The 72,089-nt window shown below is 35.6% G+C and overlaps 1 protein-coding gene and 1 long non-coding RNA gene across 2 annotated transcripts; one reads left to right on the top strand and one right to left on the bottom strand.

Moving 5' to 3' along the window:
* Positions 1–35,753: 35,753 nt before the first annotated feature.
* On the top strand, positions 35,754–36,836 carry LOC117322189. The gene is made up of 2 exons (XR_004531486.1): positions 35,754–35,917; positions 36,391–36,836. It is a non-coding gene; the product is annotated as an uncharacterized LOC117322189 (long non-coding RNA).
* A 14,783-nt stretch (positions 36,837–51,619) lies between these two features.
* LOC117322188 lies at positions 51,620–56,315 on the bottom strand. The gene is made up of 2 exons (XM_033876959.1): positions 55,436–56,315; positions 51,620–54,689 (listed from the first exon to the last, which is right to left on the bottom strand). Exon 2 carries the CDS (start codon positions 54,676–54,678, stop codon positions 53,479–53,481), a length of 1,200 nt encoding a protein of 399 aa, XP_033732850.1. The 5' UTR covers positions 54,679–54,689; positions 55,436–56,315; the 3' UTR covers positions 51,620–53,478.
* Positions 56,316–72,089: the final 15,774 nt, after the last annotated feature.

Genomic DNA, 72,089 nt, shown 5'->3' with positions numbered 1-72,089 from the left:
AATAAAAAAACCCCAAAATGATCAGCATTTATTTCACATCTTGAATGAATTGCATTTTAAACTTGTGTTACTAGAAGTATTATAACCGAAATCAATACTGGTACATGTGTATGTAATAAGCCTGTCATGCCCCCATAATAAAGGCTATATGATGTAAGTCATTATAAACGGCCGGTTATTCAAATGTCATACATGTTACAACGACCCGTTAAAATAAAAAAAATATGAATAAAATATTTTAATATAAATGTTATATACGACCTGTTATAATAGAAAATAGGTAAGATGATACACGCTGTATTTGGCCCGTTATAATAGAAAATTAGTAAGATGTTACATGTTGTGTATGGCTCGTTATGAGAGAAAATTAGTGAGATGCTACATGTTATATATGGCACCGTTTAAAAAGAAAGTTATATGTCCCTGGTTTCGGCTTTGGGCTTCAGGTGTGTTTTCGAGAAAAATCACAATTACTCGGAAATGGGTCGGCCGATTTTGATGCGGTTTTCTGCATTCTTGTTTATTAATCAATACCAATAACATATTAAAATGTAATTTTTCATTCAGGGTACACTTTAACATATTGAAATGAAAATTATTCGTTCAAAATGCATCCCACAGTATTACTGTATTAACCCAAGTATTCATAAAATGAGAGGTCTAATATCTATATGTCATACATGCAATTACTGAGGGTTTATGTCCCTGTTGTAAACCTATATTATATTACTTAGCAGGAGCTTGATTATCAAAAGGGGAACGATTAAGGAATGAGCATGAAAGGACAATGATAAGATGAAGGAGCGTGCAAACGTAGTTAGTTTGTTCTAGGCAGATATTATGTTATTGTGTGTAAATCAAAAATTTTTTTAGACATAAATTCATTTTTGTATAATTATCTGTATTCCTTTCACTTTCTCTCTTTAGTCTTCCTTTCTAATTTGTCAATCGTAAAATTAATGTAAATGTCCATTGTTTGTGTCACATTGTTGTAAAAATGTTTGGAGGAGGGGGCTTTAATAAGTTGTATAACTTCTGCCCAATCCTCATGCCTACATTTGAAGCAATAAAAATATGTTTTTAAAAAAAAAACACCTATATTTGCTTGTATATTTAGGTAAATTACATTTTTACTTTATACATGATTCCAACAAGGAATATGTAAGAAAACATATTTAAATATCTTGCATTTCTATAGCAAGTTTGCCTAAATTGTCTTATTATTTAGAAACAGAACTAATGGAATCCCTATGATGTCGCACACATCGCTCGGCGACTCTCATCAGGCAGAACGTTTATCATTTGTTGACCATTCAGTGTACAGTGGACCCGCGATAATCCGGACGCCGATAGTCCGGAAAACTCGCAGTCCGGACGGAAATGCACGGGAACGGATTTCCGTAACGTTATTTGTACTCACCAGTCAGGAAATTCGGATTCCTATTCTGGAAGCCCATTTTGGGAACGGAACGTACTTTTCATTAGTAAATTTCCCGCAATAATCCGGACGATTTTTTCACCACGAGGAGAAAAAATGTCGGAGCAAGTCACACGTGTCGACAGCTGTACACAGACTATTGCTTGACACTGTGCGTAGTCATAGTGACCGCTGCCAGGTCATAGCCCCGGGTGTTTACCTGTGTTACAAAGTGTAACTTTTGTTTTTATAACGGTACATTACTTTTTCTCTACGACCTTTTTAAACTTTACAGTATTAAAGGATTTTATAGTATAGCCTGGTCTTGCTTTTATGAACTTGACGTACAATATCTATTATAGTTATTTTACAGACGGCAACTTTTATAGGAACACATATTGCTATTTCGTAATTAGCAAGAATTTACGCACAAACATACAGTACGTGATACCATAATTAATCAATCTCAAATACATGTAATAAATTTATGATCGGTAATTAACATCATGAACACTTGTATTGGGTAAACACGGATATCGGCTTTGTAACACCGTTACGTGAAACGACGACTCATTGAAAGATGCACGTTATTAATTACATACACATTTACGTATTAAGCAGTGATCACAAGAACTGGGTTGATTACACACAAATTAGTCAATAGTCGTATGATACTTAATTAAGCGTCACATTGTTAAGTTAATACGGGTTCAATAATTATCGGACTTCTTCGGTAGTTCTCGCTGGTGTAGCGTACTTTTAGATACATAGCTTGGGGTTTCTGGTACGTAAAAATCATAAAAAAACATGGACTGATGGTAAGTTGTAAAATCCGGGTCTTTTATTTAAGGTATTTAACGTTTGTAATTTCTACTTGTTTGTGAACCTCCGGGACGTGACACATGTGTGGTGTTTGTAGGACACATATGCCCGCTATAAATAAAACAACTTTCACTTTACATGTTCTTTTAAAAACAAAGTTTATTTTTTACTTTCTACAAAAGAAATCAAAAATCATATCAGAAACATAAGTATATTTATTGTTAAAAAGTCTGACAATTAGACGTGTTTATGAAACGTCCCGGATTGTATGTAATCAAGGGAGATAACTCTTACACGACAATTTTTTTGACCTGGTAGACGAAATTCGGCAGTCCGGAAAACTCGTAATCCGGACGGTTTGGACTGGGAACGAAGGTGTTCGGATTATCGAGGGTCCACTGTACATCACAAGTTTGAATACAAACGTTTGATTCACGGTATCGGAGACATATGACATATCTGACGGTATTATAAAGATGAACGTGTTTTTGATAATATCAATATAATTGTGCATGTACATTTTTGTATGTGTATATGTATTTAGTGAAAATATTCTATTGTTCTGTGTAGGGGGGGGGGGGGGGGGGATCATATGTATAAATATGTGTAGGTTATTTTCGAATCCCATGAGATCCAAATTGTACATAATATGTATATATCTAACCCGTACTCCACTTTGTGTTTGTATTTCTGTTATATATACCAATACAGCTGACCCGCTAAATCTGGACGCCGATAGTCCGTAAAACTCACAATCCCGACGGAAATGTCGGGGAACGAATTTCCGTAACGTTATATTTGTACTCACAAGTCCGGAAGTTCTGATTCCGAATCCGGAGCTCCATATCGGAAACGAAATGTTAGTTAAGTAAAATTCCAGCAGTAATCCGGACGTTTTTCTCATCACATAGATAAAAAGTCTGAGTTGGTCACCCGTGTCGACGGGTGAACAGGTAGTAGATCGCGGTCGCTTGACACACAGAGTAGTCATAGCAACCGCTGCGAGATCTTAGCCCCCGGCATTAACCCGTACAATTTAGTTTTTGTAACGGTACCTTGGTTTTCTATACAGCGATCGAATCAATTAAAGGATTATAGACCGGTCTTTTTTTGTTTAAAATGTTTATTCAATTCAATCCTTACGACTTATAAGCATGCTGAAAATGACAGAATACAATTCTTTATCTTCACTATTTTTAAAATGCAATTTAACGAAAGATAGACAGCATCAATATACAATGTAATGACGATACAGATGTTATGACATTTCTGAGCGGTAATATCGAATGAATGAGTGGTGTGTGGAGTATACAATAGTGTAGTCATATTGCAAACATAGAAACTGATAAGAGTGAAAACAAAAACAGCTAATTCAGGCGATATCTAGAACGTGCTGTAAAACACAATTTCAAATTCTCTGATATCAATATATGTTATTCCGAAGTTAGCACGTACGAATCCATAAAGCTATATAGGATTATCACTGATCATATATAAGGAAAGAATATCTTTAATAACACGAAACGTTTTATCAAATTTCAAATTCTTTATTGACTTTAGGCCATACGGCCCATAAGTACATATTATAAACATATTATTATTATCAGGTGTTTCACAAATTGAATTAAAAACATCGGCTTGGAACGACGACGCTTTGCTGATAATACTACTGATAAACCGTAAGGTTTAAAGTAATAAATGAATTGAATTGAATTGAAAGATTTTATTATATAACACAGTTGTTTTCTTTATGTCAAACGTAAGACATGATAGTTCAACACATCTTTTTTTTTTTTTTTTACAAATCTTCTATTTCATGTTTGATTCATAATGACTATACTGGTCACACTATACACAACAAAATATGCACAGAGAAGTCGGTTTCAACATGTTACATGAAATGCATACAAATTATACCCTCGGCGTCATTATAAATGTATGGATAATAAAAAACAGTTCAATATTCAGTAAGAAACATCTATAGAATATCGGAGACACTATATAGGATTTATAGTTTAGTTGTTTTTCTATATCTCATCAGAGACTTGTATATCACAAGTCTCTAATCTCATCGATGTGATACATACAGTTTCAAATTTTCTTATTAGTAAGCTTGTATATATTAGAGCTCGGATAGTGTAACCCATTGCTAATTACAATATTCCTCTATATTTAACCAGGGACGTATATAGTGGATATATAGGTCTCTGATGCAGGCATCTGTTCCAAAGAAGATGTACTTAGAGGTTCGGCAAATAACAAAAATGTTGATACCCGACAATAAACGTAAAAGATAACGTTTGTACCTTCGAAGTCTTATATTGTAGGACTAATATACTTGTCTTGTTAAATACAGAACCAGCTTATAGTTCATCCCAAAAAGGGGGCGGGGATTTACCTGTGCTCTCGCCTAAGGTAGGAAGCCAACCAGCAGGTTCAATTTAGAAATGCCCCAGGCCTTGTAATCAACAACTGTCCAGGTGTCCTTGTGAAGTGGATGACAAGAGGTTTTCGATACAATATTCTTTCTTTTATTAATACAATACAATACAAAATATTTTATTAACGTGTCACGTGTCAATATTACAGATATATAAAATACAGTAGAAGTCATAAAAACTTTACAAGTTGCATTAAAATTATATTCACATCCAGACTTATGAGACACAATATAGTAAAAAGTTCTGTTAAATATAGGTAAAACAGGATCTTCTGCGATACATCAGATAGAGTGAAGAAGCTAAAATAGGCTGAAGATCATCACTTGTCATAAGATAATGAAATTGTTCATATGGGTTTAATTCTAAAAAGTTTGGACAATAATTGCTTGCTTCACTAAATAAAATTCGCCTAATATCTGAATAAAACTCACAGTCAATTAAAAAATGGCGCTCGTCTTCTACTTATCCTGACTGACATAAAATACATTTCCTCTCATGTAATGCTAAGGGAGGACGAGAATACCGGCCTGTCTCTATTTTCAATTTCAAATTACCACAACGGAACTTGGCTAACGTTTGCCTATGCTTAAAATTTACAACAGTATATATATATGATTCTGGGGTAAAAACAGATTTAAACGTACGGTAAGTACGCAACTTAATCGTTTATTGATACAAAATTTGCCTCAATTGAATGACAATAAATATGTAATAGTCGTATTGTGAATGTAATACTTTTATTTTTTCAGGTGTCTTATGATATTGATGTACATGCAGCACATTTAATGAAAATTTAACTGGAACAATCTGCAAAAAAAGTGAATGTATCGTATGTGATATCAGAAATATAGATATACATCATGTGATATACATAATGTATGTATCTTATCGTGTATGTATCGCATATTTATAGCTTGAACACTTAATTCGAGTTGGTACCGACACCGTATAGGTGATTATGGTAGGACCGCTTCACGGCTGAGCGCTCCCAAGTCGAGGCTAGCCGCGGGACTCGATGGTCACGGATGGCTGCTGTCCAGGTAAAGTAGTCTACGGCTGGCAGTGCTGGTATTGCCGCGTGACAGAACCGCCCGAGGCGAATCTCGCAATATTCGTCATGACGTTTAATATTAGGCGATTTTCACGAAAACTGGATTGCTCCGTCAATACTAGATTCGAGGAGCAGAATTAGCGTCAGTGGAGAAAAAAATAGATCCTGTCGGACATTTCTAGACTGTCGGGGAAACTTTTAGATAGTCATGAAATAAATAGTGTAAAGTTCATGATTTCTAGATAGCTCGATAGAATTAGACGGTGGTCATGTTAAATTGGATATGATTCACAGAACTAGCTTTGACCGTCGAAAATTAGCCATGAAAATTCATAATTAGATACGATGCTGAAAAAATGGACTGGGTTGGGTTAAATTAGATCTTTTTTGGTAAAATTGGTGAAAATTTCAGAATTAGTAGAAAATATGAAAAAACTAGTACATTCGTGTCTCCCAGTGTAAACTTCTGGTATAATTACAGTATTGTAAACAATGTGATAAAGAATAACAACCAGATAAAGACTATCTTCATCAAATAATTCAGCAAACAGGAAAAGAAAACTTCAAGATTCATTTTCAACTTCAAACCTGATCACAAAGATTACAGTCTATTCGATGGGACGACACATTCCCTATTTATTGTCCTTTTCCAATGTTGATCATCCAATCATACTGAACTACACTATTCAGCAATGTAATTGCACAAATCACACCTTTTTGTGGTGAGAACATTTTTGGAGGTGTTATAAGATTCCATACCTGTATGCAAATTGTGAAGCATTCCATATCTATAACTATATACATATATACACAGTACGTGTATATATTTACACATATCAAAATTGGAATGACACAGGAGATTTGCAAGTTTAAGTTCACCATCAGTCATGGGAGGTTTATGTAAAATGTTATATTTACCGGGGTAATTAGTAATTTTGAGAATATATTTATGAAGCTCTATTCTGTACATTCTACCAGTGCTTAGAGAATGGACACAATTTTATGTTCTCCAATGTCAAAATTAATCATATGTAAAATATTAGGGGTTTATTCACAATTTTAGGCCTGATTGCCGTCATAGTAAAATTAACAAAATGGACTTGAAATCAATATTTTTAAGAGAATGATCTATGACTTGAATATTTCATAAAAATAATGTAATACATCGTTTATTCACTTCATTCAGATCTTCAGACACCACATAATTTGTGAAGTCATATATAGAAATATATGAACCATTTTGTTCTTGATTTATAGTTCAAACAAGTAAGCACTAGATGTAAGCAGTAAGTATATGTACCGCTTTCTACTGGCATGACTTTGAGTACAGTAAACTACACTCGCTTTGTGGATATTGACAGGATAACATATATTTACATACTAATTCAATTTTAGAATTGTAACTGAAATCTTGTAACAGCATGGCACAAATAGTCATCTGAACATATGTTGTATATTGAAAAATCATTTAAGGTAAATTTTCAGTTTATCAATTCATTGATTACTCCGTGTTTGAAGTGTGGTGTAGTGAGAATTTCAAGTCTTGATCATGACTTGATGACAATTTTAAATCAACAAATTATTAAAATGAATTTGTTTGAAAAATAACACAAGTTCCACAGCAATATAATCAATCACAATATATCAAAAGTTATAAAACTACAAATAACAATTAACGGCTGAATATCAAATTAAGTGAATATCACAAGTCTTTTTGCATTTGTTTTAGATAATCCAGATTTCCGTATTCCGGCTTTAAACAAAAAACGAGAAGTATTTTAATTGCTGTTATAGTTGAATTACCAAAATGGACCTGAAATCAGTATTTTTAAAAAAGAATGATCTATGACTTGAATATTTCATTAAAATAATTTAATACATCGTTTATTCACTTCATTCAGATCTTCAGACACTGTAACAGCATGGCACAAATAGTCATCTGAACATGTGTTGTATATTGAAAAATTATTTAGGTAAATATTAACTCATTTGCTTGACTTTTAGAATTGTAACTGAAATCTTGTAACAGCATGGCACAAATAGTCATCTGAACATGTGTTGTATATAGAAAAATGATTTAGGTAAATATTAACTCATTTGCTTGACTTCAATTTTCAATTTATCAATTCATTGATTACTGTGTTTGAAGTATGGTGTAGCGAGAATTTCAAGTCTTGATCATGACTTGATGAACGTTCTAAATTAACAAATTATCAAAATGAATTTGTTTGAAAAATAACACAAGTTCCACAGCAATATTATATAGAGAATCGATCACACTATTTCAGAAGTTATAAAACTACAAATAACAATTAATGACTGAATGTCAAATTAAGTGAATATCACAAGTCTTTTTGCATTTGTTTTTAGATAATCCGGATTTCCGTTTCCGTCTTTGAAAAAAAATTACGTAGGCGTATTGCATAGTAAACGTAGCCATGTAAATACGTTCCAAGTATCGCCTACAACAACCAATCCCGTGCACATGGCAACAAGATATTATCATTTGCATTTGATTTATTGGTCGTTTTCGTCAAAGGAAAATGGAATATGGAAATCGATGACAATGTTAACGCTATGACCAGTCACCCTGACCACAAATGCCACCTAGTATCTACCTTTCTCGCAAACATGTACAGTAACCTATAGTATGATACAATATATCGTCTCGTATGCCGTTATTGATATATTTCTTTCTCTAAATTATAGAAATACTCATCTAGTTGATAATGTTGTAACATTCTAGAATACATATATTACACATTTAAGTAAATCGCGGACATATTTGCAGACCTATGCTATATAATGTCAGCCGTTTTGGAATGAACACGGAAGAGCAAAACTTTCTAAACATCCGGAGACGAATGCGCCTGCGCAATATTTGTTTACATAAATATATTGACCTGGAGTTATTCGCAAAGTTCAGGTTCATTTAGTCTTCACATTTCGCTAGCGTTATGCATTTCTCAAATCGTATGCATCTTGAAAACATCTACTGAATACATTTCAACATTTTCGGTAAAACTACTACATAAAACGAATATGTTTTTGCAAGTAAATTATTTGAAGCGTAAGGCAATGGGCGCAGCCATATTTCATTGAAACAGACAGTAGATGGCGTATTGGTGAATGTGGTTACCAAATATGGTCATATTTCTCAGTCCAGTTCTTGATGGCAATAACCTGTAGTGTTTGTCCGGGGAATTAACTCAATATTATCTTTTAAAAATAAAAAAAACACTCGTAACACGTGTTTCGTTTTCTCTCGACAATCGCCTTCTCTCTATTTATTTTCCTCTAAACACAAAAGAGTTCAACAAACCTCCAAACTGCAAGTTGGGAGTTATCGCCCTTACCACAGTTCCCAGACCAGTAATTACCATTATACATAACATCCCCGCCACTACAAAACTTGCACAGGGTGCAAACTGGTCTGGTAACTATGGAAGACGATAGCTTTACAAAACATTAGAAATGAATATACATACACTTAAATCACATCCCTTTTCCAAATCGTAATAACCACTTATATGCAACGAACAAGAAACCAAATATCATTACAATCAACTACATGTATCATATGGTATGACACAGTGAATATATCAGCTGGTGACGTCATAAAAAGAGAAACATGCGGTAATGACTAAACACTGTAATATATAATGCTTCTAGTCAGAGGCTAAACGTGATCACAATGTCAATGTATCCGTATATAATCGGAGTACATTGTTCACATAAGCGTATATGCCATATCTAACGACTATAAAGCAAACCGAAATTTGAGCTCACAGCTATACATCATGTTAATTATGAAGGCACCGTAATTAACCCATCAAGCAATAAACCGGATGAAATGCTATCTGCATTATTTCAAAACATCCAAATAAGTATTCTAAAATGTAAAAGTCATCAATATTGAATTACTTCAGTGATACAAAATAATGTATATTGACTGCATGAAAAACACGTTTGAAATGATACAAAATCATTACATGCATTATATTGTTCAGCATTAACTGAGAACCGATGAAAACATAGAAAGTGTAGACTATATTAAATGTCATTCCTTTCATCATATGGATATGCTCTATGCAATGAATGATAAGCGCAATGATCAGCTGAAGATTGCAGACAACCATATAACTAGTCACAACTAAGACAATATGCACTACTACTACACACAGGAAATTCCGAACAAGGTAAGTATATATAGGAAATCATCATGATCATACATCATGTAATGTTACAACACTAAAGGTGGCGGATTAGCAATGAGCTTCCTTTTGGTTTTTGCATCCAAGTTTCGTAGAGGCATCCACCTGGCATTCTGGGCTGGTTCACCTTTAAAATGAAGCAAGCACTTGTCACCTGTACTAGTATGTTTCCTGGCAAGAACACGACGAACAAGACACGAATTAGATTCACTTGATGTAACGTCAGCTGGATCAACATGATCATTATCGCGATAACGCAAAGGTTTTTGTCGTGTACGACGCGGACGTGTCTCTTGTACTGTTGTCTTCATATGGGAGCTTGTTGGGTTGTCCGAACTTGAAGAGTTCTTTGAACTTTGGTCCGTAGGTATTATTGGTAACAGGCGTTTCCTACCTTTGGATGATTTCTGACGGGGAGGAGACGTTGGCGTAGGCGGAAGAATTCTGCGTTGTCCATGGGATACCGGAGAAAAAGACGCCTTTAGTATAGCGGTGCTATTACTCTGTTCCGATGACACATTTTCTGAGGGCACGTCAAACGATACTTCAGCTGGAGTATCTATGTCTGTTGACACCATGTAGTAATGGTCCTTTGATGTAACCACTGTTGGTACAAGATACCCTGACGGATCAGGAACACGCACATACGCTATCTTAAGTCTGTCGATATGAACAGGACGCATCGACTTTCCTGATGAAATATCCTGTAAGCGAACAAGATGAGGAGAACATAGCTCCTGTATTGCATATGGGCCTATATAACGAGGTTGGAACTTCTGTCCTTGACCAGTTGGATCTTTCAGCAGATAGACGTAGTCTCCAACATCGACCTTCAGTGGGTTGGTCTTCGAATTTGCTTTCCGAAGAAATGCTTCTTGTTTCGCGATTGCATGTTTCTTAACATCTTCCCGAATGGCAGTGAGACGTTCCGTGAGCCTCTTTATATACGAGTGACAGTCTTTGGGAATAGAGGTTAAATCAGTCGGAAGAATGTGATCCGAAAGAGGAAATCTGGGTCGACAACCGACAACAATTTCGAATGGACTATAACCAAGAGTCGAATTTACAGTGTTGTTCATCGAGAAAACAACTGACGGAAGAATTTCGTCCCATTGCTTTCCTTCTTGTATGAATGGAGTTAACCGTTCTGCTAGAGTGCCATGACTGCGCTCAACTGCTCCAAGACAGTGATGGCAAAAACTGGGTGTAAACTCTTGCTTTATGTCCAGCAGGCGATGGATTTCTTTTGTACATCTGGAAATGAATTCCGTTCCCTGATCTGATACAATAGTTTTGCACACTCCAAAAGTGGTAAACATTGAGTACATAGCGTCTGACACTGTAATGGCATCTTTTGATGGAATTGGTATTGCATACACGTATTTGCTGAATAAGTCAATTGCAGTAAACACATAGGCATTTCCTTTCCTGGAAACTGGAACTGGTCCATACAAATAGACTTCCCACACATCAAATGGTTTGGCTGGAGTAGGGAAAGCTACAATACCACTCTTTGTATGTGTCTTAGTAGTTTTGCGAGCTTGGCATTGCGGGCACGATCTAACATAATCTGCGACTAAGGTTGCTAGTCGTGGAAAGAAATACGATGTTTTGAGTGAATCAATCGTATGCTGTATTCCTCCATGTCCACCCATGCTACTATCATGGTATTGAGCAATAACTGTTTTGACCATTGTATTTGGGACGACCAACTGATAGTTTTCCAGAGCTTTCGTTCTAGATGACTTGGCTACTCTTGTATGTAAAAGTAAACCGTCGACAAGCAAGTAGTCAGAGCATTCGAGCAAAATCCTCCTCGACTCTTTCTGAGATTCGGGCAATCGATTTTCCGAAAGGTAGTCAATGATTTTCCTTAAATCAATGTCCTGCATCTGCATAGTTCTTACAGTGTTTACATCAAATGCACCATTGGAAAACAAATCAAAAGTGTTGGTAACAAAGGAATCACCAGTGTCTGCAGGAATATCTACTGAGGATATTTGACTGTGGTCGTTGACACTAGAATGAGACACTGATTGGTCTGTCAGTACCTTAGAGTTCAACTCCTCAGCAGAAGTGGGAATTTGTATAGCGTCACTGGCTATTTGCTTATTATCGATATCGTAAGAGGTGGGTATTTGAGGAACATCGATACCACTAGAGGTGGGGCCGGTGGGCACGCCAACCTTTGTACGTTTAATCGAGCTACATTGTCCCCCCAGTAACTGGTTGTCGTATCCTAAACTTGGGAGAACCATGTCCTTTTGGTTTGTGGCTGACATCCGTAGAGCAGGACATGTTTTTCGCTTCAGTTTCTTTCGCAAACACGATAACTCTGCCTTATCATCAGTGTCCGCATCATAGGCAGATTCTTGATTACCGGTAACTGTCTTTAAAGGTAATTTGAAAGGCAGAGGTACATCAGGAATAAACAAATCAACGTTGTTCACTTCATTATGCGAGTCTGAGTCACGCGCAAGTAGACCTCTTAGGAAATGGTCTTCGGGAACCACAATGTCGGCTTTTGCTTCAGGTACATATGGAAAATACGGATCGTCTTCTGAAGGACTGTGGAAATTTTCCACCTGTTGGGCATCCCTAGAAAGTGCATCGGCTACCTGCATCTGTGTTGCAGGCTTGTAGCGAATTTCTACATCAAACTGCTGTAGGATAGCTATCCAGCGTTCGTAGATCGCTCCTTTCATCTGCTTCTGAAATAGAGGTCGAAGGGCTTGGTGGTCACATTCCACAAAGAACTTCCGTCCTCTCAGATATGCAGCACAATCAAGAACAGCAGTAACCATTCCAAGAAGCTCAAGTTTGGTTGGACCATATGATCTTTGGTAGCGGTTCAGCGATTTTGATCCAAACCTGACAACATGGATATCACCTGTGGTAGAGTCAGAAGTAGATTGATATAACATATAACCTATTCCTTTTGAGCATGTATCTACACTAATATGGAAGGTTTTGTCAAAATTTGGAAATGCTAAAACTTCTGAATGTTCCAAGAGAGATTTTAGACGGTCTAAAGCATCTTGACATTCCTTTGTCCAATGAAATCGAATACCTTTCCGTGTAAGATTGATCAAAGGCTGTGCCTCAGCACTGTAATTGGGAATAAACTTTCGAAACCAGTTGAAAAGGCCGAGGATCCTTCGAAGAGATTTAACATCGGTTGGAGGACTGATTTTCTGCACAGCATCTATGCGATCAGGTGGAGGGGAAATTCCTTTGCTGGATATTTTGTGTCCTAAGAAAATGCATGAGTCTTGGGCAAAAAAACACTTTTTGGGTCCCAGTTTTAGTCCAGCAGACTCAAGTCTACAGAAAACCTCCTCTAAATCTATTAAATGATGTGAAAAAGTTGATGATCTGATGAGGATGTCATCAAGATAACACAGACAAGACTTAAATGTCAACCCTCTAAGTACTTTGTCCATTAAAAGCTGGAATGTGCTAGAGGCGGAGCTTAATCCCATTGGTAACCTTTGGAACTGAAAGGTGCCATAACATGTATTAAATGCGGTCAGTCTTGCACTATTCGAATCAATAGGCATCTGAAAAAATCCAGACGATTGATCAATTGATGTGAAATATTGAGGTGTGTTGTTGGAGAAAGATTCAGTTAATTCTTGAAGGTTAGGTATTTCATACTGAAAAGTTCGGGTCTGTGAGTTAAGGTATCTGAAGTCGACACAAAATCTAAACTGGGATAGACTGGAGTCTTTAGTAATTGGTTGAGATGGCTTGGTGTCCCTTCCTCGCTTAGAAACAAGGACCACTGGGCTAGTGATGATTATTTCATCCGACTCGCTTATTGGGGCAATGATACCTTGGCGTAAAAGTTCATCCAGTTGATGCCGTAGTACTTCCTTTTTGTCTGGAGGAAGTCTATAGGGTCTCTGGTGTTTTGGTTTGGCATCTGGTTTTAAAAGTATCTTGTGGGTAACAACATCAGTATAGCCTAAGTCAAGTGAGTCTGGAGTCACAAACAATCCTTTATGCTTCAGCAAGAGTTCTTTTAGGCTATTCTGTTCTGATGGTGGCATGTGCTCAGGAATATTGAAATTGGCAAGATAGGCGTCCAATTCGCTGTTATTTCGAGTATCTCGTTCAACATTCTGAACAAAACAGTCAGATACATCGGTGCTTTCAAAATCTGCCGACGCGTAAGAAAAATGAGCGATAGTCTTACCTTCTAGAATTGTAATTGGACTTGTACCAGCGTTAAGGATTTTAATTGGCACTGAATGTTCATGAGAAACTGTCACTAAAGTTTTTGATATCAAAAGATGTTTGTGAACACTATATGAACTACTAGAGCAAACACCTTGTGAACCATATAATACATGGTTAGGAACAAATCCCCAGATAACCATTTCAGAATTTGCTTGTATGGTTGTACGGCGTGGACATTTTACACAGTTTTGGCCGAATGAATAAGTATTTTGTTTGAAATCTAAAATAACACCCTTGTCATGTAGAAAACTAGTCCCTAGAATCATTGGATGGGATGTGTGTGGCAGTATATGTACTGGTATGCTATGAACATTGCCTTGGATACGCATATTAACCATTGCTGTTCCTACAAGAGATATTGTTTGGTTGTTAGCAAGAATTATTTGATCACTTTGTGAATGTTCAAAACCAAACTTCCAGGTCGTAGGAATGCGCGAAAACAAATCATTGCTAACAATGTTGATCTTACTACCAGTATCCAACAGGGCTGCTATCTTGATAGAGTTAATGTCAACTGGAAGAAACAAAAACTGAGGTTTTGAGGTATTAAGTGTTGGGTGTACCGATTCCTCCAATCTTGACCCCATATCTGTATCGATTAATGCCGAGACCCTGAGGAGTTGTACACATAGTCTGCATTGGAAAGCTGGGTGGCCATACTGGGAACAGAGTTGGCATTGAATACCAATAGCAGACTCACCAACACCAGTCCAATTACACTGACGACTCATATGTCCCATACCATGACACGAGAAACATTCTATCTGTTGAGTGTCGCGACTCTGACCTTGACCTTGTCTGTATCCTTGGGTATAACCTTGACCTTGTCTTTGACCTTGGGTATAACTTTGACCTTGTGTATATGCTTGACCTTGAGTATGACCTTGTCCATAGGTATAACCTTGACCCTGGGTATAATCTTGACCTTGGACATGACCCTGACTATGACAGAACGGTCTGTACTGTGGTTGCTGGTGGGAAGAGCCATGGCCGTGCACTGTTGTCAATGTGGCAACCATCTCTGTCAAGGACTTCACTTGAGTCTTAAGGTCCGCAAGTTCAGAAGAATTTGTTTTGTTCTGTGATACTGCACAAATAGTGTTGTCCAAGCGAATACCACAACTCTCTGCCATTTTTGCTTTTGAGAGTGCCTGGTCAAGGGTGGTAGGAGAACCTGCACCAACGTACAATGCCAAATCTTTTGGTAGACCTGTAATAAATTTTGCCATTAACTCATGTTCAGGTTTTTTCATTAATTGGCCCTCTTCCACTACCAAGCAATAGAAATCTTCGATTGGCTGACCAGGAAGCAAGTGGAGAGACTGGAAGTTAGCAGTTTCTGTGAGCATCTGGGGACTGTGCCAGTCCAAGGCTAGAAACCGTCCATGAAAAGCACTAATTACAGTGTCCCAGCTCTCTTTTGTAGAAAAAGGTAGATTATTGAACCATGTCAAAGCTGGTCCCTGCAGGTGGAGATGGAATGCAGCGATTTTTCTAGCATCAGAGTCAATAACATTTATTAATGTGGCATAGGAACTAAATTCATTCAAAAATTTATCTGCATTCTCATGAGGATATCCTGTAAATTTTGTGCAAGTAATTGCTTTAGCCATAATGTTGAAATTTAGTTCATCTGCTGTCTCATATGTATCTAAATTAGGAAATGTAACTTCTAATAAGTTGTCAGTAATGTTCAGTTTATCATCAGTAATACTTGTAATGGAACATGAAGAACTATCATTTTCAAATTTGAATGAGTCCTCAAAAAGTTGATTTGTTTTAAAAAAATTGTCATCAAGAATGTCCGAATCACTATCATATTCATTTTCCACATTGTAAATTAATGGAGGTGTAAGGCTATTCATGACATGTGACCAGTTATTTTACAAATTTCACCTCTGTTTTTCATCCTTGGAAGAATAGTTCACAGATGTTGGCCGGTAGGCTTTCAAGATTTAAAATAGTGAACACATTTATATAAAAAAAAAATTGAAAGTTTTCACTCTGCAGGTTAATTTCGAGACAATAAATGCAATTAATAATATGCAGCCAATGAAACACACACATGTATGTCGGCCGGTGGGCTTTCAACAAAACATGTGACTTTTATAATATTTGTCATACAATTATATACACACACAAACTGTAGGCCTATACTATACAAATTCATATATATCACAATTTTGTGTCGGCCGGTGGGCTTTCAACAACAAAACCATGTGACTAAGGTCAGTAAATATGCAAATGAAAAGACAAGTAGAGTTTGTACGTTGATATAGTCGGCCGGTGGGCTTTCGACTCAAAATCAGCAGTTTTTATTGGACAAGTTCATGATATACAAACAAAACTTTGCGCTGCCACACAGAAAGTAAACTTTGTCGTGGATGTAGGCCATCATGCAATTTAAAGTATGAAAACCTAGATATGCGGCCACGTGATATATGGATCCGAAGGTCAGTGTGAAGGCCTAAATGTACTCCAGTGTGTGCGGTATTGAAATTTGATATGAAGTCATTCAGCCCCATTAAAAAGTCCTCAAAGTGTTGCTGATATCTTGGACATACTTCAGCAAGAGTCAAGCGTGATTTAGAGGGATATTTGGCAACTGTACGTCTGATATCTTTTGGTGGAACGGTGCCGAAAAGTATTAAAGCCGATGGAATTTTATTTCGAACGTGTTGTTCGATGTTCAAAATTGTAGAAACAAGACTTTCATATAGATTAGTTTTACATTGGTCAATATAGTTAGCTATATCATCAGGGATGTCATTGATACCAACACAAAATATATAGAGCTTATAATTGGTGTGGTCGAAGTTCCTAAGTAAACCTATGTGGTCTCGAAGTGTTGACCCCCTTGATACTCGCAATGTTAACTCGTCCAAATGAGCACCAGCAAATCGGGAATCGCTAAATAAAACACACTTACTCATAACAATCCGTCACATATCGCGCTAAAACTCATAAAAACCTTCTTTTCAATTCGAATTCTCCACCATGTAGTGTTTGTCCGGGGAATTAACTCAATATTATCTTTTAAAAATTAAAAAAACACTCGTAACACGTGTTTCGTTTTCTCTCGACAATCGCCTTCTCTCTATTTCTTTTCCTCTAAACACAAAAGAGTTCAACAAACCTCCAAACTGCAAGTTGGGAGTTATCGCCCTTACCACAGTTCCCAGACCAGTAATTACCATTATATATAACAAACCGAACATTAATGTTCGTTTAAAAATATAATGGCAATTACTGAGGTGTGAAAAAATACTGTAGAGGATAGAACATAGTGTGGGCCTTCAGACATACAGCTAGAATTATTATAAAGTTGGTCAGATCCTCAAGGACAAGGAGAGGATTGAACACAGACCCGGGGAGTCACTATCTCCTATCAACTTATGCCGAAGCATGACCTATGAAACCATGATGAGCATTAAACTTTTTCACATATTTTTTTCCCCAGTGCAGTAAACTGGATTTTTCTGAAATAGCAAGGAAAACAGATTCTACCAATTGACCCTATTTCCTTATTACCTACATGTATGGGAGACAAATTGGATACATTGGTTAATCCCCTTGAACTTTTTGACACAACTTTCTTTTCATTACTTCTACATCTCATCCCACCCCCTTCTATGGCATTCTTTTCTGTTTCTATAGATATCACTTCTAAACAATGCTCATGTATATAATTGAGATTTAATTAGCAGTAGGTCAATTTGACATACCCAAAATAGTAAATTTTGTAGTTAATCACCAATGGATATTCATTGAAATGATGAAAATGTGTGAGAGTTAAAATGTTTATACGATGTATTTCCATTGTTATAAACATGAAGAAAAAATAAATTAAAAAAAAATCACTTCTATGTAAACTTTCAGGTCAAAAGCCTTTCTGCGAAATTTAATTTTACTATTCTATAATTTCTTTGTATTTCAACCTTTTTAAAAAAATTATTTGTCGACTTAATTCATTTAAGGAATTTATTGATATCGAATTGCAATATTTTATTGATATTGAAGTTAATAAAGTATAAAAAAAAACCTGATGCTAAATAGAACGACCCTGTATGTTTCAATAAATTAAAATCAGCACATTATTAAATTACCTGTGGCTACGTCATCAAATATAAACTTACAAAAATCTGCAGTAAATGCAAATCCCGTCAGAATCTCTAAACATAGTGATTATATTTCCATTAGTCCTAAATCATTTTTTTTTTTTTTTTATGAATTCAGTGGATTTTATTGAATTTTGAAAAATATGATATGTATGTGCATGTGAATGAGTATGGAGATGAGATTGGTGTTTGTGTGTATATATGTATGTTTGTATGTATTAAAATAGGTGGATTCTTTTTTTTTTTTTTCTTTTTCATCTCTCTCTCTGTTTAGTTTTTTTTCATCGTCTCTTTTATTTACTATTACATGTATATCTATTATTCATTTTTTTTTATTTATGTATTTTTTTATTTTATTATTTACCCTTTCTCTTATCTGTTATACTTTCTCTTCAATAAATTATCTTCTCTATTGTAAAGCAAAACTTTCCTCTCAATTATGATCTTTCTTTTCCTCCATTAATTGATAATAAGTATTCCATTTTACTATAGCGTTACATAATTAGAAATAAAACTATAGTATACCACTAAAATTATTTATATTTATGATTTAACGGAAGTACGGAAAGGACCTGTATAGGCTTAGCCTGTTGTCCATTCCATTTTATATCTAAAATCTATCTCTATTATGAAATCAATTAAAATGCTCGACTGAATAAAATATTTGGAAATCAAATGTACATGTAATTTGTCAGATATCTAGTCTAATTCCGTCCTCAGTCTAGTTTATAATTTAGTCTAGGCTAATACTTAACCGATCGCAATGTACAGATGGACTTTAGTAATAGCTTGCAAAACAGTTCTGATGCGCTAGGCCTAAAAGATAATTTTGGTTTGCTCGCATAGAAACTAAACATTGGTAAATCACGGGCACATGGCATACTTAGATGAGGTTAGTTTTAGCGCGTATTTAGACTAATAGAATTGTAAAAATGAAAGTACCTTCGAATCAAAACAATGAAAAAGTACCCTTGGCGTACCTGTCAGCTGGTATCCATGTCGTATGACCACGATTTTTAACCAACATTTTAAATTATGAATGCTTCGATGCCCCAAAATACCGTGAGGCCTAATAAGCGGTCGTCAGCATCTTAGTGACAGGTGGCGCCCCCGAATCAGTATAAAATAACGATGATGTAATGTGGGGCCACAATGGGGGGAAATCTGCAAAAAGTGTTTAGATAAATTGTCGTATTCAAATAGCCGTTAGATTTTACGTTTAAGTCAAATAAAAAGAAAAAATAGGTACGGTGGCGTGTCTAGCTAATCATTGATATTTTCGTAAATATTTTTCAACGAAGAAAGAAGCACAAGAATATGTATCTATTACTAATTTCTTATGTATTTTATTGTTGTAATTTGACGGCTTACAATTAGTTAATATGAAAAAATATATAAAGTTCTGTAATAAACAAATTTAAAATAAATTTCAGAGAAGACGTTTACCTTACATGTGATATCTTTCTTTTCTTATTTTGATTTAAACGATTTAAACCTAATTTATTGTCAAAACGTATGTTTTTTGCAACTTATCAGTCTCTCTCTCTCTCTCTCTCTCTCTCTCTCTCTCTCTCTCTCTCTCTCTCTCTCTCTCTCTCTCTCTCTCATTCATTCTTATGGCTATTTAAATACTGTATTACCTTGGTGAATGGGTCCATCTAGATCAAGAATCTTCATACTGTAACTGGTCTGTGATGGTGGTGTTGATGGCTCGAGAACCGGAACGGGCGGCACATAGTAGTAATCGTCGGAAGGCATATTACACAGCGCGTCATATATGGAGAAACTCATTTTGACAAATATCTATTAAGCATCCAGAAATGAAATCTTTAAAAGATGCTGAAACAGTCGACCACGCCCACGAACAAAAAACATTTGTTGAATCATAACCACGTGATATTTAGATACAAAACGATTGGCTCTTTTAATTTTGTATAGACACACGTGTATCAAGTAGTATGGCTTCATGCACCGATCGCTTACCTGTCAGTATACCAAACAGCTAATTAACATGCTTCCTACCTTTGGAAGTTGGCTTGTATATCTAAACAGTAGGCCACATCTGAAGAACGCGACTACCTGTAACATTCTTAAAGGCGAACTCGATATCAAAGAACATTACCTGTCAAGTTAAAGCCAAGTTACCTGACGAGTGTGGTGAAGATAACAATCTAATATACATGTAGTTACTGCTCTGTTCTGCTTATGAGGATAATTACGTAATATTGTGAAAGTGATACTTATTCACATTTTTTTTTTTTAAACTTGGCAATTCAAAATCTGTGAAAAATAATTTTGAACAAGAAGGCTTATAAATGTAACGAGCTACTGTTCGAAGATCTTTACCAGTTTGTTATTAATATATTCATTCATTAAAATTGTTTAATACCTTGATAAAATATAGTTAAAGAAGCATGAACTGTGCATACTTCATATCTCTAACTCGGAAAAGGAAAACGCATTTCAAGCTAAAAACAATCTCAATGAAATATGAACAATATAGAACTGTACAGAGCAACACCTTATTTGGTGCAATTTAATGAATTTTAAATGAATCATAAAACAATATATATATAATCTACCATTGTCATTAAAGTGCTTCCGTGATTGGATTTTAAAATAATTATCATTTGTCAATATAGCGTGCGATATTTGAATAAAAGTGGCTTTTAGAAGGTCATTTCCATTTTTTTTTAAAGCATGTTTAAATGTAAAGGAATCCCTCTCAAACAAGCCACCTTATATGAGGATCTAGGACACGTGTCAGTAATCAATTACTGTATGGTTTCCGTTTATAATCATCTTCTTTTCATTATAGACCAACAGGCCGTTTACGGCTCTTGGGAAGCTCCTTGCAGACAGCAGTGACCCTCGTGTACAGCCAGTCCACGATGACACATCCGTGTCTCAACTGACTCTGATGGCGATATACTTGAAAGTACGATTCTTTGTTTAATGTAAATAACTTAAAATAAATAATGATTGTTGTAAACACTGAAGTGTTGCCTACAATTTTGCTAAATAAGGACAAATTCTACATTTTCAGAGGTGGAATGAAGATATCTAATTATGACAATAAACGAATATCAAGTTAAACGTTAAGCTATAGCGGATGCAGGGTTGGGGTCCACCCAACCACCCCTTTTTCGGACGAAGACACTAAAATAACGTCCATGCCAACCCCAACCCCACCCCAATCGAAAATCTTTTCCCTGAAAGAAAGATTGCAAAATTTGCTATAATCATTTCATTTCCCCAAATTTTGGCCCCAAGACCCCTCGCTAAAAAAAATCGGCTCTCGCCCACGGCGCTCGCACTAAATTTCTGGAACCCACGCCCCTTTGAAATTTCTAGATCCGCGCCTGTTAATAATTCAGTTAGGTAATGGAACTAAATCTGATTCTTATTTATAATAGCATCGGAACAAGTACGGATGTAGTGCCGAGGACATGGACGAACTGATCGCACTCCACAGAAGCACGGCTTGCCCCGGAAGCAAGATTCCAGCCAATATCGCCGAAATGTATGGAGGGTTAAAAGGGACATAATTATATGTTTAACTTTTCTTGTTTGTTTAACCATTTAACTTATTGTTTTGATTATTGTTACTTTATCTTTTATTTTTTCATTTCTTTATTTTTACATCGTGATAAGTGTTGATATTAAATTTCTTTTATTCAGCGGTAGATAGTTTGTTTTTCTTTGTTTTATATTCCTATTGCTGCAGACTGATGCTATAAACTAAGTAAAATAGTGTTTAACAATTTTAGATATTAGTCGGCTATTTCTATTTTGTGACCAAAAACTTCGATTTAATATGTCATTTTTTCAGTTTCTGCTTGATTATGGTTTTCAAATTTAGTGGTTTAAGATCGCATTTTCTTCTTTTCCTATTTGGTTATCTAAGTATATTTTGTTTCACAACAACAATGTAAGTGTTTCAGAATTATGTCCCAAAAAAACCTTGATGCATTTTTCCCAACTATTCTAACACCAGGGGGCAGTAAAATCTAAACATAAATATATAATCACGGGGCGCTCCCCAACAACCACCGACTGGTAACTTCATATTATGATTTTATCAAAACTGTTAAATCCTAAGCATTGTGCTTATTAGATATGTAATTATTAGTAATGAGACACCGTTTGTGTACCCATAAAATGTTTCTTTTTGACGATTTTTCCGTGTCGTTTTACGACATCGCTCAACTTTTGTGACGGAAGTGGGTCAATCTAGACCAACGTTCATCTTTTCGATAACAAATCTAATCTCTTACGGAGTCGTAGGTTTCCAGTAGGTTTCCTAGGTCTAGTGTAAATGTTATGTGTTCATTCACGTTTTAGAGACAGGCGACGTTTAAATATGTAATATTTTTAAAATGTCTTTATTGTTTGTTTGTTTAATGAAATTACTGTGTCGTTAGTTTATGCTTTGATGTCTTGATCAGCTGATATTTGTTTATGTTGTGGAGCAACGACATTTCGAGAGTCATATCTCGTACACATTAGCTAAGTACGATGACACGAACTTTCAAGGAACTACGTATACTGTACATGTACTTCAGTACACACTAGCAATATATTAAATAATTCTTTTTCAGTAATAGAAGTTTTTTTCTCAAATTCTTAATGAAATATAGATATGTTCTAATGCTTTAAATTTTGACAGTGTCAAATTATATCATCTGTTGCATTGATTAATAAATGAAATAAGTTTTCAAATATATTTAAACCCTTCACTTTTATGCACCAAAGAAAGCAATATGCAAGAAAGCTGTTCTGACAAATTTTAAGCTAAAATATTGTCAATTATTATGTTGCATTAGGAAAAATTCTGTTGCTTTGGGTGTATAGAAAGATGTCATGCATTTTTTTTTTTATCTTTTAAAATTAAATCAATTTCAATTTATTACAAAAAATTATCAGATAGAAAATTATTTGACAAAATCAAAGAGTTACCAGGTTTTAGCTATCACAATTTTACAAAATAGGTTACTTTGAAATTTCATGAATTAGTAAATTTTCAAATTTCTATAAGTTGCTTTATTATCAATTCCATATCAACATATTTCAACCCTTTGCTTACATGTGCCAAAGAAAACCATGTACGAGAAACCTGTTCTGAGAAAATTTTACTAAAATTATGTTGCTTGTTATATCACATAAGTTAATTAACTAATTTAGGGTGTGGAACCATGTTGTAGTTTTGTCTTTTGAATTTGTAATCAGTTTCAACTTATTACAAAAGATATAATAGAAAACTACTTGTCAAAATTAAAGAATTGCTAATATTTTCTTATCACTATTTTACAAAATAGTTTTTCTCCAAAATTTCATCTGCACATAGGTAGCAAGTGGTAAATTTTGAAATATCTTTGCTTTAAATATCATTCCGACGTACTTCAACCTTTCGCTTACATATACCAAAGAAAACAATGTGCAAGACACCAATTCTGACAAATTTATACTTAAGTTTTTGGAACTATTATGTATTTACTGTGTTGCAATATGTTAAATTCAATGTTGGGGAACAAAGTATCTTTTTTTTTTTTTATCTTTTGAATTTAAGCTTTACTTATATAAAGGTATTATAGAAAATTATTTGACAAATTCAAACAATGACCAGGATTTAATGATAACCATTCTACAAGATAGTCTTCTTCATAATGTCATCTCCACACAGGTGAAATACAGTAACAGTAGGACTAGTGTACATGTAAATAGTTGTTTCTTTTTTTTTAGGCCAACACCACCATATGCAAACATTTACATTAGGAAGGGTGTTACAAATTGTTGGCCAAAGACTGCAGTTAATTTCCCTCTATATTCTACTGAAGAAACAAATTCAGGATTTTGAAACTTTACATAAAATCTGGTTTTAATTTCATATTGTAGAACTATTTTCTCAATATCAAACTATTTTGATATTGGGATAACACCATTTTCTTTTATTTTCACATCTTTTACAATTGCAACTGTAACAAATAAAAATTAAAAAGTTTTAAACAGGTACTGAAATTGCAGGCCTTAGACCGCAAGTAATTATCCTCTATATTCTACTTAAAAAAAAAATCATTAAAATGTTTTTGAGACTTTGCATAAAATATGGTTTTCATTTCATTTTGTAGAAGTACTCTCTCAATTTCAAGCCATTTAGATATTAAGAAACAAATTTTCCACAATTTTCACTTCTTTGGTACTATTGCCACTGTAAGATAGTTAATTATTTATTATTGAGGGGCCGCGGTGGCCGAGTGGTTAAGGTGTCATGACACTTAATATCACTAGCTATCCACCTCTGGGTTGCTAGTTCGAAACCTACGTTGGAAGTTAACTGACCATGGTACTGACCGTAGGCCGGTAGTGTTTCTCCTGGTACTCCGGCTTTCCTCCACCTCTAAACCTGACACGTCCTTAAATGAACTTAGCGGTTAATAGGACGTTAAACCAAATACACCAAGTATATTAGTATTATATATATGTGCTGTCATGGTTATGTCTTTGGACAAGACCACTTTACCCTTTTTGTTCTGGATGGCATGCAATGGGCCTCTTGTATGTTGTTCAGTCAGGTAGTCACCAACTACTACAAGGAGACTCAGCCTCAGACTTAAAGATGCTACTTATTTTTTTAGAATCTTGGCAAACTGGTCTACACTGCTACCTTACAAGAAGTTTAAATCATTTATTTGAAAAGAAAATATTATTTATTTTGCTTGGTAAGCTCCATTTCCTGGATGGCTTGTGGACAGACAGGTCTCCTGCATGTTGTTCAGAGGTAGTCACTAACTACTACAAGGAGACCCTGCCTCAAACTGACTCAGCTGGCTATTCAAAGGGTGATAAACAAAGCTAACAAATAACAAAGCAAATATATAAGAGTAAGAGATAATTTGCTACTTAATTTTCAGAAACTCCAGGGCAAACTGGTGTACACTGCTACCTGATAAAAGGTTGAAAAAGTTATTTAAAAATAAAAATATGATTTATTATGCATTATTAAGCTTCCTTTACATGAATTATTGGTCAAATTCACATAAATAATTTAAAACTTGCTAATTACTTAATTTTCATCTGTGATAGAAAAAGGGAGATAACTCGCTCACCTGTTCTTGATATTAAATTACATGGGTAATAAGATATTTCCCTAAAGTTATATTCATGATCGATCAATTATCGATATGATGAAGATTGATAATGAACTAATTAGTGATTCCCAACGCTACTGAAGAAGTTTTCGAATGAAAAAAATTAGACAATCTCCCAATTTGCTTGACACGGACCACTGACAAAGACGCTTGATACTGACTTTGAACTATGAGGAAAGTCCCGAAATGAAATTTACAATTTAATATATTGAATCAATATTCGGCAAAATCATCGGTTGATGGAAGTCTAACAGTTATATCCGAAGTCTTGGAACTGGCAGTACGGGCGCTGTATGATCAATCTAATTAAAATCTAGATGGTCATTATCACTACACGTTTCTCATGTAACGTAGAGAGAATGACCATCTAGATTTTAATTAGATTGCTGTATGATATGCGGAACTACGAAAACCAGTCTAGTACTTCGAGCTCTTGGCCTACTGCCTGTGCCATTCAACCGGAGCAGACACGAAAAAACGGGCTCGGTGTCGTAAACACTTTTTTTAAACTAGGATTTTATCATCTGAGGATATAATATTGATATTATTTCGAATATTAAGGATAAAAAGCAGTGAGTGTATAATTTAGGGCCAAAGCTTAATCCAAACAATGATGAAGTGTTTCAGTCGGGCATTGGTAAGAATTTGAGAGTCACTGTTGCCATGGCTGCTGTAGGGAGTAATCCTTACTTTCGAAGCGATTGATTTGAGCACCCTCTGGCGATAGAATGAAGATGAAAAATTGCATAAGGGTTTTTTGGGACATAATTCTAACTTTCTATTTCTTACTTTTTCCCCTTTCTTTCTCTCTTCATTTTTAGTTTTCATCTTTCATGTAACATTTTCTAGCAAAAATAGTTATTTTACAAGTTGTAAAATTGGAGAACTTTAAAGTTTAAATATAAAATCTTAACAACAGTAAAAAAAAACAAAAAACAAAATGCACAATTGAAGATAAAATGTTAGAATAAAGAGTTTTGAATTGAATAACGTAAAATGAAGCATTAAAATTGTGAGAAATAAATCAGTAATGACAAATAATGAGAAGTTGCAATTAGAAAAGTAAAAAAAAGATTGAAAATAGTATGTTTGACTTATGTCCCTTTTAACCCTCCATAGAAATGTAGGTCATTTCACACTACTGAGATTCAGATTCTAATACTTTATAGCTCTCTCTGCATACTCGTTGTGATCTGTATTACAATTGACATGAATCACGAAATACACTATTGATACAATATCAATTAATAAGTATATCATCTTGCAAAAAATTATGTGTTTTTTTTCCGGAGAAATTGAAAAAGATAATTTATAATCGTAATAAATACCTTAGTCAATATATATATATGTCAAGTAGTAATAACGACAGTACAGACAAGTAAATTGTCGAATTTTCGAGGCAATCTGCCCCTTTATCAAGACACAGGTAAATTACATACGATCACATATAGACATAGAACAGTTACACAAATATATATAAATATAATTGACGAAATAATATTTCTATTTGAACATGGACTTGTATATATACACACACACTCGGTCGTGTTTTACAACAGTACAATCTCCGCATTAACTAGAGTGACTATAACTGATAACATTCTCACATTCCCATAAGTCCGAATAGCTTATATGGTAAAGTCATCGCTTAGCTACCCAAAAGTTCGAATCACCAAGATGTATATTTTCATATTTTGTTGTTTCTTAAAACCATTTATTTTGTCTTGATCGTATTTAAAAGATATTTGAACATTTAATGCATATTTGATATAAAGCTTTTTAGCATAAAAATGCTGAGATAAAAAATGTCCACGTGGATAATTTAAAAAAAAAAATCATAAACGATTTACCCCGTATCATTCAAGGTAAAATGTAAATGCATGGGTGTGTAGTGTAAAATTTATATTTAACTTGTTAATTTATTTATTTCTGATGGTATTGATTGACTATGACCTTGACTATCTATTTTGGTACTGTGGGAAACACTGGGGTCACGTTATATTTTACCTGTACTTTTAGCCCAGACTATCTGTGGTCTAGGTCAGGATAAGCGGAAAACGATCATCCCCCTTTATATCTTTTTCCTATTTGATTCTTACTTTATCTAAATTTCGTTTAGTGTGTAGTATATAACAGACATTCGTTCCGTGTATTACTTCAAATGAATAATAGATATTCTTATAATTTCTTGGTTGCGTATATTTTATGAATCCGTACTAACTACGGAATAGCATTTGTTGATACCATAGTTTTCAGCTGCATAAGGTTTGAAACAAAAACAAGACCAGTCTATAACCGTTAATTAAAATCGCTGTAAACTGAGTTGTACAGATAAATGCCTGGGTCCAAGACCTCGCAGAGGTTGCTATGACCACTCTATGTGTAAAGCGAGCTAGCTGTTCAGTTGTCGACACGGGTGACTGACCCAGACTTTTTTCTCCACGTGGTTGAAAATCGTCCGGATTAAAATTGGAAATGTTTGTAATAAGTGCTTGAAACGTAAATAAATCAGTGGAGCTTGGACCTATACAGTAGTGTATAATATACTAGCTGTCCCATCGGAGATGATATACTATACAATGCAGAACATGTGGCATTTGTTAAATGATACCTGCATTTTTTGAAAACGGAATCTAACAGAAAACTTGACATGTTGGAAACTTGTGTGTGTTTTTTTTTGTTTTGTTTTATTTATATATATATATATACAGCAGATCTGTGTTTGGCTTTTTATTTTATTATATATATATAACCAACGTAATGTATATCATTATGTATGCTCCTTTGGTCGAAAACGCGAGAATGCGAAAACTCGACGGCGAAAATGCGAAATCGCGACGGCAAGAGTGTGAGGTAAATCTCGCGTTTTCGCCGTCGCGTTTTCGCCGTCGCGTTTTCGCATTCTCGCCGTCGAGTTTTCGAATTCTCGCGTTTTCGTTCTTTCGCATTCTCGCGTTTGCGCTCCCTCGCCGTCGCGTTTTCGCATTCTCGCGTTTTCGACCTAAGGTCGAGAGAGCGAGAATGCGAGATTTGATACTTGGCCCTAAAGAGCCACCATACTTTCGCTCCCTCGCCGTCGAGTTTTCGCATTCTCGCGTTTTCGCTCTGTCGCAATCTCGTGTTTTCGCTCCCTCGCGGTCGCGTTTTCGCATTCTCGCGTTTTCGACCTAAGGTCGAGAGTGCGATAATACGAGATTTGATACTTGGCACTAATGAGCCACCATAAAGAGTTGAGAAACAATTTCGAAAATTCTTCTAAATGTATTTTATATCAGCATATTGTAGATCATTTTGAATTGCAGTTGTATCTCACGAAGTCTTTTAAATTTAGAAATGTACTTACTTAGTTTAGGATACAAGCACACGATTTAAGTGTTGTAACTGATAGATACCAAGGTATCCGCAGAGCCCAAAGACTGTGTATTATGTAATAGAAGGGAAGTTGAAGTTGAAACCCATTTTATATTATTATGTCCAGTTTATTCAGAGTTGAGAAGTTTGTACATCAAGCCGTATTTTCATCGCCGCCCTTCTGTATTCAAGTAAACTGAATTAGATGAAAGTAAAAAATGTTAAAACTTCAATAAATTTCAGTCAATACCTAATGCATGCTTAGTCCAAAAGAATATCTCTACTCAATAACTGAATTGCGTTAGACAGTATTTGTCAAGTTTCGTTATTTTGCTTGCTTTAGAGAGTGTGTTAATGGTATGAATAATAATTATATCGGTTGTGTTCTCCGCCATCTTGTTCAAATGAATTGTAATGTACGTTTATGTATTATGTAATTCCTATATGGTGTGCTACAATCGGAAATAAACTAGACTAAACTAAAAAAAACGTCTGTGCTGTATAGGCATGTCCACTCGGGCGTAACATTCGACGGTGACGTCATTCTTGAACTCTCATATATAACATGTAGCATGTCACTAATTTTCTCTCATAACGAGCCAAATACAACATGTAACATCTTACTAATTTTCTATTAAAACGAGCCAAATACAACGTGTATCATCTTATTTCTGTTATAACAGGTCGTATATAACATGTAAAATTTGAATAATTTTCTATTTTAACAAGTTGTTGTAACATGTATGACATTTGAAAAACGGGCCGTTTATATAACGATTTACATAATATAGCCTCTATTATTTAATCTCATTTGACCGCCGCGATTCAAACTCAACATTAGCCTATATAATAAAGTGCTTAATTTATTTTCATTTGTCAAAAGGTGATTCCAAAAATTTAACATTCTCATCTTGACTTTAAGTTCTAATGGGTATCTTCCCAAATCCCCATAAATCATATAGTTTGGTGTATTAGATCTAACATTTAATATTCTTTTACAAAACTTAAGATGTATTATTTCTAGAGACTTGAGATCTTCGTATCCCCAGATTTTTGCTTCACATAACAGAATCGATTCAACTAGCGAATCGAAAAGTTTGAGTTGCAAATCAACAGGAATTGCCTGAGTTCGTATTTTTCTAAAAAATGAAAATATGGACTTTGGTGCTTGTTCGATAAGCTTACGAGTAGCAATTACAAAATTTTCGTTCGATTTAAAAGTAACACCTAAATATGTGAAGCAGTCTACAGTTTCTAGTATTTGATCGTTAAGCGTGAAATTATGTCGCCGTTTAGTTTTTCATTTACTAAAGATCATCACCTTAGTTTTCTTTATATTAACTTCAAGCTTCCATAATTTACAATATTCATTAAAATCATTTAGAGCAGCTTGCATACCTTCCGATGTTTCAGAGAAAATAACAGTATCATCCGAGTATACATGTAATAATACAAATACCTCGATAAGAATATGGAGTTTTCTGGTAATCTCATCACTTAAATTCTGAAGGGGAACACTGCCTTTTGACATCATAAATTCTTTTAGGTCATTAAGAAATACGGAAAACAAAAATGGGCAGAGATTTTCCCCTTGCCGGACCCCGACTAAGCAAGGGAAAAAGTCCGAGGTTTCCGAATGGAAGTTTACACAAGATTTACATATTATATATTATTTTGAAATGTTTACATTTTATTCCGCTTTTATTCATTTTCTTCCAGAGTCCAGTTCTCTAGATATTATCAAACGCCTTACGGAAATCCACAAACGTACAATAAAGTTTTTTAACAGCCGATAAACAAAGAGAAATTAACGAATGCATTATAAAAATGTTATCCATTGTAGAGTGGTTTTTTTTCGGAACCCCGCCTGGTTTTTAGATATCAGACCGACTGAGTCGGCGACAATATTAAGTCTGTTATTGATTGAAGATGTAAATTATTTTCCTAGACAGCTTATCTGTAGTTGTCGGGGTCATCGCAATTTCCTTTATTTTTTTTTAAATAGGTTTGATCACATCGATTATCTAATTTTCGGGTATTAAACCTGTATCAAATATAACATTAAATAGTTTGCAATACATTGATATCATATCGGGTGACGAATTTTTAATATATTCATTTAAAATTTTGTCTACTCCAGGCGCCTTATTATCTTTTAATTGATTGATAGCGCTTTGAAGCTCATCTTCCGATATAATACGATTAAGTATATCGCCGTTATCGTCATGGGTTGTGTTGTTACCTTCGTTATTTATCTCAAGATCGTTAGCATCGTCGCCATCTTGAATTCTGTTGAGATTTTTGAAATACTGATAAAGGGTCTCTATTGGAATTTCACCTGCTTTTTTCGTACATTGTGAATTCTTGTTTAATGTATTCAAGAACATTTTTTTGTTATTTTTAGAAATCTGCCGTAGTTCTTTCGTGCACTTTTCTTTAAATTTTCTGTAATTGATAAGGAGTCGTTTCCTGTACTCTGTCCCCTTTTTATTCATCAGTGTTTTTGTACACGTTGACTTAACACGTTTATATGCGTTTCTTGCTCTATCATTTTATTAAACCATAACTTATATTTGTTCGTTTTTATAGCGCGATTGTTTTTTTAACTCCAAGTATGTCTTTCGCTGTAGTCGTTAACACGGAGCAAATGTCATTTACTACATCGTTGATTTGGTCACTAGTAATCGAATTATTTCCTGCTAATCTATTCAGAGTGCTGTTGATATCTGGTAGTCTGTCCTGATTGGTCAGACTAAGAATATCAGAGAAAGTATTTGCCTTAGCTTGGTCCCATTTTATATTTTCAGTACTAACATCTTCACGGTTATCTGATAAAGTGTTTATATTAAATGTATTTTGACATTGTAAGCGACAAGAGAATTCTATAGTTTTATGGACGTCCGAGAATAAAGGATCAAAATAACATATTTCAAAGTCGGACACTAATTCAAATGCTTCTGGAGACAACAAAACGTAGTCTACAACACTAGTATTTTTACATGTAGTTACACCAATAAATTTGTCCCCAAAAATACAACCGTTCGCAATAAATACGGAACATCTTTTACATAGTTCAAGCAATTTCGTGCCGTACTTGTTGTATGACAGCTCCAGATACATGAACATGTATGCGTGTTATATAAGCTTTCTCTCTCAGACATACAGAGCATGTGACGTCACTATACATTAAATTCATGGACACATGTCGGTTAGCGAAATATCAATGCAATTAACAACAGATGCTACAATGATAAACTAGTGATATACAGCCAGTAATTTTTCAAGTTTTCGTAGAAATTTGCTGATATTCGATAAAATCTTCACATTACATATGGTAAATAATCCTTACATTTTAATAAGGCTAGGATTGGTACAGTAGTAATTTGGGATGAATAATTGTTTTATATGCTTAACAGTCGTGTGATCACATTTAAATAAATAATGAAATTCGTCACCGATTTCATTAAAACATAGATTACATTAGGTATTCCAATCCATCTTCCAGTTTCTATAAGTAAGTGCATATTTGAAGTTCTAAATTTAGAATTAATTTGTCTTTCTTTTGGCTTTAAATTCACAAGATAATTTTCAAACACAAAATTTCTTTTATAGATAAAACAGACAGACCCTCTTGAAGAGCTCTCGGTGTCGTTAAACCGTTTCTAGATGAATTGGCCTTGTAATCTTTGTTTCTCATCATACTTCAAGTAATCTCTATTTAATGTACATATTGTGTGATAAACCCAGATAAAATTCATTCCAGGTTATATATTCTGAACATTCTCTAACCAATTGAAATCCATAGTTCCGTTTGTCTCTAAATTAAACATCAAGTTATACATAGCACTAGACAGATTACTACCAGTTATTAATTGATGCCAAAGCATAATAATTCTTGTTTCAACTTCTATATATAATGGAAAACTCCCGATTTCACCATATACCATGTAGTTTGGTGTACTCTTTTTAATACCTAGTATACGCTTGCGGAACTGCAAATGTAGTTTTTCGATGACACTTAAATTTCCAAAGCCCCATACTACTGTACTTCTACTGAATACAAAAGTATCGGTAATACGAGGGAGTCAAAAAACTTTGAATTGTAGGTCTACTTTCCTGGACTTTTTTTCCATAGCCCAAGTCTCCAAACCGAATCAAAGGCCTTTTTGAAGTCTATACATGAACAAAATAACTTTTTTTCCAAGTGAAAAATAGATGGATGCTAAGACATGAAGAATAAAAATATTATCGGTAGTAGAATGATATTTTCTGAGTCCAGCCTTGGCATAAGGTATTAGATTTATTTGATCAGCCATCTTATTTAATCTGCTATTAAGAATAGATGTAAACACTTTACCAAGACACGAGACAAGGCTTATTGCTCTATAATTATCCAAGTTATCAGGATCACCTTTACGTATATATATTTAATAATCCCTACTTTCCAGGAATCGGGTAGGAATCCTGTATTAAATATGGTATTAAATAATTTATAATATAATGGTTTAAATAATTCTACAGTGACTTTTTGATACTCATTTAAGATTCCATCATAACCTGGAGCTTATTGTTGCTTAAACTAGAAATAGTTTTAGTAATTTCACCATTCAGTAAATCCTCGAATCTTCCACTGCAATAATTTCATTATCAGAGATTTCATTAGAGTTATCTCCCTTGTTAAGATCTTTAAAGTAATTGTACATTTCGTTTACATTTTTATCATTATTCTGTGCCTTACTAGTTCCGTCAATTTCACCTAGAATATCCCAGAATGATATCCAATATGTTAAATCTTCAAATTATTAGATACCTGCACACGGGTACATCAGAGACGTACATATCTGATATACAAGTCTCTGGGTACTTGTACAGAAATTTCAACTACATATGTATATCAGTAAAGGAAGATGGAAAGTGTATTACAAGTAACATATACATTCTGTAAACTTAAAATTTCGAAATGTAGTACTGTTAAGATTACTTAATTACCAGTACATTCAAAGAATCTCTTTCTTTACATGTTAAATCAATGTTTAATTAATTTGTTTATGCGTTCTGGTTTCTGACTTTAAGCATTGAATGTATAAACATAGAATGTACAACATATATTATGGACTGAAACGGCAAAAATGAAATCATGAATATGCTGATTAATTGAATATGAAATTAAACTACAATATAAATTAAATGTATCAAATTAAAACTGTTCAAGTAACGATAATTGTTTTCATTATTTTATTATATACTTTCATGTGATGAAAACAAAATTACTGGAATTAAACACGTGAAATATATAACTGTTCAATCAATACAAAATATCAAGTTCCAGGGCTAGCGAAGAGCTACAAAATATTGCAAATGACTTCGGCCTTGTAGACCCCTGGAGAGTCAAAAATCTAGATTTAAAATGCTACACCTGGTTTAAAAAGAACCCTATAAAAAAATCCAGACTAAACTTTAACCTTATTTCTTCCGAGCTGTTAACAAACATAGGTAAAACAGATATGATTCCAGGTTACAAAACTGATCACTCAGCAATCACCTTGCAAATAATAATATCTGACTTTAAACGCGGTAGGAGATTCTGGAAGTTTAATAACTCCCTCCTGAAAGATACTCTTTATATAAATAAAGTAAAGGAAACCATTCTGAAAACAAAACAAGAATATGCTCTGCCGGTTTATAATATTTCAAATATACCAGAGATAGACCCATTCATGTTTCAGTCATCACTCAATGACCAATTATTTTGAAATGGTTTTACTGAATATACGATCCATGACTATATCTTATTGCTCTAAAAAGAAGAGGAAAAATAGGGAAAGACAGATACAATTGGAAAACCTTATCAGAGTCACTGAAGAATTAATTATAGACAACATTGACCCTAATCATATTCTAGTAGAGATTTTAACTGACCTTAAGTCCGAGTTAGAGGACCTCCGGGAAAATCAAATGAATGGGCTGCTAATAAGAGCGAAGGCTCAGTGGATCGAAAGTGGTGAAAAACCCACAAAATACTTCTGTAACTTAGAAAAACGTAATTATGTTAATAAAAAGATCACAAAAATAATCCAGGGGGATGGTAAAATTATAAACGATCAAGATGATTTGCTGAATGAAATAAAAAAAAACTTTTACGTAAATTTATATGCAAGTAAAGATAATGAATTAGAAGAAGTTGATTTGGATATTCTTCTCGGGGATTATGAAGTACCTAAAATAGACAATGAAATTAAATCGTTAGTTAGATCGACCAATTACCATGAAAGAACTAGCTCATTCAGTTAAATGTCTTAAAAATGGCAAAAGTCCTGGCCCAGATGGTTATACAACAGAATTAAATAAGTTCTTTTGGATTGATCTCAAGTTTTTTATTACGAAATCCTTAACTATGGGTATTCAAAAGGGCGAGTTATCACTTACACAAAAACAAGGTGTTGTATCTCTACTACCTAAGGGTAATAAACCTAGAGAACTCCTAAAAAATTGGAGACCAATTTCTCTCCTTAATGTTTCCTATAAAACACTCTCTAATGCAGTTGCTTATCGATTAAAAGATGTTTTAAATAGTATAATGCATAAAAATCAAAGGGTTTTTTAAAAGGTAGATTTATTGGTGAAAATGTTAGACAAATTTATGACTTAATGCAATATGCAGAAGAGAAGGAGATACCTGGTTTATTATTATTTATAGATTTCGAAAAGGCCTTCGACTCTATTTCATGGAACTTCATAACAAAGGTTTTAACATATTTTAACTTTGGTAATTATTTCAAAAATTTATCCATACTTTATTCCAAAAGGCATCTTTATGTGTTACACAACATGGTTTTTTCTCTCAATTTTTTAATATTGGTAGAGGATGTAGACAGGCGATCCGCTGTCACCCTATCTTTTTATTATGTGTGTGGAGTGTTACATATCATGGTACTTTACTTTGTTTGTATTTCGCGCTCAAAGACTTGTACGTGAACCGGATGTGTGACCGGATATAGGAAAAAGGACATTCCAGAACGTGCGGTGTAAACACGTCAACATGCAGATGTAGCGGCACAACACCGCGGCTACTTACTCATTTATTGGACATAAATACGCAAACTACAGCTTGCGGTGAGTACCGTACATACAAACCCAATTGTATATATTGTTTATAACTGTTGTTGACATGCTGTGTAGATAAACAGCAAGGTATTATAGTTGTCTATTTATAGATACCCACCCGGTATGTTGCACGGGTGTATACAGGTGTGCTTAGCGTATTGTATATTTATTAATAGGGTATTATACGACATGTACAGTTATATAGATGATATTTTAGAGATATACCAAGCATATAGCATTATATACATATTAGTTAATGTCTACATAGTCTGAATTACGGGTGGTCATTGTTATATGCACACGTGTAACGTGAGTGCATGTCAGTGTAGTAAATATTAAGGCGTCGTGTGTCATACTTTCAGTAATTTAGGGTGTAGTCATTTTATTGCATATATGTATTATATCAGTCAATATAACGGTTGTTAATAGGTTAGGTTAGTTGGGCCATAATTATTTAGTAGTATATTTGTATTATATTTTAGTTTAACCCATTGGTGAGGATAGACCATAATGTGGTGTGGATGATCCTGGAAGGATCATGGTCAGAACAGAGTCCTGACAGGGACATATGCCAGACTGATGTGTGGTGGAGCGAGGTGGCCTGGGTACTGTGGTTGCGACTCACAGCCAGAACCTTGATAGACAGCCATGAGTGGTATTCTTTTCTGGCAATATAACAATTGTTCGTGATGAGGCTTGATGGTGCCGTCTTGTGGAGAGAACTGGGTTCTTGTTGACACTCCATGGTGGAAATCTGCCCACCAGTGTAGACTATTTAGGTGACCTCATAGACAGTGATGGAAATCTGCCCATTCCTTGAGTGAACCATTTATTTGTGATATATGTTCTTATTAAATGTGTGAAAGTGAGTGTGGATGTGCAGTTGTTCATAGTGTATATTGTAATTAAATGTTGTAAATAATGTAAATACAGTGTGTTGTGTTTCTATCTCTGCACCAGATTGGACAATATGCTCATCCCGTTACATGGAGATACTTGGCATATTAATAAGAAATGATAAAGACATAAAAGGCATCAAAGTCGGTAATAAAGAATTCAAGTTATCACAGTATGCTGATGATACTGGTCTCACATTAGATGGCTCAGACAAAGCACTCAAGAAAACTTTAGATCTTCTTACTCAATACGCCAAATACTCTGGGTTAAAACCCAACATCGAAAAAACAAAGTGTATATGGCTTGGAACTAAAAAATTAACTACTGATAGGATATGTGCTAATAATAACCTTTTTTGGTCAAATGAACCATTCACTTTCCCAGGAGTGAAATTCAGTCCGAATCTGTCAGAACTTGCTGACTTGAATTACTGTGACAAACTTAAAAAAATTAAATCTCTCATTCACATATGGTCAAAGAGGTGTCTTAGTCCAATAGGTAGAATTACAGTTGTTAAAAGCATCATTCTTTCTAAATTAACACATTTATTTACAAGTATTCGAAGACCTGATAAGGACTTTGTAAAAATTCTAGAAAGACTTATATACAATTTTATATGGGGCAGGAAAAACGACAAAATCTCATGAAACCAGATAGTTCAAAATTACAAAGATGGCGGTCTTAAAATGGTTCAAATTGATGCTTTCATTAAATCCATGAAACTATCCTGGATAAAACGCCTGTTAACAAATGATAATTCATGGACCTACCTTTTTGAAGAAGTGATTGGCGAATCAAAATTTACTATTATTTCATATGGGGCGGACTATTGGAGAAAAAAGTCGAAATCTATTAAAAATCTGTTCTGGAAAGAAGTCCTCGAAAATAAACCTTGTTTTTTGTACCTTCCATGCAACGAAGAAAGTGTTTTGTATCGTCCCTTGTGGCACAATCCAGAAATAAAGATTGATAACAAGACCATACATTTTAAACAATGGTCACGAAAAGGGATATGTTATGTGTATGACTTATGTAATGACCAAGGTAAATTAATTGAAAACTATGAAGAATTTTGCGAAAAATTTTCCTTTTCACCAATACTAACTCAGTTCTATGGCATCAGGAATGCCATTCTGTCTAAATGGTCTTTTCTGAGAAATTATAATTCCACTATTATACTTCCACATTGTCAAAAGTACATTTATCACATCTTAACAAATAAACAACGAGGACTCTCGATATATAATATTTTTATTAAAGATTTAACTACAAGTGATAAATACAAAGTCAAATGGTCACTTGAACTTGATATACATCAAAATCAATATTGGTGGGAAAAGATTAACTTTATAATATTTAAGTTAACCTCGGACTCATCACTTGAGTGGTTCCAATACCGAATTACCCACATAATCATTAGCACAAACAAATACCTGCGTATGATAAGTGTAATTAACTCGCCTGTATGCTCATTTTGTAAAGCAAATATAGAATCAATAATCCACTTGTTTTGGGAATGTACTCTTGTTACAAAATTTTGGCAAGAATTCACCACATGGGTAGAAAACAAAACCGGGAAAACTCTTGAGTTTGATTAATTCAGATGTTATCCTTGGGAAAACGGACAACAAAATAAACAACATAAACTTAATTATTGTTTTAGCAAAATTACACATATACAAGCAAAAGTATAAAAATCATCTGTCTGCTCTATTTATATTCAAAATGGAACTAGAAAAACATTACAAAATTGAACAGTACATTCATAGGAAAAATATGACTGTCCAAAAATTTGAAAAACGATGGGTTGATTTGAAAGCACTTATAACGTAACAAATCAAAAAAAAGGAAAAACTTGTTATTGCTACTTTTTAGAACTCAACTACTGTTACAGTATGAGTCTGTGCATGTAAGAAGTCTTTATGTATGTCTTTTTTTGTATATCTACATGTATAAAAAGTTTTCTTCTGAATTAATATGGCAATATCCTTACCTGAAGTATACCATACATAGCTAAAGCAACACGATAATATATATATATATATATAATTAAAAATATATAATGTCCTTGTGATGGGTATACATAGTAATAATAATAAAAAACACAAACCAGAAATTCACACTAGCGCTTTCAACATGCTTTGAGAGCAAGCTCTTGAGGTGTAATGAAAGGATTTATTTGTGACGTCATCACTGTGTGTCATGGTTACGTCAAAACAACATAGATTGATGACGTCATAAAAGACAATGATCAAAAGTACACATAAATACAAAATTGATGACGTCAAAATAAAAGAGATACACAATTAGAAATTATGTAATGGAAAACAACTGTTTTTACAGTAACATTGATTTGGAATCACACAGAACTACATGAATTAAGACTTGGTTTTAATAGATTAATAAACATATTTTCTTTTGATTCTCTTTCTATAGCATCTGAGCTAGACATTTGGTATATAGGTAAAACATAAAACTCACTTTTAGAACATTGGTACATATGTTTACTAACTGTTAAAAATCTTAGATTGTCTGTTCTTATTTGCTGTCTATGTACTGTCATACGTTTTCTAATTTCGTTGCCCGTCTGGCCAATGTAAAATTCTGAACAATGTTTGCAAATCATAGCATAGATAACATTTTTAGATATACAATTCATATTTGCTTTGATTTGAAATTTAAATCCATTTTTGAACGTAAAATTGGAACATTCTATGATACTTTCACATGTACCACATCTAGGTCTACCACATTTAGATATACATGGAATTTGCTGTTCAGAATCAAACTTTGAACGGCATAATAAACGTTTCAAATTTCTTGGTTGTAGTTCTGTGTGATTCCAAATCAATGTTACTGTAAAAACAGTTGTTTTCCATTACATAATTTCTAATTGTGTATCTCTTTTATTTTGACGTCATCAATTTTGTATTTATGTGTACTTTTGATCATTGTCTTTTATGACGTCATCAATCTATGTTGTTTTGACGTAACCATGACACACAGTGATGACGTCACAAATAAATCCTTTCATTACACCTGAAGAGCTTGCTCTCAAAGCATGTTGAAAGCGTTAGTGTGAATTCCTGGTTTGTGTTTTTTATTATTATTACTATATATATATATATATATATAAGAGCATGTTCTATCAGTCACATCACACAATGAGATAATATGAAATCGTGATGAACACATTCATTTTATACGATTGCACGATTTAATGTATTGTGACGAAACTGCATCTGAGGTATACTTCATGTATTGATAAGCGAATTTTTATTAAGCATATGAAAAAATGTAATTGCTGTAATTAAATATACACCAATATTATGTATTGCTACATGTATGCATATGCATGGAAGAAAATAAAAAATTTCCAAAACAAAAAAAAACTATCTACACTATTGACAATAGGGATACTGAATATACCTACCTAACTATCTACACTATTGACAACAGGGATTCTGAATACAACTACCTAAATATCTACACTACTGACAACAGGGATTCTGAATACAACTATCTACAATATTGACAACAAGAATACTGAATACAACTACCTAAATATCTACACTATTGACAACAGGAATTCTGAATACAACTACCTAAATATTTACACTATTGACAACAAGAATTCTGAATACAACTACCTAACTATCTACACCATTGACAACAGGAATTCTGAATACAACTACCTAACTATCTATACTATTGACAACAAGAATTCTGAATACAACTATCTACACTATTGACAACAGGAATACTGAATACAACTACCTAACTATATACACTATTGACAACAGGAATTCTGAATACTACTACTTAACCTCTATGTATTACCCTTAGTACAATATAAAGTTCTGCTATAACATTGTAATACCACTCGGGCAGACAAGAATGAGTAGCAATTTATTTGGTTATATGACCACTGCGCTACTATCTACACTATTGCCAACAGGAATTCCATTATCTACTAGCATGTGTGTATATCTTTAACCACACATACAGTTTGTCAGACTACTACTCCCAGTGCTCTCTTATGTATAAGGTTCAGAGCTTACAATATATTAGGAAGGGTATGAAGTTCATGGAATAGATTGGATTGGGAAGGGTTAAAGGTCCATAGCATACATTGTATGGGAAAGTGTATGAAGTCCACATGGTAATTATAAAGGTCATAGGGTACATTGTATTGGTAAGGTAAGTAGTTCATCAGGATCATTGTATGGGAAAGTGTATGAAGTCCACAGGGTAATTATAAAATTCATAAGGGTCATTGTATTGGGAAGTGTATGAATTTAATAGGGTACATTATATTGGTATTAGGAAAGGTGTACAGTTCATACAGAAAATTGTAATGGAAAGAGTATACAGATCAAAGGGTACATTGTATTGGGAAGGAACTGATTAAACCATAAGATATATGAAACATTATGGTGAAACATTATTAGATTAGGTTTTAAATACACATACATTTAGTGCAATAATATCTAATAATGATTCCCTAAAATATGTTACAACGGAGCTGACCGTACAGAACGGACCTACAATCTATAGCGGGAGGCCTGGCAAACAGCAAAGTCAACCTTTCCGATAAATGACGTTAGCTCGTGTAATTCTGGTGCTTATGAGTGTCGTGAGATGCCGAACAGTGTCGGTAATAGTCGTCGGAGATATAATGGTAATCGCGTTACTACCTCACATGTGTGAAGACAGAATGTTGAGCATTCTACATATATAATTGATTGCAATTAACATGTAAATGGCCATTCCAATAAAAAGTTCACATTTCAGGAAAAAAGGAGACTGGACAATTGCTACTTGAACTTTATGTCCACCAACATTCATAGATAGCTTCATGTACTTGTATCAGGAAATAGCGTCGTTACTTTGGAAAATGTCAATGCTTCAGTACTTTCAGTACTTTGATTTCTCCTGGATGCATGTTGAGGGGTTATCTCCCTTCCTTTACCATATGGGGAAGACTTTAAAAATGAACTAATTGACACGTCATCCGGCGCACTATTTTAAGATGTCTCTTTCTAACATATTGTTTACAACAGATTTAACTTTGAAAACGCTTGCTTTCTTTGATAAATGTTTGCTTAGAAAGAAAAATAGTTTCGCTTTCCCCACCGAACCACGTAGTAGGACGTCGACTGAAATATCAAAATATCGTAAAACACCAACAAAACATGTCTAGTAGAGTACATTCAAACAAACAATATACAATATTTTTACATTGACTTCCACAAACCCATGGTTAGTTATTTATAACATTAACTCTGTATAGGATACAATTCAAACTATGTCATGGATTTTCAAAGTAGAACTGATATTTTTATACGTATTTTTTTAATTTCTGAAATATGAAGTGACCAGTTTGTATCTTCACTAAACATCATATAGAGATCACTAGTATAATACAAACACCTCCAATATCATATTGATACCACCAAAATCGCAAAGAGATGATCGATATCATACATGTATCACTAACATCATACAAAATTCACCAATATCACACTGAGATCAACAATACCATACAGATACCAACACTATCACATACAAACAAATGTTGTACAGAGATCATCAATACCATACATATATTACTAACATGTTACCTACACAGATCACCAATACCATACAAATCTCACCAATACTACAAAGATATCACCAAAACCATACAGATATCATCAATACCATACAGATATCGACAATACCATACAGATATCGACAATACCATACAGATATCATCAATACAATACAGATATCACCAATACAATACATTAATCATCAATACTATACAGATATCACCAATACCATAAAGAGATTACCAATACCATACATATATCATCAATACCATACAGATATCGACAATACCATACAGATATCATCAATACTATACAGATATTACCAATACCATACATATATCATCAATACAATACAGATATTACCAATACAATACATTAATCATCAATACTATACAGATATTACCAATACAATACATATATCATCAATACCAGACGGATATCGACAATACCATACAGATATCATCAATACTATACAGATATCACCAATACAATACATTAATCATCAATACTATACAGATATCGACAATACCATACAGATATCATCAATACTATACAGATATCACCAATACAATACATTAATCATCAATACTATACAGATATCACCAATACAATACATTAATCATCAATACTATACAGATATCGACAATACCATACAGATATCATCAATACTATACAGATATCACCAATACAATACATTAATCATCAATACTATACAGATATCGACAATACCATACAGATATCATCAATACTATACAGATATCACCAATACAATACATTAATCATCAATACTATACAGATATCGACAATACCATACAGATATCATCAATACTATACAGATATTACCAATACAATACATTAATCATCAATACTATACAGATATCACCAATACAATACATAAATCATCAATACAATACAGATATCACCAATACAATACATTAATCATCAATACTATACAGATATCACCAATACAATACATTAATCATCAATACTATACAGATATCACCAATACAATACATTAATCATCAATACTATACAGATATCACCAATACAATACATTAATCATCAATACTATACAGATATCACCAATACCATAAAGAGATTACCAATACCATACATATATCATCAATACAATACAGATATTACCAATACAATACATTAATCATCAATACAATACAGATATCACCAATACAATACATTAATCATCAATACTATACAGAGATCGCCAATACAATACATTAATCATCAATACTATACAGATATCACCAATACCATAAAGAGATTACCAATACCATACATATATCATCAACATCATGCATATATAGCGTATACCATACATATATTATCAATACCATACATATATTAGAAATAGATCGCCAATACTGTACAGAGATCACCAATACCATACAGATATCACCAATATACATGTAACACCAATATCATACAGCTACCACGAATGCCATGCAGATATTACCGATACCATAAAGAGATCGCCAATACCATGCAGATATCACCAATACCATACAGATATTACTAGTACCATACAGAAATCACCAATATCATACAGATATCGCCAATACCATACCTATATCACCAATATCATACAGAGTTCACCAATATTATAGATACCACAAATATCATACCGATATCACCAATACCATACCTGTATCACCAAAACCATACATGTATCACAAAAACCATACAGATATCACCAATATCATACATATATCACCAATATCATACAGAGATCATCAATATCATACAGATATCATTAATACCATACCTGTATCATCAATATCGTACAAAGATCGCCAATACCATACATGAATCACCAAAACCATACACGTATCACCAAAACCATACAGATATCACCAATATCATACAAACACCAACAAAATCATACCGATATCACCAATTCCATATATGTATCACCAATATCATACAGAGTTCACCAATATCATACAGATACCACCAATATCATACCGATATCACCAATTCCATACAGATATCACCAAAATCATACGTGTATCACCAAAACCATACAGATATCACAAATATCATACAAACACCACCAAAACCATACAGATATCACCAATTCCATATATGTTTCACCAATATCATACAGATACCACCTATATCATACCGATATCACCAAAAACATACATGTATCACCAAAACCATTCATGTATTACCAAAACCATACAGATATCACCAATATCATACATATACTACCTATACAATACAGATATCACCAATACAATACATTTATCATCAATACTATACAGATATCACCAATACCATTTAGAGATTACCAATACCATACATATATCATCAACATCATGCATATATAACGTATACCATACATATATTTTCAATACCATACATATATTACAAATAGATCGCCAATACTATACAGAGATCACCAATACCATACAGATATCACCAATATCATACATGTAACACCAAAATCATACAGCGACCACGAATGTCATGCAGATATTACCAATACCATACAGAGATCGCCAATACCATGCAGATATCACCAATATCATACAGATATTACAAGTACCATACAGAGATCACCAATACCATACAGATATCATCAATATCATACATATCACCAATACCATGCAGAGATCACCAATACCATACAGATATCGCCAATACCATACCTATATCACCAATATCATACAGAGTTCACCAATATTATAGATACCACAAATATCATACCGATATCACCAATACCATACATGTATCACCAATATCATACAAAGATCGCCAATTCCATACATGTATCATCAATATCATACAGAGAACACCATTATCATACAGATATCACCAATATCAAACAGAGATCATCAATATCATACATATCTCATTAATACCTACCTGTATCATCAATATCGTACAAAGACCGCTAATACCATACATGAATCACCTAAACCATACCTGTATCACCAAAACCATACATGTATCACCAAAACCATACAGATAACAACAATATCATACAGATATCACCAATATCATACAGATATCACCAATATCATACAGATATCACCAATATCATACAAACACCGCCAAAATCATACTGATATCACCAACACCATACAGAGATCGCCAACACCATACAGATATCGCCAACACCATAAAGATATAGCTAATATGATACAGATATCACAAATGCCATACATGTATCACCAATACCATACAGATATCACCAATACCATACAGAAATTACCAATACTAATAGAAATCACCAATATCATACAGATATCACCAAAACCTTACATATATTAGCAATACCATACAGATATTACCAATACCATACAGATATCACCAATACCATACAGATTTCACAAATATCATACAGATATTACCAATAACATGCATATATCACCAATACCATACAGATGTTACCAATATCATAAAGATATCACCAGTATCATACAGATATCACCAGTATCATACAGATTTTACCAATACTAACGGAGATCACCAATATCAAATAGCTATCACAAATACCACAGATATTACCAATACCATACAGAGATCGCGAATACCATACAGATATCACCAAATTCATACAGATATCACCAATACCATACATGTATTACCAATATCATACATGTAACACCAATATCAAACAAAGATCGCTAAAACCATACAGAGATCACTAATATTATACAGATATCACCAATACCATACGATATTACCAATACCATACAGATATTACCAATACCACACAGTTATCACAAACATCTTACATGTATCACTAATATCGTACAGATATCGCCACTACCATACATAACTTCAAACAGATAATACAATACGTAATATTTAAGCATTAAACTGTCTTTTTATGGATTATATGGTCTATATAGATGCCAGAGCTTTGCAGACAATCTTCATAATGCGCGCTAACAATATCAATAATATTGGTAGTCAGTATTTCAGAATATACGGATGAATTATTCAGTTTGTTAACGATTTCGGATTTTTTTTTTTTTAATTTACCATCCGGAACAATTATGCGGATGGAAATGTCACCCGTCACCACGCGCACGCAACGGCTGACAGCATTGACAGAGTTTAGCTATGAAAGTTGAATGTGCAGTGGGAGAAAGTGGAATTCGCCAAAAAACCAGGTGTAAATATGTTCTTTGATTGCATGGAAACAGCATTAAAGTTTATAGTAGCTACAACAGCACCGGTGTCAGGGATACGACCAATGAGAGAAGTGACAGTGGCCGAGGGAGTTACACGAGCTTCAGCGACAACGTTGCTTGTGACTGGTACCATGTCTGTTTCAAGTTTAGGATGCGTTAGACACGATAATGCACCACTTGATGCTTTCTTTTGTGAAGAAGATACTGTTCTATTGTACGACCGGAGAGAAGCCTCGTTCTTATGATTTGACATAAACATGATGTGTCGGGTTTCAAAATTTTTGTCATTCAAACACTGGATGGCGGTGGCGCGCAAACAATGTGGTGTGTAATGATTTTCCACTCTGGCCCCGGAACAAATATTTGTCAACATATGTGTTTATTAAATCTTGTTTTATTTCGATTTTCGTGATTGTTAACCATTCTTACCTTTATTTTCGTTTTACATTTTAAGATTTGTTTTCTGGTCTCGTACTCTATCCGATAGCATGATGAGCAATGATAAGATGCCATTTGTTTACATTGGTTGTAAGTAGTTCCGAGGGATCCCGTCCGTACATACGGTCGCGTATGAATAATACATGAATGCACGATTTGGGTGTCAGTTATGCATAGAATGGTGTCACGCTTTGGGTGTCAGTTATACTCTCATAGACTGCAAATTAGTTTAGTTTGTTTATATCATGGCTTTGCCATCCAAATGTAAATATTTACATTTACACTGCAGCCCCAGTATATAACTTTACCAAACTCACTTGAAAGTTACGAGTCCACAACTTCCAAATCTTTATCATGACGTCATTATTATAGTGACGTCATAATTGTAACGTCGGCGATAACGATAGATGGCTGTTAAAAAGGCTGTTCCGTCGTTGACGATGATAATTTGTTCATTCATCGTAGAAGCCAAATTCCTGGATATAGCCTTTAAAAATCGTTGTCAAATGTAAATATATAAGCATTGAAATGCTTTCAGTTGGAGGCTATGGACTGATGAATGCCAACTTGACAAAGGCAAATTCAACATGAAGCGCTAGCAGTCCAAAGCTTAAATATATCACAATATCAAACAGCATTACCTAAACATATGACAAACTACTTGCGAGTAAAGGTTATGTCTTCTGAAATAAAAATCATATTGTTTTTGTTCAATAGACAAATGATATGAGCTTTGCAGTTCACATTTTTTACAACTCACTGCAATCCACAAAAAAAACTGAAAACAACTCTATGATTTATCATAAGCATCCGTCCGTCGTCCAGAGCCACGTACATGTACATATACATAGCTGCGATGTCGATCATACGAAACAAAATGAAGTATGTTTTATAATCAATAAACGTGGATGTTTAATAACTTTATCAAGTGTGTAAAGTTTCCCTTGCAGCCAGGCAGAAAAACATCAGCCTTTTACCACGGACTACATATATATATAGTAATACTTCCGATCTTTGTGAAGGACTTGTGTTCAAATTCATTTGATTTTTTTAAATCATAGAACTCGAATAGGTTCAACAAGATATGTTCAAACTTTGTGTTATCATACGTGTTCATAATACAATTCGTCTACATTCTCTGATTAACAGCCAAAATAACTTAATCGCAGACACAATAATAAACAGATTAACATGGCTGCAACGTGTAACAAACGGTGATAAATAGTGACACTTAAAACTAATTTAAAAATCTACTGGGGGGAAGATATCTTTTCTTCAGACTTTTATACTAGTATATCAATCCTCAGACCTGTGTGTCGATCGTCTGCACTAGTCTGGTAAGTCAATGTTTATATCTTAATACGTAATTTTACTTAACTTCATCACATAGATTCGATAAGTTGATGATAACTTGTGAAGTTGATTGATTTCGTAATGAGAACAAGACAGAAACACAACACGGATGAGAATGCGTGGTGTTAACGTGAATAGAGTAATATTAGTTACCAACAGGTACGAATGATGGAACCATCGTATAACATTAAACGGCACTGGCATCTATTGTCGGCAAATTAGCAGCATGTAGGGTTCGCTTTAGATACACATTCTATCAGATTTGAAAAAAGTTAAAAACCTGTCAATTATTAAGGAAAAATGATAAGTTTTTAAAGCGAATACCTTTTCTAGGTAAATTTTCCCTTTTTTGGAGGAGGATTTTTTTTATAGCCTAAAAGAACCCTCCCCCCTTTCGAAAATTTTGGATCCGCGCCTGGTGATTCATGCATGTTTTAAGATAAATTATATATTCTGATTTGCGTAAATAACTTATTTTGTACTACATAAATTATCATTGGGATGTTGAAATGATAATTATTGGCTATCTTTGCGGAGATGGCATACGATTTGAAAAATGAAAAATATGTTACAATCGAGGGATACGTTGGGGGAATTACCCAGAGAAATGACAACACAACACCATCATTCTCGCTTCGTGGCGGCAACTCTTTATATTTCGGAAAACAACAAAGCAAACTAATATTCGAACCAACATATAAACAACCGGCTGATATTATCCGGAACTAAGACATTTCATGGTCACCTAAAATATATATTTTACATATATATAACAAAGAATTGCACACCCCCACTTTTTGACGACTTCCTATACGCTACAGCACTCTACTGCATAGTTATATATATATGAGAAGATCTTCCTATGTATACCACTAGCGGATCCGAGGGGAGCCCCCCCCCCCCCTTTTTTCGGATGAGGAAAAAAAATAAAGCCACAAAAACAAAAACGCCTATGCCACCCCACCCCTTTTTCAAATTTCTGGATCCGCGCATGTATACTGTCAAATTCGGTACACGAGAACTTTACTTTTAAACTAAATGTAAATTAGATATTGTTATAAGTAAGAAGAAACTCTTCAATAATCTTCGGGCAAAACATGCACGCGAAAAATGCATCCCGAAAAGAATCAGGCGACCTTTTAACCTCATGCATATGTAAATGAGCGCGTGCTCGATGAATTTGGAAAGGTTGAGGACGCAGCTAGCTTGCAAAATGGCGTTTTGGACCGTTTTGGTGGAAGAATATTCGGTGATATTTTCATGGATTAATTCATATTTGGATGTAAACATTCGTAGTGAGTGATACGGTAGGTTAAAGATGAATGTTTCGTTGATATTATTGACAGTGTCAGTTTGGAAAACTGCGTTTTTAGGTGAAGTGTTGACTCGTACGTGGCGGAGTTTTCTCCGTCCTTTTCACAATAGGCTACCCAGACCCCTGCCATTTCATTAGTTCTTAACACAGGTGCCTGACTCGTTTTTATAAAATAATAACATATAGAGTACATATAAATGATTTATATGTACTCTATATGTTATTATTTTATAAAAACGAGTCAGGCACCTGTGTTCTTAATGACACTAAATGTCCCACAATACATTCTCTGAAATGAAGGATTTTCCGGAAACAAAAATTGTTCTTAAATATCTTTATGTTGAATGGTTTCCTCAGACAGACCAGCAGCAAGCTATGTAATAGTACAATAGTAAAAAATAAGTAATACTTTAAGTTTTGATTGAAAAGGGCCGTTTTATTGAAACGACATAAAATATAACATACATGTTACAATCATGTAATAAGCATCTTACAAAGAATACAACTTGCATTTGCTTAGTATTTATCTAAAGCAATACAAAATAATATTAAATTTGTATAACTATTGTAGGTGAGGGGACCAAAAAACGCCCCCTCACCGAAACAAAACAAAAGTTACAAATCATGACATGCCAAACCCAACAAATGACATGGGAGGCGCAACAAAAAGGGGTGGTGGCGGGTAAATCAATATTAAGATGGCGCCTACCTTTTGACCTGCGGGAATTTTCTGAGAGAGTGACGCTATCAAAGATCACGTGATCTAGTATCCTTCCGCATCACAGTTTCTCAAAGGGGACACATCACTCAGAAAATACCACGCTACGCCAAAGAAATTAAACCATAACAAAAATACAACCATCATCATAAATGCAATTTAATTTTATTAATTAAATTGTTGTTTTATGTTGAATGGTTTCCTCAGACAGACCAGCAGCAAGCTATGTAATAGTACAATAGTAAAAAATAAGTAATACTTTAAGTTTTGATTGAAAAGGGCTGTTTTATTGAAACGACATAAAATATAACATACATGTTACAATCATGTAATAAGCATCTTACAAAGAATACAACTTGCATTTGCTTAGTATTTATCTAAAGCAATACAAAATAATATTAAATTTGTATAACTATTGTAGGTGAGGGGACCAAAAAACGCCACCTTGCATCAAGAGCCTCTTTAATGAAGTATATTTATATATACACACTAGTATAAAAATGGCTCCTCAATGCAACCCCCCCCCCCCCCCCCCCCCCCCCCCCCCCCCGACTTGCCAGGAATGCCCTGCATTCAACGGCAGTTGGTTATGAAAGCTAACTTTCTTTCTACTCTATTTGTAATGTGGGAATACGAATATATCGCTTAAATGCATTGGAATGCCACCTGCCCATTGCTTGTATGTCTGCTTCAGAAATACCACGACTGGCTGCAGTACTTGCTGCTCCTATTCTGAAGCTGTGACTTCTATACCATGTAGGATCGTACTGGGCTACTAACAGAGTCTGCTTTAGCATGTTACAAAAACACTGGTAAGTCACAGCTTTCCTGTTTGGTTGAATATAGATAGGACCTTCAGAAGAGCCCCTTAATTTTAAATACTGAAATAAGGCTTGGACAGGACAAAATTCAATGTTTTGTTGAACTTTAATAGTCAGAGTCACCGGAGTGCAGTTATAATGCCCTTTGTAGGATTTGAAACAAAGTTCTAACCTAAATGGAAAAACATCCCCAAGCCTATAAAACTGAATATTGCTGAGCTGAAGAACGTTTTGGGCATTACCATTGTAAGCTATTTCCCCGATGCGAAGGAAGGCATGAAAAGCTAACAAGTTCATGGATTTGAACATGATCATGTCATAATAAGATGTACATGTTTTCGATAATGAGGTCACAATCTTGTGCAAGATGTCCAGCGTGATTGGCTGCCTAAAATCTGGTTTGTCTCCCCCTTTATGCAAACCCACTAGCATTTTTCGTATAAGAAAAGACTGTGTAGGATCTGAAAAACCGCCTAATTTGTGAATATAGGAAATTGCTGATATGTAACTGTGAATGGTTGATGATGCCAAACCTGTGTCAACTAAACTAGCGATGAATAAAGCTAGATAATGAACGCTTATGGGCAGACAGCATTCCACATGCAGTTGATCAACGACAAACTGAGAATACAATGTGAAGGCTCTTCTATATAACTGTTTTGAGCCTTTTGATAATGCCGCATCAATGAGCTGATGTACTCTTGCACTTAAATTAGTAATAGTTGTTCCGGAATTGGGGTCGGATCGGTGTCCATGTTGGGAGCTGAGCGCCGAAATTGTTGGACCTGCAAACGAGACAGGGCGTCAGCTAAGTCATTGTGTTTTCCTGGTATATGCTTAGCTTTAAATTGAATATTAAACCTAAGGGAAGCCAGAACCAGACGCCGGACTAGAATCATCATCACATGATTGGGAGAGGTTTGTTTGTTAATGATAGCTACAACAGTTTCATTGTCAGAGAAAAATAATATGGACTTGTTACGAAGTTGGGGTCCCCAATGTTCCAAAGCAATGGTAATGGGAAACAGTTCTTTGATATTAATGTGGTGCAATTGTAATGCATTATCCCATTGCCCATAAAACCACTTAGTACCAAGCAAACCCCCGTAACCTAAATTACTCGCATCAGTAAACAAATGGAGCACATCTGAGGTATCCCACCGATTAGGTAAGAAGAAGGTGCAGTTGTTGAAATGTTGCATGAACATTAACCACATCTGCATATCAGCTTTAGCTTCCTTTGTTAACCGTACATGATGGTGTGGTTTAGAAAGACCCAGTGTCAGATTGATTATCCTGCGCAGAAAAGTTCTACCTGGAATGATAACCCTACATGCAAAATTTAATAAACCAATCAAAGATTGTAATTCCTGAAGTGTTGCCTTAGGTTTAGTGATGAAATGCTGCAATAAGGCTCTGATTTTATCCACTTTATCCACTGGTAGTCTTGCTAACATTAAATGGGTATCAAGTTCGATGCCTAAAAATGTAAGACATGTAGTGGGCTGAACTGTTTTGGATTGTTTAATTGGAACCCCGACCTGTTGGCATAAGAGTAAAAAACTATCCAGCGCCTGTCGACATTCTGTCGAAGAAGGTTGCCCAATAAACAAAAAATCATCTAGCACATGTACCACTCTAGGAGATTTAAAATAATTATTCATCACCCAGTGGAGGGCAAAGCTTACTTTTTCAAATAGCTGACACGATATAGCGCAACCCATCGGTAAGCACCTATCATAATAATAAAGGCCTTCAAACAACATACCTAACAATTCATAATCTCTAGGATTAACAGGGACTAGCCTGAAAGCTGACTCAAGGTCGGATTTTGCCAACAAAGCGTCTTTTCCACACTGATTAATGAACCGTATTGCATGATCCAAAGTTTCGTATTGGACTGTTTTTTGCTCATCCCTAATGCCATCGTTTATTGACTCACCTGAAGGAAACGATAAATGATGAATAAGTCGAAACTCTCCTTCTTCCTTTTTAGGTACTAAACCTAGTGGAGATATTTGAAGGGCCGGAAATGGTAATTTTTTAAAGGGGCCTGCAATTCTATTAAGCGAAATTTCTGCTTGAAGTTTTTTCCTTAAAATGTCAGGATGTTCTTTAACTGACTGTAAATTCTGACTTAACCGATGCCTCCTGGGACCTTGAAACCCAATTGCAAACCCTTCTGCGAATCCATGTTCTAAAAATTGAAACGCATCTTTTGGATAACCCTGCAAATACAGTGCTAACCGATCAAATTTAACTGGTGTGATATTACTTATTGTGAGTTGATTTGGGTTTTCCCCCAGAGCTGTTGGTAGGTGATTGGTTGGTTGATGTGGTGGAGTCACCTTTGTTTGTGTGTTGCTGACACTTCCGAAAGGAATGATTTCCTCCACAGTCCCTACATGCATGTTTAAACCAGCAATTGGCTCTATTACATGAGCCTTTCTTCTGAAAGGCATAACAGACCATATGCTGTTGTGTTGAGGACCCCGACTGAGACTGATTCTGGCTTTTTGTGTACCCCTTGTTGGATCGAGCCCCAAAAGCTGCCTGTGAAGTCATTGCCTCTAAATACAACTCAGTATTAGCCTGCTCATATGGTAATAGATGAGGGTTTGCCTGTCTCCACTTTCTAAAGTTGCTATCATACACAATAGCTGCTTGATCTCCCGCCTTCTTAGCAATATGTTGCACAATATGTGCATATTTCATTAAAGGAGCTGCCAATTCCGGCTTACCTTGTACCACTATTGTAACAAAAACTTGGAATGCTGCATTCCATTGATCCATTGTTCGAATAGGGACTGGGCGTGATTTTGGGACCAAAGCCAAATTATTTGCCTCCATAGTGAGCTCATAAGTCTCATTATGCTTAACCTGAACTAAGGCCCCAAACTCAACAAATTGCTCAGCCCAAATTTTTTGTTTTAAACGTATATCAACATTCACATCAAGAGGGCGGGAGATCGAGTTCATTGAAAAATTGTTGCTATTTAGAGCTGGTGTACCTGTCAGGGAACTGATGGCTTCTGTGGCAAATGTGCTGGAGTTTACATCAGAGATGGCTACTCCGACCTGTTCTGGCCGTTCCACTGAGGTAAGACCTTCCCTTGCTGTGGAGGAATGACTCATGGTGGCTTGAGGCGTTGTATGGGTTTGAGGGGCAGTAGATGTGGCAGGTACGGGCACAGTTGGCCCCATCAGATTTGCTGACCTCATTATCAGTCCATCTGCCTTCATCTGTCTAAGCATTTCAGCAGCCAATTCTGACACCCCAGGAATGGCTGGTGATGGTGGCAGTGCTATTAAGGCACTGGAGGCTGATGCTGTGTCTTGGTTAGGCGAATTCCCCACAATCGTCACCTGTTCCTCAATATCTTCGCTGATGTTTGTTGCTCTTTGTCTCCTACCAGGACGTACCAATGCATGCCGTTCCTTGGCCTTTCTAGATGGTCGTGTAGGTGGCATGGTTATTCTCCCTCAAAACAAAACAAACAATCGTGTAATTTTAATTTAAATGTTTAAAAAAAAAATTGATAGAGTTAGCCTTTGACTCCCCAGCAATTTCTTATGTAAACTCCTACTGTCTGTTACACAGGGATAAATAATTATCACCCTAACAACAAAGCAAAGTTATAGCTGCACCACAAGAAATCCAAGTAACCAAGTCTGATGTGTATAATCGCTCAACAATGGGAAAAGTATTACTTTATCCCACATGAACACAACACAACAATGGTGCATGTACCATGCCCACATGTGTTTATAACATAGATGCAGCTCACCAATGGTGATAGCGTGAACCCACACTATCCCACATGAACTTGTATCACACAACACCTGCCCCGCAAACGAGCGAGTGATCTCATAAAATACTTAATACAACTCGGATTTCAAATATGGGTAGCCACTACAACTTAATACAGACCTGACAATCCACCAGACCTCCTTTAACTAGGATTAACTTATCCGTAGAACCCGCTGAACTGTTTATGCCGGAAGACTCATTTGTAAACATTTGTTTATACCTTCGAGACGCCCCCGGAAGCAATCTTTCTACCACACGGCGCATGTGTCAAGCGAGTAAACATAGCTTTTATCGTTCGAGACCACCCCCGCCACAACAGAAAAATTTCCGTAAGACTAATCGATTGCTACTGCACAGTATATCTTCAAGTCGTTAACAGAGTTAATACAAACTTATCGGAAAAAGTTAAACACTTACATATCGTGGTTGATCTAATTGGAAATTCTCCGATATGATGAGAGAACCGCTCCCCGAACACTCCTGATATATTTAGGTAGCCCACAGGAATTGTTCAAATGCACCCCATCTGGCAGAAACACGTTATTTATACTGGCCTTTAGTCCCTTGTGCTTGTGGTAAGATATATGAGGTATCCGTGATATAACGTCCTTCAACTCCCGATTCACTTGACGAACCAACTCATTATACCGACTTGGCGATAACTGCCTTGTCCTTTCTCGGGGCAAAAGCTGCATAATACAAACATGGCGGACGGCATGTCCAGACACTAGCCAGCCAGCCACCGACATAATGTCCTGTGCTATTTTTGCCGGGACCACATTGGTATTGTCCAAATCATTTCCGCCTATTTGCAGAACAACAATATCAGGTTTGACGTGTGTTACAACTCTTGAAAATTCCCCTGATACCATATCGCGCACCTTGCCGCCTCCCTTGCCTTTAAATGAAACCAAAACATCATCGTCCGACAAACGAAGATTAGTCCAGTTTGAATTAGAACCGTTCACCGCCTCCCCGAGCCTTCTAATATAACTATGGCCCATCACTAACACCTTCACATGCATGACCGAGCAAAAAGGTTGTGACCCGGAAGGTAAACAAACTTGGCAAACGTAAATAAATCAATATTAAGATGGCGCCTACCTTTTGACCTGCGGGAATTTTCTGAGAGAGTGACGCTATCAAAGATCACGTGATCTAGTATCCTTCCGCATCACAGTTTCTCAAAGGGGACACATCACTCAGAAAATACCACGCTACGCCAAAGAAATTAAACCATAACAAAAATACAACCATCATCATAAATGCAATTTAATTTTATTAATTAAATTGTTGTTTTATAGTAGTATTCCTAAGTTTTTTTAAACACCATCACAAACTTGTTGGAGCACGTCAGAACATTGTCAAAGCAGGGCACCTGTGGTCGAAGAAGCATAGTGCATACAGTCGAGAAAGCATTAGGCCTATATATGGAAGTAAACACCCTTACATGTGACGACATGTACCCACAATGCAATTTTACATTTCAGCCATTCGCATGAATGAAGTTCGCTCGCGTGATCCATTTTACTACGAATTTACTATAGGCCTACAGTATCAGGTGTTTGTCCACATGCATTGCATTGAGTTACCCGGTGTTGCCATATTTCGTCTTAATGTGTTTGTATGTTTTACAACTCTAGTCCTTGCTTTGATTTCTTGGAATTCATTCCATCTTGGTTAACAATAAACATGGGGTGACAGTTTGATGGTACAATGTTAGTTAAAATGCTTAACGGCCCATCAACACTATAAAGGTCATTAAGGCCAAAATAAGTGATTAAAAATACGAGCAATAAGGGCAAGAGACAAAATGACATAAATCAACGAAATATGCAAAAATGTAGAAATATATTGGAACACTCACGATAGGTTTAAAATAAAAAAGTGGCTATGATTAGTCAAATCTTGCGGTAAAGACCAATAACTTTCAAATAGTTCAAAATTTTACAGACTCTTACAGAGTCTTCAGATTTGCCATGCTGTTGTAAAAACTCTCCATTGCAAGCTGTAGATCAATGCAATCCAATAGAAAGTGTTTGACGGTAAATGGTTCATTGCACACGATGCACTGGGGCTGGTCCTCACGCTTCAATAAGTAGGAATGCGTTATACAGTGTATATGTATGGCCCATCCTAAGACGGGCAAGAACAACCACGTCTCGTCGTTTGTCTCTGTAGCAAGGAGACCATTTGCCGATATTTCCTTTGATTGAGTATAGTTTATTGTCTACATATTGGTTCCATTCATTTTGCCACTGTGATAATAAAAATTATAGTTCAATGTAAGTACATACATATATATAGATGCTACTTCAGTTAGCTAAAGGGACTATTACCTAAGATTTCAACCTCTGGAATTATAGAATTCCGCCTATGAATAATAAGATATATCGATAATTAACAGGGCCCGGGAAAAGCACTCGTCTTCTTGTCCTGACGAGTAGATTTCCCCGACGGACGAGTGGTTTTAATTGTCAACTAGTCCGTCGGACGAGTAGAATTTCTCTATGTTATTTCAGTATTCGTTAATAAAATTGCTTAAAATTTGATGCATTGTTAGTTATGTATTCTTTTTTGTGCCATTATTACGAAAAATAGTAAAATTTCTGCATGATAGCAGGCAAGTAGGACTATCTACGTCTGTAAATCGGAAGTCATGTACGATGACCGATAACCTCCTAGTGTTCCGGGTGACATGTTAGTATAATGGGTGTTGTCCGAGGATGTCTGCATAAAAATGGCTCAACGAAAATTGGATGGTTATTTTTATTGTCAGTCAACCTGAAAAACAGGATGGCAGTTTAATGTGTTGACACGACTGATTCAAATGAAAACTGTAACCCTTTCTGATTTCTGACAAATAACTGATTAAGTCACAGCTATATTTTATACTGGTTCATCGAAAACTTTCTCACAATTTCTCGCGTAATGTGACCTATTTCCCTATGTTTACATTCGCTACATTCCGGTATTAGTTGAATCATCAGTCTTTCTATCGATGGATTAAAACTTTACTAACGTAATGAACATTATAAGATCGAGCGTAAATGTATTGAATACAATTGGTAAACAGCCATGTGAAAAATGAGAATGTTGTATAGCAGATAATTCTGAAATTTTCTGGACAAGTGAATTCTTTGTTTGGACGAGTACTTTTATTCAGGCAACTCGTCCGATAGACGAGTGCTTTTGAAAGTTTTTCCTGGGCCCTGAATTAAGCGATAAACGCGCCTACAGCGTCAACTTTGTTGTCACGTGACGAAGTCATTAACTTCCGTTGCAAAGAAAAACTGGATCACGAGGCAAGTGTGAACAAACACGCGTCTAAGTCATGACACTTACTTTTACATCTTTCTGTTAATTTTTGTTTGCAGTAAATGATTCTTTAGTGTTATAATATATAAGGTTTAACAACCAAACTTAGTAATTTGTAGTTTTGTTGTGGCTTTGTCATGCAATAATCAACTTCAGTGTTTTTGTTTGGCCTGTTTTACTGCCAAAAATGCTGTATTTTCCCAAAATTTCAATGAAGTTTCCCAATTATTAAAGTTGAAAAAAAAAAAATGTTTCTTTTACCTATTCCAGGGTAGCCAACCTGTAAGTAGCCCAATGTGGGAGATCTCCCACATTGGGCTCTTGCAATGTGTGAGACTTTTTTACGACGTCACGGCATCACGGCGTTTTATTATTTGACTAAATGTTGTAGAAAAAATATCAGACATTAACAGATATTTAAGCCATTTATTTAATATATCTTCTTGCTTTGAAATCTCCTCCTTTGGAGCAAGGTGATAGTCAATAATTTCCTCCTCAAGTGAATCCTTCTAACCTTGGTGACATTATATGTAATCTAGCTGCCAGTTATAGAACTTAAAGAACTAAAGTTTCCAATAGTTTTTGTAAGTTGATTATTAATAGTTTTATTCAATAGTTTTAGGGTTAAGATTATAAAATGTTTTGAAGCAATGGATAACTGTTCTATTTATATCATGTAGGCGTTTGAGATTTTTGCATTTAATTTCTAGTAGATAATATAAAGTATCTAGCTCTATGCCTAGGTACCAAAAAATCCATGTCAAAGAAGGATCATGCAGGGGGAAATTTGCAATCATTTTGTCCGTCACTGCCATATAGAATTCCCGATTGTCTTGCAAAAGTAAAAATAAAATGCGATTACTTATGAATTATCATCTGTCAAAGAGTAATTTTTAGCTGTGGTAATTATATAAACTTTTACCTGAAAAACCAACTCAATGCCAACTGACAAAATGTGGCGTTTTATATCGCATACTGCGCTTGATCTGATCGAAAAGTTGGCTTTAAACAACCTGCAATAGGCATGCCACTTTACTTTACGAAAACACTTTTAGAAAACCAATCATGATTTTTTTCCCCATGGCGATTCTTTGAACTTGGCGAGTTTAGTGGACCAGATATCGATCTTTTTCCTTTTAGGCAACGGCATATTTCACGAAATATCAAAGGGATTGTTTAGTTATAAAATGACAATATGAATATTACTCACTGTTTTTGTAGGCCTAAGCTTAGTTATCGCGTTTAGAAGCCAGCTCTCCGAACGTGCTTCCATCGCTACCAACCGGATGTAAAGCGCGACGCCTGGTGTAATCTTTACAAAAACTGTAAGAGTTATTCCCCTTTGAACAGTCCCAAGCTAAAGTTGTTGATTTCATGGCTTCGCGCGAGGCAACTTGAGAAAACTTAATCGATGTGTGAGATTTGTACCTCACGTTACGTGAGGATTGCTTCAACGTGAGAAGGGACATTTTAGGGACGTTTTTACTTGAGTTTTTCATCTCACGTGAGTGAGTTGGCAACCCTGCTATTTTGACATTGTGTAAATGATAACATCGTGATTTCCGAAGCCATAAAGTATTTTCCAATCCTAACTTATATGAACGTTATCACTTCACAAATGTAACATCATCCCGTAGACCTAGAGGCGTGTGATCTTTGTTCTTTTAGATCTTGATCTTTAAAACGCTTTTAAGATGTCAGTGATTTCAAGTGCTCAAATGATGCAGACATCGTAAAACCAAATACTACACAAATGACCAACTGAAAAAATCATGAAGGTCAGAGTTTGAATTATCTGATATATATTTTATTACTATAAAAATAAAGATTTTGACTTGGACCAGTGAGATACTTCAATTTATGATCCGTGTTTTTGAGTTATCCTAGTTAGGAGTTCATTAATTAGTCCCCTGCCGTTTGAAAAACGGGGGGACTATAGGTTTTCCGTCCGTCTGTCTGTCCGTTCTCACGAAATGATAGTTATGTGACTGATATTGTGGCCACATCATAGTTATGTGACCTTTCAGAATTATGTGACCGTCACATAGGATTATCATTTAAAACTGTGTAAAATAGGTAGTTATGTGACTTAAAAATATCCAAGAGAGAGGTCACATAATTTTTAGGGACAAGCATCATCCGTATTATGGATGTCCGTATTGTATATTTTAGGTGTTACCTCCCTTGCTCCGTTGTTCTCCGAGGTAGTTTATTGCAATCGTCTTTTGTCCGGCGTCGTGCGTCGTGCGTCGTGCATCGTCCGTCGTCCGTCGTGCGTCGTAAACAATTTACATTTTCAACTTCTTCCTAAAAACTGCTGAACCAAATTCAATGAAATTTTACAGGAAGCTTCCATGGCTGAGGGTGAACCAAAATTGTGAATTATATGGTCCCCACCCCCTAGGGGCCTGAGGGGCGGGGCCAAAAAGGGTCAAATTGACTAAAACTTCAAAAATCTTCTTCTCTACTCTCAGATAAGGTGGAATCAAACACTCTTCATAGATGAAAGGGTCTTAAGGTGCTTTACCAAAATTGTGAATTTCATGACCCTGGGGTCTCATGTTTGCCCCTGGGGAGGGGGTAAACTTTGCTATAGTTTATATAGGGAAATCACATTTTTGACTATTATTTGTTGGATTTGTATTGGAATTCATTCTAACTTGTATCAAATTATCAGCATGGGATGACACTTTGATGGTATGTACATGTTGGCCCTAGTTGACCCCCAGGGGCTGGTGGGCGGGGCCAAAAATGGTCAAATTTACAAAAATTTCAAAAATCTTCTTCTCTACTCTTAGATATGGTAGAATCAAATACTCTTCATAGATGGAAGGATCTTAAGGTGCTTTACCAAAATTGTGAATTTCATGACCCTGGGGTCTCACGTTTGCCCCTGGGGAGGGGGTAAACTTTACTATAATTTATATAGGGAAATCACATTTTTGACTATTATTTGTTGGATTTGTATTGGAATTCATTCTAACTTGTATCAAATTATCAGCATGGGATGACACTTTGATGGTATGTACAGGTTGGCCCTAGTTGACCCCCAGGGGCTGATGGGCGGGGCCAAAAAGGGTCAAATTGACTAAAATTTCAAAAATCTTCTTCTCTACTCTCAGATATGGTAGAATCAAATACTCTACATAGATGGAAGGATCTTATGGTGCTTTACCAAAATTGTGAATTTCATGACCCTAGGGTCTCATGTTTGCCCCTGGGGAGGGGGTAAACTTTACTATAGTTTATATAGGGAAATCACATTTTTGACCATTATTTGTTGAATTTTTATTGGAATTCATTCTAACTTCGTTAAAATTATCAGCTTGGGATGACAGTTTGATGGTATGTACATGTTGGCCCTGACTGACCCCCAGGGGCTGATGGGCGGGGCCAAAAAGGGTCAAATTAACAGAAATTTCAAAAATCTTCTTCTTACAGCCCAAATAAGGTAGAATTAAATACTCTTCACAGATCGAAGGGTCTTAAGGTGCTTTACCATAATTGTGAATTTCCTAGCCCTGGGGTCTTGTGTTTGCCCCATGGGAGGGGATAAACTTTACTATAGTTATAGGGAAATCACATTTTTGACTATCATTTGTTTTATTTGTTTTGAAATTCATTCTTTCATTCAAATTTACTAAAATATTTCAAAAATCAGGTGACCGTTAAGGCCCATGGGCCTCTTGTATCAATATGCCGCCTGTTGCTTACATGGCAACCATCCTGAACTCATCGGGTATTATCGCTGAAATAATGTAGATTCCCCGAGGAGTTCCGGATGAGACTTTCACGTGTCAAGCGTCTTTTTGACAGTCTCACTATTTTTTTTTACGAAGACGGCGCATTTCCGGTTAAAACGCGGGAAACCCAGATCACATGTGATGCTGGCCTCGTGGTGTGATCGGAAGAAGAACGAAGGTAAGTTTGGGGTATTGTTTAGTAGTTAGGCATAAGAGATTCTGAACTATGTGAGGAAGAAAACCAAAAATTGTGTGATTAATAAAAGCACCTTTGCGATGTTGATGCCGATTAGGTTTTATAACTAGCGGTCCAAGTTAGCGATTTCATCAGACAGTCAGAAACATGGCGGACTTTGAAAATGACATTCCTTGCACATTCATGCTTTTTGAATCAGATTTTGAGTATTCACAGGCGTGTGCATTCTGTTCTGAATCAAACCTAGATGTTTTGGAACTTCACGTCCATGGATTCGGCGTGACTGTTTTTTTCTTGCCTGAAGAAGGAAACGCATGTTGTCAATTTTGTGTTTCACTTGGATTATCGCCTGTGCGATTCGCCAGACAAAACATATAACTAAATTCATTATTCAAATAGATTTGACAGGAAAAGCAGGTTAGCATTTTTAGCTCACCTGGACCGAAGGTCCGTTGAGCTTATGCCATGGCGCAGCGTCCGTCGTCCGTCCGTCCGTCGTCTGTCCGTCCGTCCGTCCGTCAACATTTGCTTCAAATCGCTACTAGTCATAAAGTTCTTATTGGATTTTGACCAAATTTGGCTAGAAACATCCTTGGCAGAATGGGAACAGATTTTGCATAAATGTTGACTCTGACCACTGAGGGGCCAAAGGGGCTGGGCCCAATAGGGGAAATAGAGGTAATTCCTTTAAATCGCTACTAGTCATAAAGTTATGAATGGATTTCAACCCAATTTGGTCAGAAACATCCTTGGGGGAAGGGGAACAGATTTAGCATAAATGGTGATTCTGACCCCCGAGGGGCCAAAGGGGCGGGGCCAAATATGGGAAATAGAGGTAATTCCTCTAAATCTCTACTAGTCATAAAGTCATGAATGGATTTGAACCCAATTTGGTCAGAAACATTCTTGGGGGAAGGGGAAAAGATTTTGCATAAATGGTTGCTCTGACCCCTGAGGGGCCAAAGGGGCGGGGCCCAATAGGGGAAATAAAGGTAATTCCTTTAAATCGCTACTTGTCTTAAAGTTATGAATGGATTTCAACCCAATTTGGTAAGAAACATCCTTGGGGGAAGGGGAAAATATTTTGCATAAATGGTGGCTCTGACCCCCGATGGGCCAAAGGGGCGGGGCCCAATAGGGGTAATAGAGGTAATTCCTTTAAATCACTACTAGTCATAAAGTTATGAATGGATTTCAATCCCAATTTGGTCAGAAACATCCTTGGGGGAAGGGGAACAGATTTTGCATAAATGGTGGCTCTGACCCCAAAGGGACCAAAGGGGCGGGGCCCAATATGGGAAATTAAGGTAATTCCTTTAAATCGCTACTTGTCATAAAGTTATGAATGGATTTGAACCCAATTTGGTCAGAGATATCTTTGGGGGAAGGGAAACAGATTTTGCATAAATGGTGGCTCTGACCCCAAAGGGGCTAAAGGGGCGGGGCCAAATATGGGAAATAGAGGTAATTCCTCTAAATCGCTACTAGTCATCAAGTTATGAATGGATTTTAACCCAACTTGGTCAGAAACATCCTTGGGGGAAGGGGAAAAGATTTTGCATAAATGGTGGCTCTGACCCCCGAGGGGCAAAAGGGGTGGGGCACAATAGGGGAAATAAAGGTAATTACTTTAAATCACTACTAGTCATAAAGTTATGAATGGATTTCAACCAAATTTTGTCAGAAATATCCTTGGGGGAAGGGGAACAGATTTTGCATAAATGGTGGTTCTGACCCCTGAGGGGCCAAAGGGGCAGGGCCAAATATGGAAAATAGAGGTAATTCCTCTAAATCTCTACTTGTCATAAAGTTATGAATGGATTTCAACCCAATTTGGTAAGAAACATCCTTGGGGGAAGGGGAAGAGATTTTGCATAAATGGTGGCTCTGACCCCCCGAGGGGCCAAAGGGGCGGGGCCCAATAGGGGTAATAGAGGTAATTTCTTTAAATCACTACTAGTCATAAAGTTATGAATGGATTTGAACCCAATTTGGTCAGAAACATGCTTGGGGAAAGGGGAACAGATTTTGCATAAATGGTGATTCTGACCCCCGAGGGGCCAAAGGGGCGGGGCCAAATATGGGAAATAGAGGTAATTCCTCTAAATCTCTACTAGTCATAAAGTTGTGAATGGATTTGAACCCAATTTGGTCAGAAACATCCTTGGGGGAAGGGGAACAGATTTTGCATAAATGGTGGCTCTGACCCTAAAGGGGCCAAAAGGGAGGGGCCCAGTGGGGGAAATAGAGGTAATTCCTTTGAATCCCTACTAGTCATCAAGTTATGAATGGATTTGAACCCAATTTGGTCAGAAACAGGGGAACAGATTTTGCATAAATGGTGACTCTGACCCCCGAATGGCCAAAGGGGCGGGCCCAATAGGTGAAATAGAGGTAATTCCTTTAAATCGCTACTAGTCATAAAGTGATGAATGCATGTTCTATAAACAATTCTTGAGGTCTTTCAGACCTTAGAGAGTCTGGACTTCATTAATCTTTAAAGCAGTTCGGATTCCCACACTTTAACCATATATAGCATTGTTAGAGTTTTACAAATAAAACAATTTGAATATGAATATTATTTCAACATTTGGTCTAATCCAACCCATGGGCCTCTTGTTTTCGTTTGACATTAATTTATCTGATGATGTACTGAACATTATTTCTTGTTATTGGGTTCAAATGGCGGACCTGAACATATCGACACGACGTTGTATCGGATATTGTGAGTTTGAAAAACTATCAGAGTTGGTATCTGCAGTAAACTACTGCTGTTTCAAAAGACTTGATTTCGAAGAAAACTATATAAAAAAATGTGTGTATTTCTTTGATGTAAATGCCATCCTTGGATTTTCGACTTACTGTACGAATCTTGGATTCAAATACAAGGTTATCAATATTTGAGAAATGATATCGTCTGGTTTGAAGGTCAGTATGAGTGGTAACAAATCTGTGACTGTTTTTTTCGGGCCAAATATCGGTCCCTAGACTAGAGAATTTCTGCTGCATTTTTCTAAAATCTTTTCCCATTTTTCGCAGTTCAATACAAGTTATAACGTTAACTAACAAATACTGTTATGTGAATTTCAAAACAATTTTCCTACTTTACGTTGGCCTTTTCAAATTTTAATGTTTGAAATATTTTAATTGTTAATCACGATCAAGACGAGTTTGTACTATCACTAGATCGGAATATTATTGATTTTATAGAGAAAATCATGTGTTCGAATTCGAACTACACGCCTATTCGAACTGACCTGGAAAATTTGACAGTCTGTACGTGGCACTCTGTGCCGTGTAAATCTGGCTTGGAAAGTTTGAGAACACATGGCGCCTGTACATGTCCTGTCATAAGTTTCTTGTCATGTAATCTAGCTCATTACGAGGTTCAGATATTTTCTGATAGACATTCCTTGCCTGAGCTACGATTGGCATCCATGTCTGCTTGTTCAGCAAAATTATTGATGTCCAAACTCCAACAAAACAAGGAAATTTCAATATATTCTGACACACATTAACATCTATTGTAACTGTTATCAAAGTAATTATCTGTCAACATGATCTTAAATACTATTGAAAGTTATGTTGTCCGATAAGGTTGTTACGGTAAAACAACTGTTCTTGATTCTTGATTTTGTTTTGAAATTTCACCAATAAAATCTTCACACTACATGTACAAACATCTATGCCATATTTTAATTCTTTGTTAGTCATAATGTACATGGACATTGGGGTGTTAACTGTTAAAAAGCATTCCCGTGTACGGATTGATACATGGCTTCCTGCTGTTTTGCTTGTAATGATAGTGTTTGACCATATACATTAGTATATTTTTTTCATCATAGAGAATCTAGTCCTAATTGGGTTCTTATAGATATCTTGATAATCTTTCCGAAACATTAAATCAAAGTTAGTGTCTAAAAATGTTTAATTATTACAGTTTAAATGGTATATTTCGAAAAATTCCTTTCTGAAAAATACTCGCTCGCTCCGATTTTAAAGGGATTCAGAATTTTTTTTAAAGTGAAAAAAAATTTGCTCGCTCGCTCCAATTTTGAAATCCCATTTTCCGAAGAACAAGATATCAAATTGGTATGGCCTTAGTGTCACATAATTATGGACATATTGGGTCACATTATTTTTGGCAATAAATTTGGTAAGATTTTACTGATTGCTCGTGGAAGTCGAGGTTTTCTATCAAAAGAGATGAATATATAAAAATATAATTTATAAATCCATAATGCCACATAATTATGGACATATCAGGTCAAATTTTTATTTTTTGGCAGTAATTTTGTTCAGATTTTTCTGATTGATCACGGAACTTTGGAAGTCAAGATTTCTTTCAAAACAGATGAGTAATCAATATTGCCACATAATTATGGACATTAGGTCACATTATTTTGTCGAATCACGAAACTTTGGAAGTCAAGATTTCTTTCAAAACACATGAGTAATCGATAGTGCCACATAATTATGGACATATTGGGTCACATTATTTTTGGCAGTAATTTTGTTCAGATTTTTCTGATTGTTCACGAAACTTTGGAAGTCAAGATTTCTTTCAAAACAGATGAGTAATCAATATTGCCACATAACTAGGTCACATTATTTTTGGCGGTGATTTCTGTGAGATTTTCTGATCTGATACATTTTGGGATATGACAGTCCAGATTCCCAATACAATTAATATGAATGATCTAATTAACTTATTTTTTAGTGTCGCATAATTATGGACATACAAATGTTTTGGGTCACATTATTTTTGGCGGTAAATTTTGTTAAGATTTTTCTGATTGATAGTAGACTAGAAGTCGGATTTCTATGAAAACACATGAATATAAATCAATAGTACCACATAATTATGGACATATATTAGTCACATTATTTTTCAGGGGTTTATCACCCATCTGTTTAGGTCCGTTTAACGGACCCATTCCCAATGACAAAAATGTGTGATTTTTCCCAATTTCCTACTTGAAAATTCCCTATCGAAATATCCAAAACAATTGTGTGGTTTCCTGACTCTCATACTTGAAAACCTTGTTATTCCAGGTAATATTCATATCTAAAGTATAGTCAACTATCATAACCACCATATTCTCTAAATACAGACAAGATATGATTTATGTAGTTATTACAAGAGTATTTGTCCAAATTTCCCAATTTGACCTCGAGGTCTGTTTCCCAAAACCCCCTGATAAAGCCGTTTTTTGCATGTAATTTCTGTTAGGTTTTTAGCTCACCTGGACCGAAGGTCCAGTGAGCTTATGCCATGGCGCAGCGTCCGTCGTCCGTCCGTCCGTCGTCCGTCGTTCGTCCGTCAACATTTGCTTCAAATCGCTACTAGTCATAAAGTTCTTACTGGATTTTGACCAAATTTGGCCAGAAACATCCTTGGCAGAATGGGAACAGATTTTGCATAAATGGTGACTCTGACCCCTGAGGGGCCAAAGGGGCGAGGCCAAATAGGGGAAATAGAGGTAATTCCTTTAAATCGCTACTTGTCATCAAGTTATGAATGGATTTCAACCCAATTTGGTCAGAAACATCCTTGGGGGAAGGGGAACAGATTTTGCATAAATGGTGATTCTGACCCCCGAGGGGCCAAAGGGGCGGGGCCAAATATGGGAAATAGAGGTAATTCCTCTAAATCTCTACTAGTCATCAAGTTATGAATGGATTTGAACCCAATTTGGTCAGAGATATCTTTGGGGGAAGGGGAACAGATTTTGCATAAATGGTGGCTCTGACCCCCAAGGGGCCAAAGGGGCAGGGCCCAATAGGGGAAATAGAGGTAATTCCTTTAAATCACTACTTGTCATAAAGTTATGAATGGATTTGAACCCAATTTGGTCAGAAACATCCTTGGGGGAAGGGGAACAGATTTTGCATAAATGGTGGCTCTGACCCCCGAGGGGCCAAAGGGGCGGGGCCAAATATGGGAAATAGAGGTAATTCCTCTAAATCTCTACTAGTCATCAAGCTATGAATGGATTTGAACCCATTTTGGTCAGAAACATCCTTGGGGGAAGGGGAAAAGATTTTGCATAAAGGGTGGCTCTGACCCCCGAGGGGCCAAAGGGGCGGGGCCCAATAGGGGAAATTAAGGTAATTCCTTTAAATCGCTACTTGTCATAAAGTTATGAATGGATTTCAACCCAATTCGGTCAGAAACATCCTTGGGGAAAGGGGAACAGATTTTGCATAAATGGTGGCTCTGACCCCAAAGGGGCCAAAGGGGCGGGGCCAAATATGGGAAATAGAGGTAATTCCTCTAAATCTCTACTAGTCATAAAGTTATGAATGGATTTGAACCCAATTTGGTCAGAGATATCTTTGGGGAAAGGGGAAAAGATTTTGCATAAATGGTGGCTCTGACCCCCAAGGGGCCAAAGGGGCGGGGCCCAATAGGGGAAATAGAGGTAATTCCTTTAAATCACTACTAGTCATAAAGTTATGAATGGATTTGAACCCAATTTGGTCAGAAACATCCTTCGGGGAAGGGGAACAGATTTTGCATAAATGGTGATTCTGACCCCCGAGGGGCCAAAGAGGCGGGGCCAAATATGGGAAATAGAGGTAATTCCTCTAAATCTCTACTAGTCATCAAGTTATGAATGGATTTGAACCCAATTTGGTCAGAAACATCCTTGGGGGAAGAGGAAGAGATTTGGCATTAACGGTGGCTCCGACCCCCAAGGGGCCAAAGGGGCGGGGCCCAATATGGGAAATAGAGGTAATTCCTTTAAATCACTACTAGTCATAAAGTTATGAATGGATTTGAACCCAATTTGGTCAGAAACATCCTTCGGGGAAGGGGAACAGATTTTGCATAAATGGTGATTCTGACCCCCGAGGGGCCAAAGAGGCGGGGCCAAATATGGGAAATAGAGGTAATTCCTCTAAATCTCTACTAGTCATCAAGTTATGAATGGATTTGAACCCAATTTGGTCAGAAACATCCTTGGGGGAAGAGGAAGAGATTTTGCATTAACGGTGGCTCCGACCCCCAAGGGGCCAAAGGGGCGGGGCCCAATATGGGAAATAGAGGTAATTCCTTTAAATCACTACTAGTCATAAAGTTATGAATGGATTTGAACCCAATTTGGTCAGAAACATCCTTCAGGGAAGGGGAACAGATTTTGCATCAATGGTGATTCTAACCCCCGAGGGGCCAAAGGGGCGGAGCCAAATATGGGAAATAAAGGTAATTCCTCTAAATCTCTACTAGTCATAAAGTTATGAATGGATTTAAACCCAATTTGGTCAGAAACATCCTTGGGGGAAGAGGAAAAGATTTTGCATAAAGGGTGGCTCTGACCCCCGAGGGGCCAAAGGGGCGGGGCCCAATAGGGGAAATTAAGGTAATTCCTTTAAATTACTACTAATCATAAAGTTATGAATGGATTTGAACCCAATTTGGTCAGAGATATCTTTGGGGGAAGGGGAACAGATTTTGCATAAATGATGGCTCTGACCCCAAAGGGGCCAAAGGGGCAGGGCCAAATATTGGAAATAGAGGTAATTCCTCTAAATCGCTACTAGTCATAAAGTTATGAATGGATTTCAACCCAACTTGGTCAGAAACATCCTTGGGGGAAGGGGAAAAGATTTTGCATAAATGGTTGCTCTGACCCCTGAGGGGCAAAAGGGGCAGGGCACAATAGTGGAAATAAAGGTAATTACTTTAAATCACTACTAGTCATAAAGTTATGAATGGATTTCAACCAAATTTTGTCAGAAATATCCTTGGGGGAAGGGGAACAGATTTTGCATAAATGGTGATTCTGACCCCTGAGGGGCCAAAGGGGCAGGGCCAAATATGGAAAATAGAGGTAATTCCTCTAAATCTCTACTTGTCATAAAGTTATGAATGGATTTCAACCCAATTTGGTAAGAAACATCCTTGGGGGAAGGGGAAGAGATTTTGCATAAATGGTGGCTCTGACCCCCGAGGGGCCAAAGGGGCGGGGCCCAATAGGGGTAATAGAGGTAATTTCTTTAAATCACTACTAGTCATAAAGTTATGAATGGATTTGAACCCAATTTGGTCAGAAACATGCTTGGGGAAAGGGGAACAGATTTTGCATAAATGGTGATTCTGACCCCCGAGGGGCCAAAGGGGCGGGGCCAAATATGGGAAATAGAGGTAATTCCTCAAAATCTCTACTAGTCATCAAGTTGTGAATGGATTTGAACCCAATTTGGTCAGAAACAGGGGAACAGATTTTGCATAAATAGTGACTCTGACCCCCGAATGGCCAAAGGGGCGGGCCCAATAGGGGAAATAGAGGTAATTCCTTTAAATCGCTACTAGTCATAAAGTGATGAATGCATGTTCTATAAACAATTCTTGAGGTCTTTCAGACCTTAGAGAGTCTGGACTTCATTAATCTTTAAAGCAGTTCAGATTCCCACACTATAACCATATATAGCATTGTTAGAGTTTTACAAATAAAACAATTTGAATATGAACATTATTTCAACATTTGGTCTAATCCAACCAGGTGAGCGATACAGGCCCCATGGGCCTCTTGTTTTATATGGTACATTTTATATGAAATTTCAAAATATATGATGAAATATATGAGTTTAAAAAAAAAAAATGAAAAATAAGAAATTGTTTATTTAGTGAATACAAATATCATGATTATTGACACCTCATGTTTGGATAATGAATTTGATGGTTCATTCTCTTTCTGAATGTCATATATTTTCAGATATAAGCTGTCCATGCATGTTTTCATGGTATGAAATGTAATTTGTTGTAATACCACCCCAACCCTGCAACAAATTTGGGATGGTATACTGGAATCACTGTCTCTCTGTCGTCTGCAAATCTTGTCTGGAAAACTCCTCCTAAACTTGTGAACCAATTTCAGTGAAACTACACAGGAATATTGGGAACCATGTGTAGATGTGCATTCTGGTTTTTGGTTGCCATGGTAACCTGGCCACTAATAATGTCTATAACCATGTTTTTGTGTTATGGCCCTAGCTCCATAGCTCATGAGTCCTGAGAACAATTTTATTCCAACTTTGTGAATTGTCTGACTTATCAAAGCCAATGATTTGACAATTATGGAGGTTGTCGCTACCTGATTGGTAACCAAATGAAGACCTACATATAGATAGTACACGTATGGTTTTTCCAGACTGTTCCTATAACCTTATGAACCAAATTCATTATACAAGTACTGTGTATATTTTGCAAATGATAGGTAGCAGAGGGTATTATATTAGTTAGCTATTGCTTACACTGTAGCTAAATTATAATTTCAGTACTTTCATTGCAGAGGGCGCTGAACATGGCGAAACAGTATGGTTGGGTAAAGCTCAAAGGTGTATCAGCAAAAATCAGGTGGCCAGTAGAATTGCTGGATTATAAAGATAATGAAGTACTTGTTTACTCCAAATCTGATGATGCAGAGTAAGTATTTATTAAAGGAAATTAATTTCTTTTAGAAAACTCAGTAAATTAAACCTTCTAAGATGTATATATCCTTTGATGGGAAATTTAAAGATTTTGCTTGCATTTTATCCTCACATTGATGAATCGAAGCTAATTATATTGATGATTTATAATATTGATTTGATACTGTAGATATACAGTTAAACTAACTGATTTGGAGCAGGATGATCACAATGATTGGGAACACATAGGCCTAAGTATATTATTGTCACTGAATTTATAATTGTTTATCGTGACTGTGCTCACTCTAGCCTGAAAAAATTGTCTAGCAAAATCTGCTAAAGGCCACTTTTCTCTTTTAGCAAATAAAGATGTCCTTTAGCAACTTTTACTCGTTTA

This window comes from Pecten maximus, chromosome 2, assembly GCF_902652985.1.
Source record: "Pecten maximus chromosome 2, xPecMax1.1, whole genome shotgun sequence".
Lineage (NCBI taxonomy): Eukaryota > Metazoa > Mollusca > Bivalvia > Pectinida > Pectinidae > Pecten > Pecten maximus.
The sequence above is the reverse complement of the archived record's forward strand: the minus strand, read 5'-3'. Positions and strand labels throughout refer to the sequence as shown.

Excerpts from the sequence above, each read along its gene's own strand:
- LOC117322188 (XM_033876959.1), bottom strand. The coding sequence starts at position 54,678 with ATGCCACCTACACGACCATCTAGAAAGGCCAAGGAACGGCATGCATTG.